At 37.7% G+C, this 72,089-nt stretch overlaps 3 protein-coding genes across 3 annotated transcripts in view; all 3 read left to right on the forward strand.

Moving 5' to 3' along the window:
• Positions 1-720, forward strand: part of LOC129247432 (esterase B1-like) — a 9,699-nt gene extending 8,979 nt beyond the window's left edge. The window contains exon 5 of the mRNA XM_054886564.1: positions 1-720. This exon is cut by the window's left edge and continues 443 nt beyond it. Coding sequence (XP_054742539.1) covers positions 1-19 — 19 coding nt within the window. The 3' untranslated portion in view covers positions 20-720.
• A 10,943-nt stretch (positions 721-11,663) lies between these two features.
• LOC129252873 (esterase B1-like) lies at positions 11,664-17,821 on the forward strand. The gene is made up of 5 exons (XM_054891016.1): positions 11,664-11,674; positions 11,786-12,071; positions 13,086-13,236; positions 16,570-17,303; positions 17,366-17,821. The coding sequence occupies exons 1-5, from the start codon at positions 11,664-11,666 to the stop codon at positions 17,819-17,821; spliced, it is 1,638 nt and encodes a 545-aa protein (XP_054746991.1).
• A 6,999-nt stretch (positions 17,822-24,820) lies between these two features.
• LOC129252884 (uncharacterized) lies at positions 24,821-38,969 on the forward strand. The gene is made up of 8 exons (XM_054891028.1): positions 24,821-25,308; positions 25,409-25,559; positions 26,344-27,074; positions 28,349-28,794; positions 31,831-32,113; positions 37,185-37,335; positions 37,397-38,130; positions 38,394-38,969. The coding sequence occupies exons 1-8, from the start codon at positions 25,012-25,014 to the stop codon at positions 38,901-38,903; spliced, it is 3,303 nt and encodes a 1,100-aa protein (XP_054747003.1). The 5' UTR covers positions 24,821-25,011; the 3' UTR covers positions 38,904-38,969.
• Positions 38,970-72,089: the final 33,120 nt, after the last annotated feature.

Here is a 72,089-nt window from a genome sequence, read left to right on the forward strand (position 1 = left end):
GAACGATAGTTTATACTAACTGAGCTAATGTGCAATTTATTGCTTGCGTCTTGCCAGATCATATGTGAGTAGATAAGCAGGTGTCTTTTACATTCTACCGAGAATGCCACATAATCGAATTTTGTTAATTTTTAGTACTTAAGTATAATATTTAGCAGTGTAACGTTTGTAATAAGGCTGGTGAAGACATTTATTTTTCATTTTTATATTAAAAGAAATTTCTAGTCGCTACATTCTGCTATTGGCAGTTACTTGTGCGCAATTTTGGTATGAAATTTACTCGAAACATTATTTTCTGTGAAGAATATTTAACTCAAAGTTTACTGAAAACTGTTTCATTTCACATTTGTTATTTTTGTTAAAAATATGAAAGATTTTTTTCATATTAAAAAAGTCTTGCTGGATTCTAAACAAAATTGGCGCACAACACTCATTTCGTTTTTTTGCAAATTACTTGCCAAATTTTGTGATAAGTTATTTTTTTCATCACACTTAGACAGTCACATATTATTCCCGTTATCATTTTAGTTCATCAAACCAAAACAAAAACAAACAAAAAATAAAAAACACTGCTGGTAGGCCTTAATTAAGCGAAACGCCTTTAGGCATCATTGGGGTCAAATTGGGGTTAAAAAAATATATTAAAAATAACTTTTTTGTTACTCGAATAATAAATTTTTACTGTCATTAAAAAATTATTAAATTTTACTTATCATATAATAGTTTTTCTAATGATATTTAAAAAATAATAGAATTCAAGGCTCCTACACGTGAGTAACGTCTGTGCCTTATCTAATCACAAAAATGTTCATCACTGCTCGCAGAGAGGAAAAGTGGAAACGCGTCAATCATTGATCGAGCTGATTACTTCAAAAAAAAACAATGCATTTGCGCTCTTCCACTATACGAACGACTCGCCGGCAAAAATCGAAAAAATATGTACAGCGGCTCGATAAAGAACTCGGACACCCAAGTGAGATGGTTTTAAATCACAAAATATTGTGTTGGCAACTAAGTAATTGCGGATTTTTTTTTAGAAAATCAAAGACTATTTTTTCATGGAACTAAATAACTTTATTCTGTAATGTTTGCCCATTTTGATCAATGACCTTTTGCCATCCTTCAGGCAGCATCATAATCCCACGTTCATTAAGCAGCAAAAAACTGAATCAGGTACGTTTGACATCATCATTATTATTGAAATGTTTACCATTCAAGGAGTTTTGTAAAGTTCAACACAAAAATTAATCAGATGGTGCAAGGTCAGGACTATATGGTGGATGTGGCAAAACATCCCAACCAAGCTCCAATAATTTTTGCCGAGTGGCCAAAGATGTGTATGGCCTGGCCATTGTCATGATGGAATACAATACTTTTTCGATTTGTCAATTCGGGCCGCTTTTCTTCAACTGCATTGTTTAATTTCGTTAGTTGTTCATTGTAGGCATCAGCATTGATCGTTCGGTTAGAGGTAAGAGTTCAAAGTAGACAATTCCTTTGTAATCCCACCAAACTGATAACAAAACCTTCTTTTGATGAATATCAGCTTTTGATGTTGTTTGAGTTGGTTCACTTGGCCTGCGCCACGATCTTTTCCGCTTGATATTGTTGTACCCATTAAATGTAGGTACTTATAAATTGGATGAGTACAACGATTTTCTCTGCCAAGTGCTTAACTATTTATTAATATTGTTATTTGTATGTGAATCTTAATATAACAATCAATTAAATAGCCGCCGCCGAATTATTGTGACTATCATTCGGAAGTCAGAGAGAAAGTAGGTTCGAATCTCGGTGAAACACCAAAAATGAAAAAAAAAGTTTTTTCTAATAACGGCCGCCCCTCAGCCAGCAATGGCAAACCTCCGAGTGCATTTCTGTTATGAAAAAGCTCCTCATAAAAAAAATATCTGCCGTTCGGAGTCGGCTTGAAGCTGTAGGTCCCTCCATTTGTGGAGCAACATCAAGACGCACGCCACAAATAGAAGGAGGAGCTCGGCCAAACACCCAAAAAGGGTGTACGCGCCAATTATATAAAATTAAACTGTCACCTTAGCAAAAAAATGTGACGAAAGACAAAGCGAACTTCCAAAATAAGCATAGTATCAAAAGTTTTAAATGAATGCCCATAAGGCCTAAAAATATGCTATACGAACGTTGACAATTCTACATGCATACATATGAATGTGAGAGCCCAGCTGGCAAGCAAATTGAGTACAACTTTGACTGAAATAATAAGGTAAATATTTTTGTTTTCGTATACATATGTATGTATGCATGTAAGTTTGTATTGCGCTGAGAGTTTTCTTTTTTCTCTAGAGCCATACGTTATGTTTATTCTATACAGTAGCTTCGAAAAAAAAGTATATTAAACTTTGAAATACGAAGTAATATCGAAGATATTTAAAATATTAGAAGAATTTCACGCAAAAGGGTCCACATTTTTGAACCCATTAATTAACTCACACAGAAGCGGTCATTTTGGCCAGCATACACATACAGTTAGTAACAGAAGTAAGTATACACCGGACACGTTTTCAATTTTCCCCCAATCGATTCCTTCAAACAACCTAAGTTATAGCAAATGTGTGTTTTATTTACATTACTGAAATACAAAAATCATATTTAATCCAAATAACGACAAAATTTTAAAAAGGAACAAAATTATAGCTTTTTAAATTAAACTTTATAAAAATTCATGTCTCAAAAGTAAGTATACGGGTCATCATATTATTAATTTGTGAAATCAAAAACATAATTAAAATCAAATCCTAGTATTTGGTAGGATAACCATTAGACTTTACAATCGCTTTAAGTCGTGATGGCACTGATTTCGCCAAATCTTCATTTACAGCTGGTGGTATTTTATTCCATTCCTCTTGAAGGACGTTTTTCAGTTGTTCCTTATTTCTAATCGGATGTTTACGTATTTGCCGCTTTAAATGTTCCCATAAATGTTCGATTGGGTTGGTATCCGGGGACTGTGGCGGTGTTGTCAGCTGTTTTCGCACATTGTATAACAGTCACTCTCGTACAATATTGGATGTGTGCTCGGGGTCATTATCCTGCTGGAAGATAAACGTTCTTCCAAGGCCTAATTTCGAAGCGCTTTCTTTCAAATTATTTTTCAAAATATTTAAACCATATCGGTCCATAATATTTTCGATAAATACCAAGTTTCTGCCCCTGTTCGCAGCCATACATCCCCAAATCATCACAGAGCCCCCTCCATGCTTCACAGTGATAGTGACAGTCATATTGTTTGGATCCAATTCCGCGTTAATTTTTCTCCAAACTTTTTCACGGCCATCAGATCCACAGATACTGAACTTACACTCATCAGAAAATATGACTTGGTTCCAATTTTCATTCTTTAATTCATATTTTTCATGATCTTTTGCGAATCCGTTTACTCCGATTGACACTACTCACGAAGGACTTTTTCCTAGCATTGCGCCCATGATAACTGGCACTATGAAAAACCCGGCGAATAGTTTGGGTGCTATTATAAATAGTTTTCCAGTCTCATTTTCAACTTCAGATTTCAATTTGGGGGCACTTATTTTGGGGTTTGTCCTGATTTTCCGTACGACTAAGCTTTTTTCTCTGGGGCTTAAGAGCGGTGGACGCCCACAACGCTCTTTATTAGTGGTGCTTCCCTCACTTTTATATTTATTCACAATCTTTTGAACTGTAGCAAAACTCCTATCTATCAAACGTCCGATTTCTCGCAATGATTTATGTCCCTTATGATATTTTATAACCAGTTTTTTTAAATCATTAGAAAGCTCTTTTCCTCTTGGTTCCATTACTAAAAATGTCGCAAAAATTAAAACAAAACATACTTCCCTAAATTTTAATAGTTGTAACTTTTTTAATCAATGCGAAAGCGTTAACGTTAAATAATTCCATAAATCAGGCTCCTGTATACTTATTTATGTTACTAACTGTATATACTATGTATTTAAATACTAGCCAAAGAAATGTTAAACCTATAATATTTAAAGGACGCTTATAGTGCTAGGAATCCCCCGCTCAATTTCCAAACTCGTAGCGGTGGTCACCGGTCACTGGGAGATCGAAACTCATGCGGAGAAGCTTGGATTTCCATACAACTGCCATTACAGAAGATGTGGGAGCCGGCAGAGAAAGAGCCTGTTGAACACGATCTGGCGGTCAGGCGCTTGAAGTTCCTTGAAGTGCCTTTCGGGGATAGCCTGAGACAGTACTTCAGCCTCAAGATCTCTTTTCTGTCCACCGCTACATCAACAACTCTAGATGGTTTTTCTTCCTTTAAGTTGTGGAATTTATGATATCAGAGGTAGTGGTTTACATTATGATATCAAAGCGGTGGTCCTCTTGCCGTCCAGCCTAATATTTTAACAGGTTTACAAATACTTAAAAATAGAACCAGAGCATCCAACTCACATGCAAAATAGGTCGCTGGGTCCGAAAATCCACATAATTTTCTTTTTCTTTCATGCAGTTTCGGATATTTTGTCAAATAATGGTTTTGTATTAAAAAAAACTGAAGGATGAGAAAAATGTCTAATATCTGGAGAATCCGTGAACCGATCAAAAAAAGTTATGAAGAAAATTTTAATTTTTAATTTTAATTTAATCGGCAGAAAATAAAAATTTTTATTTTAATTAAAAATATATAAAAATTAAATTTTATTTTCTCCTCAACAAGGCTCCTCCAACGTATGCGGTTAGATGCCATCGCCTTAACATTGTCCCAGCTTGCGTTTACAGAAGATAAACCATGCAGGATGGATCTCTTCCGCGTGCTTTTTGGCCGCCCGGGACTTGTACTCACCGGAATACTCCAAACTAGGGCCTTGCTTGTGACGGTAAATGAAATAAAAGCAATTGATTTTTTTATATTCCTTTATACCTCATTTTTCAAAAACATTAGGACGTTTGCAGGATGTTAATAAGATTATAACAAATTTCAAATTATACAAATTTTCAACAAATATTGTACGAAGTGTGTAAGAAAATGACTTTGAAAAATTTTTACACAGGAATTACGCATTTAGAATGCCTGTATTCATAGAGGTCGGTCTCTATCTGGTATCGCTAGGGACCAAAAGATCTATGCGTGGCTTGTTGCCAACCAGGTTTTTCAGGTTCAGGTTTTTTTTAGCTGTAAACTAGTGTCGCTACAATTGCCGAAAATTAATTGTAGGAAATGATACTGAACTTTTAAGCGGTGGTATGAGTTTTTTGTTAAGTGGTTTTTGAGTTATTAGATGTGAAATATGAGAGTTGTGTTTTAATAGCTCCATTTTTAGGATATTAGAACCATATTAGGGACATTATTGTTAGGTACCTGTTCTGACCATCATTTGCCGAAATCTTGATTTGTGTCACGTGAAGGTTTGATAGGTAATTTTTTAAATTCCCTGTATCCTTTAGACTCTTCACTAATTTGTTTAAGGGGACAGATACTTCTAAATTTTTTTTTTTTCATAAAATGTTAATATGTATAACCTTTCAGAATATGTCAAAAAAAATTTTAGAACGTAAATTTAAGTATTTCTTATAAAGGGTGGTTAAATTTCAAGGGCCGATAGTGAATGTAAACCACACCTAAAGGTCAAGTTTTTCTGCATTTCATTTGACATTTTTTAATTTCATACTAACTGAATTTGAACCATGGAAAAATACACAATCGAGCAACGCGTTAAAGTTGTTCAGGTTTATTATGAAAACGGGCGTTCAAATCAAAATGCATATCGCGCACTTCATCTTCAGTGATGAGGCACATTTTCACCTCAGTGAAAAACCAATGCACCCACAAAGAGTGACTGTTTGGTGCGGTTTATGGGCCGGCGGCATCATTGGGCCGTATTTTTTCCAAAATGAGGCCGGTCAGGCAGTTACTGTGAATAGTGTTCGCTCTCGTGAGATGATAATGAACTTTTTATGGCCCGAATTGGAAGATATGGATGTGAACGATATGTGGTTTCAACAAGACGGTGCCACTTGTCACACAGCTAACGAAACAATGGCTCTTTTCCGCGAAAAATTTGATAGCCGAATAATCTCACGTCGCGGCGATGTCAATTGGCCGCCAAGATCATGTGATTTGACACCTTTGGACTTGTTTCTTTGGGGTTATTTGAAAGAAAAGGTGTACGTTGATAAGCCAGCAACAATTCAAGAGCTAATGGATGAGATAATTCGGCACATTAACGGCATACAACCTCAATTATGCCTCAGCGTCATCGAAAATTTGGACCATCGGATGGAGGTGTGCCGCCGAGGCCGCGGCGGCCATTTGGCCAATATTTCGTTCTATACGTAATTGAGCCATACCGATATTATCATAATAAAGACAATTACAATAATTTAAAAAAAAAAAATGTATTTATTCAAAATCAACACCGGCCCTTGAAACTTAACCACCCTTTATTATAGGTCGTCAACCGTGACGACTGTATTATTTGCATTCGAGCGTAAGGAGAGGTATAGTTACGTTGCCGACTTTAGATGCGTTTTTCTGAAAACTATATTTTTCGTATTGAAATTTTGCACACATATTTTTTATGATATTACTTTGGAAAAAATAGTAAGAAACTTCGCCTCAAAATTCTCTTTATTTGATTAAAATAAAAAAAAATGTATATTATTTTAATGTAGTATAGATAAACTGTATGCCAATTTTAAAAAAAAGTTTATTGACTTCTTTATTTTAAATAATTTTAATGAAAATCAGGGAAAATATGGCCGTTTACAGGTATCTGTCTCCTTAAGATAAAAGATTTATTTCAATCGTAAGAACAGCAAGTGCTATTTATTTTGCTGATTTAATCTGCTTTTTATGTATTGATGTTTCATAATATTGTCGACTGTAATAATTTCTGTTGAGAAATGTTTTTCATTTTTTTACTTTTTATCTTTGTGCTGTTTGCATTTGAATTTTGGGCGCAATTTGCGGGGGCGAAATCCATACAGGTACATATATACACTCACAGATACATATTGCATGTACATATGTGTTCAAAATAATAGCACAAGTCAAAGTTGCGACAATTTTTTTTAATTAAAAAAAAATTTTAATAATAATATTGTGCATACTATAAGATAAGCCATTAATTCCAAGTTTGATCTTTGTAAGAAATTTAGAAGGACTCAACAAAGTTACAAACTTTTTAATTGGAATTTTTAGAAAACCTCCAAGTATGCACTTTTGTACCCCATTCAATTTTGGAATAATAATTGTGTCCCTTTTAGTTGCCACAGCGAGTTGTGAGAGTCCAGCTCTTACGATAAACAATGCCCTCCTCAAAATAGTTGATAGCTTTAAGTACCTGGGCTCGCATGTCAGCAAAGATGGCAGCTTCGAACGAGAAATTGCTCGCTGAATTCAATGAGTATGGCAAAGCTGGAGAGCCTGCCGTATACTGTGCGACAAGAAAATTCCACAAAAATGTATAAGAAAAATCTGCAAAAGCATGATCAGTAGGGCGGGTCGATTTAAAAATCGCTCATTGCTCTGTGAAAATCGTATTCTAGGGATCAAAATAAGAAACTTTGCCGAAGGAACCATAACTCTAAAACGAATTCTGATGTCCCGCAATTTAAAAATATCACCATTTTTGGCCTTTACATGAAAAAATCAGCTAAATGGCTATGTTTTTTTCTTTATTTTTATTTATTTATAATAATATTTTTATTTATTTATAATAATATTTATTATTTATTTATAATAATATTTATTATTTATTTATAATAATATTTATTATTTATTTATAATAATATCTCTTTTTTCTCTTAAGAAATTTATTTTGTCAGAACATATGTAAATAAAAAAATTAATTTAAGTAAGTTATAGGAAAGAACCAAAAAAGTTCGACCCAAATTGGGTCAGAATTCGTTTTGGAGGTATGGTTCCTTCGGCAAAGTTTCTTATTTTGATCCCTAGAATATGATTTTCACAGAGCAATGGGCGATTTTTTTGCCTCCCTACAAATCGACCCGGCCTAATGATCAGGCCGGCAATGGCATATGCATCCGAGTGCGACGCTGTACCATGTAAACTAGAGCTGAAACTGCACGCGGCAGAAATGCGGTTGCTGAGGTGCGCAAGCAGCGTTACACTGCCGCAATAAAGTTGATCTAGTAAAACCGCGTACGCTGGTACGGTCATGTAATGAGAAGACCAGAGGATCGAAATAAAATTTGAATAGGTCGAGCCAAAGCACCAAGAGATTTGGTAGCTCCCAAAACACTCAGGCCAAAAAGCCCATTGTATTTAGGGCTCTGGAAAGAAGGTAGAGAGTCAAGGAGAAAAGGGGAAGAGTATCAGAGAAAGAGATAGGAAAGAATAGAGACAGAGGCGAAGGTTGTTAGTCCTGTTAGAATTTTCCAGATTCTTTGGCAAATCTGTAAATTTCCTTCAGTTTCAGATAATGAATTTTTTCTCATTCTCAAGACATCGGAGTCCTCGTAACCTTGCTCTAATAAAGACTGGACACTCACAGAAGAAGTGCTCAGTCCTCTAAGCAAGACAGGCAAATCGGGTGCTCAATGATTCCAAGGCTGGTCATATGCTGGCGCCACGGGTTGTAGCCTGTAATAACACCGACCATCAACCGAACGTCTTTCTAAGTTTTAATAGAAAGTTAGACAGTTTTCTGTTCGGACTTGTCACAAAACACTTTGCAGTTCTGCAGCATTCTAGACCGGACCATCGCTCTTTATGTAGATGGCATACATAATCGCTTATCCAATTCATGATTCTTGCGGAACTGATTTCGATTATTGGCTCTGGTCCTTGTGGGGACCAAATCATCGGCAATTTCGCTTCCTTAAAAATCGGAGTGTCCTGGAATTCATATAAGTAGAAGCCTGTTTTGTCTTGCGACAGAATAAAGCTTCTTCTTACATTCTTGATTAATCTTTGAAGTTTGCTTCGCGTTTTTAAGACCCTTCAGTGCAGCCTGACTGTCACTGAAAACTCCAATCTGTTTCCCGCTCCATTTCTCCTCGATTATCCATTCGGCTACTTTCAGGATGGCAAAAATTTCCATTTGGAAAACAGGTGCCATTTCACCCAAAGCATAGTGATACTTATTACTATCATTTAAGTACCATCCGACTGCAAACCCTATTTCATTTTTGGACCCATCGGTAAAGACAATATCCGTCAAACCTTTCTGAATGCATTCTGGACTTCTCCATTGCGTAAGCAATGGATATCTGACATCAAATTTCCTTCCTTGAAATGCTAAAAAGAGTGAATACTGCTCAGATAGCAACTTAAAGATTTTTCAGAAAATCACGCAGTAAGACAAGTGTTGCAGATGGAGGTAGCAAAAATTGGGCACAAAACCTTGGGAAAATACCATTGAAAACGAGATGCGATGCAGAAACGTCAGCGAAGAGAGGACTTAGGATCGCGCTACCTGGAGATTTCACACAAGGAGAGCCGACGCCAAATAGGATAAGGTTAGGTTAAAGCAGAAGAAGGTTGTGTCACTTTAAGTGCTTCGGAAGATGCATTGATTTCTGTTATTATTATTATTTTTGAAGTGGAACTTTTTAGGCGTCGATGGACGAGCGAGAATGGAGAGTAAAATTTCAGGCCATGCAACGTTTTGGGCATTATCGTTCCGCGAGAGAGCAAAAATATATAACGTAGAGGAAAAGGAGAGAGAGAGAGAGGTTTACCTTATATACATATATCCTAGATATACTTTGGGCTATTTTTCCTGAGTTTTTCCTTGAGGTTGCTAGTTTCTAGTGAGATATAACACTGCCTACTTTTTGGTGCTTGTTTGTTGGTGCAAACTTATAGGAAATATATTTTTGTGGCGTTTTTTGGTCCCAATTTTTTTGGCGTTGTTTTTTTTTTTGGAGCCTACTTTTGGCGCTTATGTCGGTTTCCTGGCTGGTGCTTGTGCGTACTATAAAGTGCTATCCATTCCAGCGTCGGATTTATTGGTATTGCCTTGCGGTAATTTGTGCCGTTGCTGCGGTCCTGGAATCGCTGCGTGTGTGCGGGTGATAAACGCTCGGAGTAGTGCGTGTTGTTGCCATGGTTTGGGTCCGGCGTTTACCTAGACCAGTCGACCCTTCTCCGTTTTTTGTAAATTTTGTCTATTTGTATTCTCTGCAAATTTGTGTATTTATTGAGATATATATTCTTTCTTATTCTCTCTCTCCCTCTCATTCTCTTTCTCTCTCTCATTCTCTCTCTCTCTCTCTCTCTCTCTCTCTCTCTCTCTCTCTCTCTCGGGTCTCTCCTTCTTTCTTTGTCTGCCTTGAAAGCTTCACTTCAGTTATGTGTACTACACTGCACTACACGCACTTTTTTTTTGACGCTGTTATGCATTTTCTTCCATACAACGAATGCTTGAAATCATTTATATATGGAGAAAATGTACAAACCGCAAGCAAAAACAAAAAAAACAAAAATATCAAAAACAACGCGATTTGTGAACAATTTCAAGCTTGCATTTCAGGTACCACTATGTGCCTTAGGGTGACCGAGTGTTTTGTGTTAAACAAGCAACCTGACTAACCTAACCTACATTTTTTTCTACTACAGTTAAATGCACTATTAAACTAATAAAATTCGAAATTCTGTTTGAAAAATTTTAAATTTTGATGACATTTTTATATAAATTTTTGCAATTTCGTACAAAGATTGTAACTTTAAGCTATGTATATGTTTTTTATTGTACTATAAACTATAATTTTATACAAATAGAAAAAAATTAATAAAAAATAAGTAAATTTTCAAAACTTTGCAACATGTCGCACTGCTATTATTGTGAACGCAGATGTATGTGGGTTTCTTCCAACCGTTTACAGTACCTGAATCTGATGCAATAAACTTTAGTGAAGTAAAAAAATTAGATTGCAGTTTCATTATATCTACCAAACATCACAAATACTTTAATAATTTCGTAAACAATTTTAAGATTTTTTTACAATAATAAAAACGCACACAACAAATGAAACATATCTACACGTATTAGGATAGCTCACAAAAATAAATCTTTTATTCTATGGAAAAAAAAATTAGTCACCGAAATATTTTTTATTCTTCAGCTTTAACGCACGCCACCAGCAATTTGAAAATTACCATGGGATTTGCTTAGGAAAAAAAAAAACAATTTCAGATAAATTTTACACGAAATGTCGATGATATTTAAGATCCGCTTTTAATTTTAATTATTTTGTATAGTGACTCTGTTAAAAATTAACAAAAATTTAAATTAAAATTAAAAATCACTTAAAAATAAATAAAAATAAATAAATAAAATATTAGTCTACTTTTTCTAGTTTCCGTATCATTTTTTGAACATTTGCGGGGATTTAAATTAAAAGGGGAGCTTAAATAATATCGACATGTAAACATTTGCAAATTCAGTGGTAATTTTCAATTTGCTGGCGGCCCGGGTCAATATTAAAATTAAAAAATGGGCGATTAATTTCTTTGGCCATAGAAAAAATTTTAGGGAGCAGCATTAAGAAAAACCCTACTTTTTTTGGGCATCCTAATACACACCTAATATGTGCGTGTGCAGATTTGCGCATGAAAAAGATAAGCAATACAAATGGAAAGCAACATTACGAATAAAAAAATAGGTACAGCTGCAGGTTCAGTATGAATTTTTTGTCAGAAACGAGCAGTTAAAAAAATTATGAATTCAAAGTGAGTGCTTTAAATTAGTAACAAACTTTATTGCACTACTATGCAACATAAATCATAAGGTGGTAATTTGTGTGCATTTTCAATTTTTCTCTCAATTCTCTCCCTCTTTAGTATTACAAACGGTATTAACCCACCAACAGTGTCGACCACACATGGCAAGGTGAGAGGTCAAATGCGCCAAGGTGTCTATGGTGATATTTACTACAGTTTTGATGGCATACCATACGCTAGGCCACCACTCGGAGAACTGCGATTCAAATCACCTCAGCCAGCAGAGCCTTGGCTGGGTGTACGCGATTGCACCAAGTGCCCACCTAAATGTATGCAATGTAATCGTTATACAGGTGTAGTTGAGGGATCTGAAGATTGCTTGTATTTGAATGTCTACGTGAAGCGAGTAAGTTTTGTAGCTAACATTTATAAGTGGTGGTTAAGTTTTAAGGGTCACTGATGATTTTGAATAAAATACAATTTTTTTAGAAAATTGTTATCATTTCTCTTTATTATGATAATACTGGTATGACTCAATTACGCACGGAACAAAATATTTGCCAAATGGTCACCGCGGCCTCGGCGGCACACCTCCATCCGATGGTCCAAATTTTCGATGACGCTGAGGCATAATTCAGGTTCTATGCCATTAATGTGCCGTTAATGTGTCCTTTAGCCCTTGAATTATTGCTGGCTTATCAATGTACACCTTTTCTTTCAAATAACCCCAAAGAAAGAAGTCCAACGGTGTCAAATTACATGATCTTGGCGGCCAATTGACATCGCCGCGACGTGATACTATTCGGCCATCAAATTTTTCGCGCAAAAGAGCCATTGTTTTGTTAGCTGTGTAACAAGTGGCACCGTCCTGTTGAAACCACATATCGTCCACATCCATATCTTCCAATTCGGACCATAAAAAGTGCGTTATCATCTCACGATAGCGAACACTATTCTCAGTAACTGCCTGACCGGCCTCATTTTGGAAAAAATACGGCCCAATGATGCCGCCGGCCCATAAAACGCACCAAACAGTCACTCTTTGTGGGTGCATTGGTTTTTCGGCAATCACTCCTGGAGTGCCCAAATGCGGCAATTCTAGTTATTGACGAATCCACTGAGGTGAAAATATGCCTCATCACTGAAGATGAAGTGCGCGATGTGCATTTTGATTTGAACGCCCGTTTTCATAATAAACCTGAACAACTTTAACGCCTTGCTGAATTGTGTATCTTTCCATGTTTCAAATTCAGTTAGTATGGAATTGAAAAATGTCAAATGAAATGCAGAAAAGAACTTGACGTTTAGGTGTGGTTCACATTCAACATCGGCCCTTGAAATTTAACCACCCTTTATAATAAAAAAAATAAGAAAAGTGAAGTTACGGTTCAATAAGCTATTATCGCACTTCACAAAACAGCTGCGTTCTGACAGACCGCTGCCAGTCATAGTTTACTTGATTGGTGGCCGATTTACAACTGGTGATGCTTCACACGCTGCCTGGGGCCCGGATTATATTATGATGAAAGACGTACTACTCATAACCATGGGATTTCGCTTGGGTGCTTTAGGTGAGTAAGAGGGATAATGTATATATATAAAGTAAACAATTGGGAGTTGACAAAATATTTCGAGATAAATATGAAGGTAATGATCCACTAAAATCATAACTCAAATTAAGGTTTGTTTGCTATGTCATATTCATTAACTGGTCGTTGACGTAAATAGCTAGAGTTCGCTTGGATGCGTTGATTTGTTTGTTAATATATAAGCTTCGGTAGACACCTGTTTGTTTTACATGAACGACTAACTGGAGTATGTTTAACCCCAATTTATAAATACTATTTTATATTTATCGAAATTTCGACGTTATTCGACGTTATATAAATACGGAGGCAAACTTTAGACAATACCTTTTTTTAGTATTTATAATCATAGAAAAAAGTTGAAACATATATAAATGGATAGCTTGTGTTGAAACTTTTTACCTGATACCATATATGTGAATAGATGTAGTAAAATTAAAGGTGTTTACACATGCTTTTTTTTTTTGTCAGGACAACTAGCAAGTGCAGCGCTCAGACATGAATTAAGTACATTGTACTACACTTGGATTCTCTTTTAATTTTCTTTAAATCTACTCGATTTTCGAAGAAATCTGAGTAGATCTTGTGGTGCCAAGAAGCCAAGATGGTCACTTCTTAACACATCAGTGCCAAAGACCTCAAACCTGATTCGAGCGAAGGCGGGGCAGACACACAGGAAGTGGTCCGCCGTCTCATCCTCCTCTTCACAAGCTGCGCAGAGTACACTGTCTGAGATGCCCAACCTTTCCATGTGCTTCGCTCGCAGAAAGTGGCCCGTCATCAGTCCAACCAGCCGTCTGCACTCCCCTCTGCTTAATGACAAGAGGGTTTGCGACAGTCGATCGGACAGGACAGGTAACATCAGTTTAGTCCATCTGCAGCATCTCTCAGCCTGCCAAGCTCGCTTGTGGGTGGTAATTACCCATTTGCTAACCATGGCTGTCATGGCCGCAGAAGGGAGTGGCAAAACGGGCTCTGGGCCAAAGAAGTTGGCCTCATAGTCCATTCTAGCTAAGGAGTCAGAGGTATCAGGATATTATGTCTAACGACATAGCTCAGCCTGGATTTACAGGACTTGACTACCCCTGATGTGGTTGGAGGGCTGTCTTAGGCCATAAGCGCAGCTTGGCTGCCGCTGCAGACACATATAGATCTGCCTCTCCATCGCTTTTCCACAACAAAGTTTTTTTTTTTTTGTCGGGCTAACCTTTTCTCTCAGCCTTTTTGCTGACAGAACCGCACCACTTAAGGCTAGGCTTGCTGTTTTCTGTGCTGGAGCAGAAATTGTCAGAGCCTTGCGCCCTTCGGCTTCAAGCTTTGTGATGACGTCGGTATGGGTGCGCTTTATAATGCTGCACATCCTCCTAATGTCACCATGGACATTTTTGCGTGGCTCCACGTATGATAGGAGGCCATCTATCTTATTGCCTAAGCGTTCGACAAGCTCATACAATGCATTTGGTTTGGGCGCTGTGGCAATGCCTTGCACTTCATTGTCCGTCTTCTGTTTTTCTTTCTGTTGTGTTGTGGCGAGATGTTATGTTGGCGTCCCGACCAAGACACCGATGATACTACTTGATTGCGCTGCTATTCTGTTTCCGCGACGCTGGCTACCGGTGGGAATGGGTGTTTCATAATCCTTTGTATTTTCTTTAGTTGCTGTTGCTTGTGGAGGAGACCATCTAATCACAGAGCTCCTCTTAAATGCGTTTGCAGCTTCACCTGTTGGCGAGTGAACATTTCTGTTTACATCAGGTACATGCGTCCCATCATTGATGGTCTTTGAGTTTTTGTTTGTAATAAATTTGTTCATGCTATATGGGCCCCAACTCACAATCGCTATCTCCCCGCGTGTACGTAGTTACCGTAAGTCCCATAGTTATCTATGTAAACAGGAAGGCCATACGAGGGTTGACTTTGGCCCCTATGGGGTCCAGAGTTCAGAGCCAGACTTCAAGCCAGAATTAATGGGGAGCCATCTCAATCCAACCTACGTTTTCACTGAAGACTACGCGCTTTGAGCGCTTTGTGAGACCTGCCATGTTTGAAAGGGGCGGAGGAGGCTATGAGCTCTTCTGAAAGCCATTTTTGCAAGATTTCACTCCGCATACTCAGGTAACAGAGATTCAAAGCCCCAGCCGTTGTTCGGTTTAGCGATTAGTACAGCCGCTCCTTACGTGGAGAACAGACGCTGACCAGAGAGCCGCTCAATATGAGTCAGACGCTTCTAGAATTTTTGGGTTGCCTGTTTTGGTCCGCGAGTGGTATTTTATTTCCCACCTACCCTGCATATCTGCTGAGCGTTCCCCTATCCCTCACCTGGGGACACGTCCGATGGGAGACAGGCAACTCCACAACAAAGTTCATCGCTTCTTGAACTGCACACACCCCCGCTTAAAACACAGATGCATGCATTCCAAGAACAAAGTGCAGTTTTGTCCCGCTGGATTCCACGTAGACTCCAGAGCCGGAGCCATGCTCGGTCCTGGAACCATCCGTAAAAATGCGAAAACAGTGTTTGCCAGGCTCATTTTCTGAGTCTTCCCACAACTGAGCCTCTGGTAGCACTACACTGTATCTCTTTTCCAGTACGACTCTTAATGGCATGGAGTCAAGGGGCATGGTGAGAATCGTTGGATCGATGTCCATGCCTTCTCTGTGTTCCAATGCCGGACAAGGGCCGTACCAGTTCCCACTGTGTTTCAGTCTGCAGATGGCCTTCAAGGCCTCTCCTTGGATGAAAGCATCCAGTGGTGGTAAACCAATCAGAGCATCTAATGCCTGAAGTAGTCGGAAATGCTCCGGTGCAACAGATGGCCACAGTGCGTTGTAGTCTCGACTCCCACTAGAGAGAGAGTCCACTCATTCAGACCACTGTTGCATAGGCGATAATAGGTCTTATCATAGCCGTGTAGATCCATAGGACCTTGCTAGGAGAAAGACCCCACGTTTTCCCAAAGACACCTTTGCACGCCAGAAAGCTGTGAGTGCTTTGGATGTCTTAATTTCGGTGATAGGAAAAGTGGGAAATGAGAGGGGGTGTTTCGAGTATAATGTGTCTTGAAAAAGGCAAATCGATGATGTTGCCTCTTAGTGTTGTTGATTTATTAACGTCTAATGCACAATCGAAATTGAACATGAACTTGATCAACTCCATTGCGATTCCATTTACCTCCTTCTCTATATCCATACAAAATATCTATCAAACAAATAAGATTAAAATTTTCTTTTAAAAAATTGCAACCATTACATCATCAACGTTGTCACGTTAAACTATCGTCAGTAAACCGACTTTACAGACAACCTCTTTTTTTTCAGGCTTTCTGAGCTTCCCCGAACCAGAACTCCAAGTACCCGGCAATGCTGGACTCAAGGACATATTTTTGGCTCTACAATGGATCAAGCAGAACTGCAATAATTTCAACGGTGATCCCAAAAATATAACTCTTTTTGGTCACAGTTCAGGCAGCGCCGCGGCACATTTGCTCATGCATTTGCCTCAATGTGAAAATCTCTTCCACAAAGTCATACTTATGTCGGGCACACAAATGTATATACGTAAAGTTCCCCATCTGGAGTATCGTTTTGCCAAGCATTTGGGCTATAACGGACCAGATGATAATCACAAAATTCTGGCATACCTGAATTCACTCGCACCAGAACGACTTTGTGATCTAGAAATCTGGACGGCAGAGGAAAAGGAACAAGGACATTTCTTTGTATTTTCGCTTACAATCGAAAGTGAACACACACCAGATGCTATAATTACCAAGGATCCACTTGATATGTATGCCGTTGATAAAGAGGCTTGGTTTAATGGTCTACCCCTGGTGTTGGGCAGTAACTCATTTGAATCACTAATGCACTACAAATACTTCACGAAACAACCAAAGCTATATGAGACCTTAAAAGTTCATCCTGAGTATTTAGTGTCACATGAGGTGAGAGCAAAATGTGAGTTGTCAGCGCAACAACAGTTGGCAAGAAAACTTATACGATTGCATTTGGCTGAGAAGGATTTGAATATCGAGCAAGTGTTCGATGTCATGCGTGTAAGTGTAAGTGTAGATTATGGAAAATATTTTATTTACTAACAAAACAAAGGCCGCTGCAGCTTTCCTCTTATGATTTCATCTATCATCCAGTACATCGTTTTCTGCAAACGCGTCTCGCGCAAGCAAATGCGCCCACCTACTTCTACCGCTTCGATTACGATTCGCCTGATTTCAATTTGTATCGCATAAGGCATTGTGGACGTGAAGTTCGTGGTGTTTCGCATGTGGATGAACTCTCATATATATTTTTCATACCAGATTCTTTCAAATTGAAACGTGAATCAAAGGAATTCCAGATGATCGAGTGCATGGTGGATTGGATAACTAGTTTTGCTGTTAATTCGAATCCAAATGGAGTTAAAATTAAGCCTTTAGTGTGGGAACCGTTAGCAACGGAAGGTGCGCGCTATTGTCTTAATATTAGCGATGAATTGAGTTTTATAGAGTGGCCAGAAGCTGATACTTGCGCAATTTGGGATAAGTATTATAAGGAAGCGGGCATACGGCTTTTTTAGGCTTAAATTTTCAATCAAAAAACAAAAAAAAAACAGGTGAGGAAGAATTGGCAAAACAAAAAACTTAGATATAAATTTCCTAGCAAAAACACAGCAATGTTTTTTCTGAAGTAAGAAATGTTTCAGCAAATTTTCTTGGTAAGAAATATTTGATCCAATTTAATGTAAAAGATGGCTAGACTGTGTGGAAGATAATCTGAAAGCAATTGGGGAGAGAGACTCGCGATCAGTAGCAAATTATGGATAAGCTTCGAACATAAGAATGGAGCAAAACCCATCCTCTGGTCATCTGACTGATGATGATGATAAATGCAGGAATACCCTGCTAATTTTTTCAAAAATTCTATAAGAACTTAATAAAATATTTTTCAATGATTTTTGCATTTTTTTTTCGCTGAAAAATTAAACCCTCACATTTATTAGCAATTTTCCACAATGTCGTAGTTCCTAATGAACAAAAAAATAAATTGAAAATAAAACTATAAAGTACGCATCTTTTTTAAAGACATAATCTGATTGTTTAATACCATATCTCGAATATTAATAAGTTTTTCCCAAAAAATGATTGAAAAACTCGTTGTCTGTAGGAGCTGCCACCCTTAACCCTCCGATGTTCGGTGCCTTATGATGCGGTAAGTGCATCATAAGGGTCTGGCCAGACCCATACAAATAATGTAAGAAATACGGTTTTAAAAATAATTTTATTTATTTATTTGAACGGATTAGTATTAATTACGATGAGCAATTGGGTTTACAACTATATAGTTGCATGGAATGTTCATTAAGACATATGGGACGATTACATTTGCTGCAGTTATAACGAGTTTTACGTCGCTTTTTCGAAGAAGAAGCAGCACGATGATAGCACGATGACCCTGTTGAAGCAACTTGAGCATATGATTGTTGCTGTGCTGCATCTGATGTCGATGGACAAGATTCCGGTACCTATAAGTAGCGAAATTATTTATTTTAAATTAGTAAATATGAATACATGCATACACATATCTTTATACGCGGAGATATATGTAGGTGTGTATATAATTCATACTCACCTTGATATTGAAAAGATTCATTGCTTGTCTTATATGAGCAAACCTCCTACTAATGGGTTAGTCGCCCGTTTCGTCATATGTGGGATAACTAGCTGCCGTGCCAATTCTATGATAAATGAGCGCCTCTTATCACTCTGCTTTGCCGGATTCAGCTCGTCATAGATGATGAAAGAGGCAAAACCGGCAATATCAACCATATTATAAAACATTGCCAGTGGCCAACGGTTTGTCGAGCGTTTGCATGAATAGCCAGTCAACATTTGATCCATTGTATCTACCCCCGCTTTAAATTTATTGTAGTCCAAAATTTGATCTGGCTTGAATCCTTTCAATGGATCGGTGCTTTGACGGTAATGGGCAGTGGATAACATAATTACTGGCTTTTTCGGCTTTGCCATATACGAGCACAGAGCGATATTATTATTGTGATAACAAAATAAAGTGCTTTTAACATCACGCTTCGGGTTAAGCAATTCATGCGGAATGAAGGTCTTATTTTTTCTTACGGTACCGACGAAAGCCACTCTACGATCCATCAACATTTCTGCCAAGTTGTATGTTGAAAAAAAATTGTCAGCATAAACAGTCCTACCGCTTTCCATATAATTTTCCATCAATTTCATGACGACCCGTTCACCTTGATTCGTTTCTCGCTGGCCACCTGGTGGTTTTCCGGTATAAATTATACCTTTCAAAGGGTAGTTTGAAACAGAGTCACAAATCCAGGTCACAGGAGACAGCAATAGCTTGAAAAGAGCTTTATGACGCGGTGACGCTCCTCGTAGTGGCCCTTTACGAGTAAAAGTTGTAACATTGTGACAACGAGGCCTTCCAGGTGGTGGAGGATTTGAATTCCACATCTTACCATCTTTCGACCTGTATATAAGGCCCTGGGTAATAGATGTGCTGCATGATTCCATTGTGGTTGACGCCTGAAGGGCGATAGCTTCTCTATACAAATTCTCAATATCATCATGGTTTTCATCCAGAACAGCCTCTAACTCGATTTCCTGTTCTATATCTGATGGTTCACCGAAGTCATCTTCATCTGGAAAATATTCATCATCTTCCACGTCGCCACTTGTTTCAAATGGATCGGACTCCTGTCCCATAATTTCTTCAATTTGTGCCTAAAGTCGCTGACGTTCTTCCGGACTCACATTTGCTGCACTTAGCTTACGAAGCAAATGCGTCATCACATCAACTTCATCCATATTTACTTGTTCCATTTTATTAAAAAAACACTTCCCACTAATTAAAAAACACGTATTCACTTCAATTTTCAAATGTCAACTAAAAAATTATCTCTGTCGCTGCCTCCGCTAACAGTTTAGTTGTTTACACCTAACGGTTAACCAATTTACATGAGAAGCTTATATGGGTCTGCACAGACCCATGTGAGCTTAATTAACGAAATTAGTTTAAAGTTATTATTTTTACAACAAATATAGCAAAAATCTTAATTTTGCTACTTCATTGTGTTTAGCACACTACATTTTAGGAAGTCATGGACTAAGAAGCCTCAGATATTAAAAATAAAAGATCTACATACATTTAAAGATCGAATGGGTCTGGCCAGACCCATATGAACATCGGAGGGTTAAAGAGATTCCTTATTTTTGCGTAAAGGGTTTTGAACTGTTTTATGGTCGGTCTTTAACTTCTGACCGATGCTAAGACTACTAACATGCCGGTCAATTTCTATTTATTTAGGCCTATTTCTTTATCGACATTTTTGACATTATCGACGTTTTCTTTAGCATCAAAAATGCCTGGACGGCATCGACGAAACCAAAAGGCGCGTAATTAGCTGTTACATTACCTGCACCACAAGCACCGTTCACAATTTCAGCGGCCTAGCTAGCATTTTCGCCTATATCAAAGAAAAACTCGCCTCTCAAATCGCCAAATTGCCAAAAAGATTAGTCCAAGTTCAAACGTTGTGGATTTTTACGTAATCTAAGCTGTTTCCTAAGGTAAAAACTACAAAGGCAGAACTGCGATGGCTTTGGCACAGAAAGAGACCCGCAAAATCCTTAGGATTGCATCAAATTCCGCTCTTCTAACAGAAAGAGAATTTAAGAAATGGCAAGTGTTGCCGCCAGCAAATACACCGATATAAGGCCTATTAAAAAAGCGCCCCATCTGAAACATAAAAAATTGCACACAGAAAAAAACACTTTTGAATAAATTTCAGCAGGAACGGTGTTTTCAATTTTGCAAGGGACCACATGGCTTGGAGTTCTGCTACAAATAACAATCACGGTGAATGAAAAGAAAGGGCTATTTAGTGACTAGAAGAAGTTCAATCTAGATGGGCCGAAGGGATACAATTACTATTTCCGTGACTTAATAAAGGAGGAGATTCGTGAAATATTTGGACCCGTATCGGCTTCAAGTGTGGCGAAACTTGGATTACGTTCCAAAATGCTCAAACTTTAGCATGAACATAGTACAGGGTTGACCATATTAAACTGACCCATGTGATTATTAAAAAAATATGGAAAAAGAAACATTTTTTTGTGTTTCATTGTGAAAAACATTTAATTTAGTTCAAGGAGATTCGTTTACATCACTTTTTGAATATGATATCGCGCAAGTGGTCGCCCTTAGCTCGTATAGCGTAATGTGCCCGTTTTTCGGCGTTTTCCATAGTTTTGGCCAGCGTCTCGGCCGATATGGCGGCTATTTCCAGTCGGATATTGGCCTTAAGTGCGCCTAGTGTCTTTGGCTTGTTGACGTAAACCTTAGATTTCAAATTACAGTAAAAAGTTATAGGGTTACTCAATGGGTCAGTTTAATATGGCCAACCCTGTACTTCCCAGATCTGAAAATTATTGAAAATCTATAGGGTAAGGTTAATGAGAATGGGCAACAATTTGAAAACAAAAACGCTTTAATTCGAATCATTAAAACGGTTGGTCTGAAATTTTATTAGACTGTCTGGAGAGTTGGTACAAATTCATTAATCAACTTATTTACGAAGTAATTTATAAACAAGGTGACAGCACAAGCTATGAAGCTTTAACCCTTTGCACTTCAGCCTAGTAATGCATAGAGGCTATCAGCAACTCCAGCACTATATTCGTTCCAAGTATATTACATACCTATGATGTAGAAGAAAAATAGAGTCGTTTCTATAAAGCAAAATTTGTATTTCTTAGCTATTTTACAAACTAAATACATATATTCTAACTTATATTATAAAATAAAAACATAAATTTTCGGACTTCAAATTTCTTAAAGTGTGATATATTTCGAAACAATTGCTGATATGCATTCTCGGTTTATCGGGACAAGTTTCACAGTATTCCGAAGTTTCGCGTTTTTGTCCCTTTTCCTGTAGGTTAGAACAAACAACACAATCTCTTTTCTTGCCTTTGCGCAATATACAGTTCTTTGTCCAGTCTTGTTTAATTTGCTGAAGTGGAAGGTCTTAATCGATATTCGCGGAATTCACCTACAATTTGATGGACTAATCTCTTGATGGACTTCAAATGGGACAGTGCTTTTTCGTTGTTGCTTTTCTTTACACACTTATATAAAATCTATGCATTTATTGCAGATATCTCCATTCCCCAAAAGAACATCTATTTACTGTTAGCTTTTTAATGACACAAATACGGCGACAACGGAATGCAAAGGGTTAAGTAATAAATGTAGAAAAAAAGAGGTTGTCCGTAAAGTCGGTTTACTGACGATAGTTTAACGTGACAACGTCATAAGAAAATACTGATGTAATGGTTGCAATTTTCAAAACAAAATTTTAATTTCATTTGTTTGATAGATATGAATGAAAAATGACGAAAAGTTTGTCAAATTCATGAAAGATATGTTCAATTTCGAGTGTACATCAGACGTTAATAAGTCAACAACACTAAGAGGCAACATCATCGATTTGACTTTTTCAAGGCACTTTACACTCGAAACACTCCCTTTCATTTCCTACTTTTCCTATCATCGTCCTATTCTGAACAGAGAAATGGTTTATTGCCATGCACACAGGAAGAAGGCATATGCAAATACAAATATGTGAATTTATATACCTACATATGCGCATATACATACATATATATGCTCACTCAAGTAGGACAGAGCCAGATGTCGAACGTTGCCGAACGCGAGGCCAATTGTGCCTCTTTGTCATTCGTTCCGCGCTCTCGCTTGCAGTTCAAGCAAGGTAGCGACGCATGAGCAAAATACCAGCGCATGAGCAAGATAACGACGCACTTTTTGGTGCGCGCAGTCGGCTACATCGAATTGTAAGACGTTATCACGTCAAAAAATTCTTATATTTCCTAAATTTCTTGTACCTCTATTCAAATGAATCAATAAATCACTGAGAGTATTACACCTACTGAAGTTACGGATGAACTAATATTTCATTGCCTCTAATCAAGTGAACCGGTAATTCAGACAAACTTAGGCTTAAAATGTAAGTGACAAAATGGTCTTTCAGAAAGCCTATCTCATGTCGATATAAACATTTTTTTTGTTCTAGAAAAAAGTTGATAAACTTTGATAATTTAGTAAAAAACGTCAAAAATGCCTTTTTTTTAACTTTCAACAGCTGTTTTGCGAAAACTACGACTTCCATTGACACAAATTATATATTGCCATGTAGGGTATATGTGTGCCTTTCAAAATTTATGCACTTCAAAGAAATGGCGCGCACTGTTTTCGAGATTGCAGGTAATAACTGCACTATTGCACAAAAACGGGGTTTTTGGGAATATCTGGGAAACCGGTCTTTGAAAAAAATAAAATAAAATTCATTTTTGGTTTCAGCGACCTCAAATTAGTCTAAAAAACGCTTTTTGGTCGAGGACCATTTTTGAAAGTGAAAATTCGTAAACTAGTGAAATCATACTTATATGACCCAATCGAACCATTAGAAAAATATAACCGACAGGTGGCATTGTGAATTCCGCGCATCGCCGAGATGTATGAACGCAATGATACATTCTTGCTTCGGCTGACGGTCTTCCCACCGCTATGAATGCAGCTGACCATCATTATTATATTTTCATGTGGCCAAAATTATGTAAAAAAATTTCAATCGGCATAAAGTAGTTTTACTTATTAATTTATTTTACAAGTTCGCTTGTCCAGCTGACGTATTTTCCCCCCTCTATTTTTGTTTTATTCTACTAAATGTCAACAATACACAACAAAATTTCAGCTGGTATTAAATGAGTTGTTAACAATTTTTTTTCTACACGTTTCGCAGCATGCCACGCACGTACCCACCGCTACTGGACCAGCTGACGCTTGGTTTCGTGATACATTGGATGGCGTCTGTCTTCAGTATTAAAATCAGTCGGCATGAAATGAAGTAGTCAAAGCGACCCCTGGCTCCCGGAATATTATGTTTATAATATTTTTAAATAAAAATATCAAAAATCAAATAGAGCATAAAGAGATTTAACTATTTCAGGGCATAGAGATTTTCTCAAACGATAGTTACGCAAAGTCATTGGAAATTCTATCTGATTTGTAGTCTTAGTACTTAAGGATGCAATAAATCATTTACTTGAATAAAAAAATAAATATTTCTTGGGACTTTATTTTATAGGTTGTAGAGATTTTAAGCCAATAAGTTAAAATTTGTCTACTTAGGGTGTTTTTATTAAAATTATTAACATTTATTGAGCAGTAAAAGGCTTAACCTCAATACGCTACTGATTCCAATAAGAGCAGTACATTTTTTCTTCTCCTAAATCAAAATTGGAAGGTCAGCCGAATATATATAATAGATATGCAAGCACCTAAAGCATTTTTTATGACGTTCCTTAAACCTGCAATGATAAACGTCTTATCACAGACTCCTAGGCTGGAAGCTTAATGACAACAAGGCAAGAATTATCAGGTAAATATTTACATGCAAAAAGCAAAACAAAACAACACAAAAGAGTCGATTGGAATGAAGTAGAGTGGAAGAGAAAGCTGGCATATAAGTTCGTAAAAACAGTTATAAAACGCTGCTTGAGAATAGTTTAAAATAAAATACGCCTTGCTAGCGTGACAGGTATTTGTAATTATATTTTGCCAGTATTTTGTGAGCACAACAGGAACATATGAAAGTGTATTGCAAATATTCAGAGAATTACTTAAATTAAATTGGAAAAAAACCAAAAAATGGCCCCCAGACCATTAACTTCGACTGCCCAACCGATCATCTACACTACCCACGGTCGGGTGTGTGGCCAACGGCGAAGAACGATTTATAATGATGAATATTACTGCTTCGATGGCATACCTTATGCCAAGCCACCTCTTGGCGAATTGCGTTTCAAATCACCACGACCAGCAAACCCTTGGGTGGATGTGCGCATTTGCACGACACCGCCGCCAAAATCTGTGCAATTCAATCGCTACACCAATAGGATAGAGGGTTCTGAGGATTGTTTGTATTTGAATATATATGCAAAAGAGGTATGTAGAGTATGTGCGTGTGTGTGCATATGTATTTACACCTATTTAAAAAAAAAAAACAAAACAAAATAATAATAATAATAAACACAAAAAATCTCAGCTTAAATCCAAAGAACCTTTGCCGGTGATCGTTTTTATACATGGCGGTGGTTTTACGACTGGTGGTGCTTGTCGTCAAACTTGGGGTCCAGATTATTTCATGATGGCAAATGTAGTACTCGTAACTATTGGCTATCGCTTGGGAGCGCTTGGTGAGTACGAAGGGTTTAGTGAACGGGTGTCAGAGATTTGTGCAAATGTATTTAAAAGTCATATATTTGTTTATTTAAAAATGTTTACTTACGCGTATTGTTACTTCCAATAAATTTTGCCTAGAATACCTGCATGCAAATCTTCCATTCTTCGAAGCAAGGCTGCATGCATCCCACCGCCAGCTCATGGAATATGCATACGACTTTCTCTCACACAGCTTCAGCGTACACAAATATTGCTCCTTTTACTAAAAATTACGCTTTACGAGGCAAATATGTAGAATGCAAAGCGTGAAAGCCGGCGAATAAGGATAGTCGCACTGTGGCATGCCGTAAGCTTGTCTCGAACCCACCTGACAGCTGATGCGTGTAAGCCGACGTATTGTCTTGCTTTATTATTAAATTAAACAACTGTCGGGCACAAAAAGAAAATAAAAATCGAAAAGCTCAAATGAGGCATTAGGCTTAGCTGTTATCTTAGCAAAAGATTGTGAGGTAATGCATTCGAAAGAGCAGGCGAGGGCAGGCTTTACGCTAAACAGTAGGCGTTCGCTGACATTTGACGCATGCATACTTCTGCTTTAGTAGCATTAGCCTCAGTGGGCAATGGCCACACATCGTAATTCTATAATAAAAATAATTCGCATAAAAATGAGTCTGCGGCATATAACTTGACCGCGTTCGATTTGTGACAGAATATTTAGACACTCTCCACAAGTTCTATGGAAAATTTATCCCTACCAATATCGTGTGAGTAACATAATTAAATTGCATTTTCTTTCAGGTTTCCTTCATTTCCCCGAACCGGAATTGGAAGTGCCTGGTAATGCTGGACTTAAAGACATCATAATGGCTCTAGAATGGCTCAAATCAAATTACTGCAGATTTAATGGCGATCCCACAAATGTTACACTCTTTGGCCATAGCTCAGGCAGTATGGCAGTACAGTTACTCATTACGGTACCAAAATGCGAGGGACTATTTCACAAAGCAATTCTAATGTCCGGTTTTTCACTGCATATTCAAGATCACCCTGAACGTATCCATCAATATGTCACACACATTGGCTATAGGGGGGTAAAAGATAACAAAAAGATTTTAAAATATTTATGCTCACTTAAGGCGGAAAAACTGTGTGACTTGAAGTTTTTAGTACTAGATGAAAGAGATCAAGGTACCGGGTATATATTTTTCCCCTGCATAGAAAATCCAAGCGTGCCCGATGCTATAATTACAAAAAATCCACTCGATATGTTAGCTGACGAGGATGCTTGGTATCATGACATTCCTTTAATGATGGGCTCTACCACTGCTGAGTCGATGGTGCGCTATAAGTATTTAACGGAAAATCCGGAGGTATATAAAGTATTTGGTGAACGTCCGGAATATTTGGTGCCGCAGGAAGTTTCGCATTATTGTGATTTGACGACGCAAAAAAAATTTGCGAAGAAACTCATCAAATTGCATTTGGGCGAGAAGAGTCTGAGTGCGGCACATGTAATGGAAATTATAAATGTAAGTATATACGAGCGGGGGTTCAATAAGTACCCGTATTAGAAATGAGGACGCCGTTTTTTTCAAAAAAAATTTTTTTTTTTTATTTTTCAACATAGTCCCCTTTTAGAAAGATGCACCATTTTTAACCCTTCCAAAAAATCGATTTCTCGAACTCTCCAAAATACGCCTCTGTCGCAGCGAAAACTTTCTAGTTTGAACGAAATTTTTTTTCCGCGAGCCATTTCTTCATGTTAGGGAACAAGACGCAGGGAACCAGATGGGGTGAATACGGGTGATATGACAGTTTGGCGGCGACAACTCCAGTTGGATGTGCTGGTGCGTTATCGCGCTGAAACAGCACCTTCTTTTTCGCCAAATTCGGTCTTCTATTTTCGTGAAAGCGGTCCAATAACTCACTGTAGTATTGTCCAGTGATCGTTCTTCCTTTTCCTAAAAAATGCATAAGGAAGACGCCGTTCGCATTCCAAAAAATCGTCGCCATGATCCTTCCAGCCGATGGGACTGTCTTCGTCTTCTTTTGAGCAGATTCACCGAGAGAAATCCACTGTTTTGCTTGTTGCTTAGTTTCTGATGTGTAATGATGAATTCAGGTTTCATCAACGGTGACCACTCGTTGCAAAAACTTCTACGGATCTCGCTTAAATTGCTCCAAACACTGCTTCGAATTCAGCAGTCGCATCCGCTTGTTGTCCATCGTGAGTAATCGCGTCACCCATCGGGTCGACAATTTTTTCAGCGCCTACTTATCGTGAAAAATATTAATTGCCATTCCGGTCGACACACCTATGACCTCTGTTACTTCGTGCACTTTCGTTTGCCGATGAGCGAGCATAATTTCGTGGACTTTTTGAGTGATTTTCTGGGTAACCACGTCTCCGGGCGACGTGGTCGCTTCTCATCAAAAAGGAATGCTCGCCCACGTTTAAAATCGTCTATCTAATTGTGGTCATACATAGATAGCGAAGGCTCCCCATAGACATCATCCAACTTTGCTTTTAGCTCCTCGCATCTTTTCCCATCCAAAAACAAAAAGCGAATTACCGAATAGCTGCCAAATCGAAATTAACCCAACAATCAGTCTGAAATTTGTTTTGCCGTCGTTTGATAAATGGCAGCACTCGACGCTAATACCAACTTTCTTCAGGAACGCTCTCTTTTATCAAACACGGGTACTGAAAGAACCGCCCTCGTATAAGGAGTTTTTATATTATTATAATTCCATAATTGAATTTTAACGAATTTGCCTTTTCTAACTATATTCTGCCATATAGCTTTTATCATACGGTTTCATGTACCATCCACTGCATCGCTTGGTGAATTCGCGTTTAATACGCTCACAAGCGCCTACATACCTCTATCGCTTCGATTTTGATTCGCCTCGTTTCAATTTGTACCGCATCAAATTGTGTGGACCAAATGTGCGAGGAGTTTGTCATGCGGACGACCTTGGCTACTTATTTTACATGCCTGAGTCTTTTAAACTCGAACGGAATTCAGACGAACTCAAAATAATCAGAGTTATGGTTGATCTACTCACCTCTTTTGCCGCTGTTTCGGATCCCAATAGTATGCGATTACATCCCATCCATTGGTATCCGAGGGCATCATGTGATACATGCCAGTGTTTCCATATTAGTAGAACGATATCTTTTGTCGAGTGGCCCGAGTTGGAAAATTGTGAGCAGTGGGATAAACTTTACATGGAATTCGGTTTGAGGTTATATTGAGTAATTAACTTTAAGCAAATTTTATTACATATATACACATTTTTATTAAAACTGTATACAGAATTTGTAAATAAAATAAAAACGGTTAAATTTTTAATTGAAGTTTATTTCTTTACCCGTGGCAAGCACTGCATCTGCACTTAGCTGCTTCAATGTATCTTCCAATTTTTGCAACACTTTTGAGAGGATTATTAGGAAATGACCGTCAGCACTTTCGTTGAATTTTCCAGCATCGCTTCAATCAACTCAAATTAATTTTCGTGAAGTAATAACTTGAGTCTTATGAACAAGTAAAAGTCACAGAAGGCAATTTGAGGTAAATACACAGCTTGTTAACAATGGAGCGGGGAGCTAAGGAAAATCGCGTTGCACTGATCGACCAGATCCATGTCAAGACTAATTAGAAATGATCTTCACATGAAAACCTTCCGTCGTTCAACTGGTCATCTTTAGACTTTAGAAAATTAGACTCGACAGATGCAAGCAGCTTCTTCGGTGGCAGGCGGTCAACGATCATGAAAATATTCTTTTCACAGATGAAAAAATGTTTACTGATGAAAAGCAAAACGATAAAATCTGCTAAAACTTCTAGAGACGCAAAACATGTTATTCCAAGGGCTCAGCATGGTTCAGCGTTACTTCTCCTCCTTTCTGCGAAAAAGGGGTTAAGAGTGGGGCATAAGTGTACCAGGAGGATGTATTAGAAAGAGTGATGAAGCAGTTGAAGGATACTCTCTTCAATGGAGAGCTTTGGATCTTGCAGCAAGATTCCATTATAGTCCGTAAGGCAAACACCATCCAGTAGTGGCTAAAAAACAATATTCCTGGTTCATAGCCGCAGTTAATTGACTGTCAGCAAGTCCAAGTCTAAGACCATTACCATTAGACTACAGTTTGTGATTAGAATTGCAGAATATAGCCTACCGAAGGCCTCACAGAAATTTGGAGAGTCTCAAATAATCTTCGGATCGAGCAGCGACGTCTATATCAATATCCAGCAATCACTGTTTAAATTTATAAAAAACAGCACATTTTTACAGTGCTCCCACAAAAGAAAGCCTTTAGCATCTACTTATCTATTGCCGGAACAACGACTGATTGAACGAGTGTGTGAATACGTGTGAAATGAGCGGACACAATTTTGCTGATCAAAATTTTCACTATTTTTGAAAGTATTGTTTTCTCGCAAGTCAAAGGTAAATTTAACCAAAAAAGTTCTATCGAGCCTCATTGCTGGTTTTTTTTTCTTGCAAAACGGTTTCGTACTTGAAAATTTTGATTTACAAAAAAGTGTAGAATAACGACTCCTGATCTCTGGGGAAAAAAATAAAAAGTTGTCGTGGCTCACTCGCATGGGAGCGTTGACGTTGACGTCCGGCGGCCTCCGGGCCATAAGCACGCTCAAGGTCATATAACCCTCAATCAATAGAATTCTTCTCGCTGTTGCTGCGTATAATGGATCACTGTTTTTTCTCTTACCGCTGTATTATGGATTGCCGTTTTCATAACTTTTTAATATTTTCTAAAAAAAATAAATAATATAAGAATTGTTCTCTTTTGGTGGACTGGGTTTTTTCTTGTTTCGTATTATTCTTTACACATTTATTTTGCATGGTTTCCAAGATAATTCGTAATAATAGAATTTTAATAATAATTTTAGTTAAAATAGCTTTAAATCAAATCTTCAATTGATAAAGAGTGTTTATGAATGAAAATGGTTAGTTTTCGGCGTTTGTATTTAAGTAAAATAAGCGCCTGTAATTGGACATTTGTTCAAGCTTATGCAAAAAAATAAGCATTTTTCACGTCCAATATTGCTATTCATTCTCAACGATGATTTATAAAAGGTACTATGAATAAAAAGGTTAATATAGTGACTATATATCCATGTAATAATTTTAAAATTCCGTTCACGCACTCAGACATTATAAGCAAACATTTCGTGGTAGTAATGGAAAGCCAACCCGCCGAGTCCACTGTGACATGAAAGCCCATTTTTCCTCACAATTTTGCCTCGATTGGGCAAACCTTGTAATCTATTATGCCTTGCGTCGTATTAGCTTTTCAACAGCCACGGATGCTCTTAATTTTTCTTATTTGTGAACACAGCGCCTCACACTAAAAACTGACAGTGCACACACAAAAAACTGACAGTGTTACAATAATATCTGATTCAAAACTATGTCCATATAAAATATGGCATATGGACCACCCTGTATAAGTATGCACAACATTTCGGTTTAGCTAATCATTTCACACGCCCACAAACGTGAGTAACAGCAAACAAATCATTGAGTACTTAATATATGAGTACCTAAGTATATAGAAGAGTGCACAAAGAGCCCAGAGTGTGCACAAAGCCTACGCTCTCAGCGCTCAAATGATACTATGATACTCACTCAGCTGAGGGTCAATGCGCTCACGATCAATGGAAAGCTTAGATACTGATTTTCTCACTAGCCTATACTCGTGCATGATACTATTTCTGCTAGTGTCAATTTTTTCATTCATTCTGCTTTGCTTTCTCATTTTTTCAAAGCAACTAGTATTTTTCACGCCATTCGTTTTAGTAGACGTATGTGTTTCTCTATTTGAATATTTTTATTTTATTTTTTTTTTTCTTGTGCTATCTGCTTGTGTTGATAAAATATTAATTAACTGCAGAACGAAATGGCATCAACCGCTCAGGTTTTTCAAAAAAACAAGTAAACAGAAGCTTATCAATTATTATTACTAATGAAGATTCAAAAGAAAACAAAAAAGAAATTTTTTTCGTGCAATATTTTTTAAGCATTTGAGGAGGTTGCTTGCACTCGAACAGCACCGCTCATCGAAGTCAGCTGACGGCAAGGCAAACGGGCAGCGAAAGGCGTATAGATAAATACAGAGAATACCTACATATATAAAACGTAATGAGCGACGAGTAAGTAAACAAATGAAAATAAAAGTAAAACTTATAATAAACTAAAATTAAAAATAAAAATTAAAATTTTGTTAATTAATTCAAACTCTGCCATTATTTGCAGCGAACCTCAAAAGGTAGAAGAGCTTCTCACCCTGCCATTGGGCACAATTAGAGGCCGGCAATGCAAATCGATTTATGATCATAAATACTATAGCTTCGAAGGTATACCGTACGCAGAGCCACCGCTGGGCGCTTTACGTTTTCGGGCACCAAAACCAGTCGCACCATGGACGGACATCAAAAACTGTACACAGTGTGCAAGTAAACCTTTGCAAAATAATCCTCTGACCAATGAAGTGGAGGGATCCGAAGATTGTCTGTACCTCAATGTTTATACGAAAAAGGTAAAGATTAGAATAAGCAACAAAAAACAACGAAAAAACAAAAACGTATTTCAAAAGACGCGCCTAGATGTTGTTTTAAAATAGAACTTAAAAATTTAGTTTGCTTCAGATTTCACTATTTTTATGCGAAATATGACTTTATAATTATGTGTGAAAAATTACATCCTTTAGATGTCCGCCATAAGCAGGTCTACTGGTAGAGTTCGCAAAGCAGTCGATTCATGAAGGCCCAATTGTTGAGCACGCCGTGATATCGCTGATGAAGGTTGTTCAGCAACTTTTTGCGCTACAGCAGTAATACTCTCAACAGAACGTCCAGTTTTTGTCTGCCACTTCTTTTTCTATCCTCGACAGAACCAGTTTCTTGAAATTTCTTCAACAACCTTTGAATGTCGATTCATTCGGATGAAAAAAATCAAATCAAATCAATTCAAAAAATTCGGAAAAAAATTATGAATTTTGCGACATGTTGCCATGTAGATTGGCCATTTTCATAATAAGTTTCAATTATTTTAAAGCGTTGTTCAATCCTGTGAAATTGTGCATCTGTATACTTGAAAAAAGTCAAAGATGTCATAACAAGGTACCGTCTAGGGATTACTCACTACCATGATTCAATAATAAAAGGTTTGCTCAGTAACCAGCTTTCTCGTTTCCTCTCTACAAACCGGCTTCCTTAATAAGACACTGGGTTCCTACTCTAGAAATTTTGAGTACAAGTGGAGGAAAAGTCAAATTTGTAAGAAAAACATTTCATTTTCAAAAGGGTGTGCTATGAGCAAGAACTTGCTCGGTATGTCTAGGACCAAAACAATATGGAGTACATCTTGATATGCGGCTTAAATCAGGATATCACAGAGACTCTTGTTGGGCAATGGAAGATGGAAATTTTAACAATCTGAGCCCAGTGCCTTTCAAATATGGTTGCGGGAGTACTTACTAGGTTGCTTAAAAAATAAATAAGTTAGAAATGTATGTATGAATAATCAAGACTTGGGGGGGTCAAAACTCCAAACTTACGTGGCCGAAGCATAGTAAAGTAAGGCTTAGGTAACATAATAGCGTCATATTGGTGAAACTTCCCAACTTCGTGATCAGTTTTGAATTTAAAAATTAATTCACAAAATATAATTCTGGGTTTAACTTAATAACAATTTTTTTAATACAATATTATTCCTAGCAATCTCCGTTTGAATTATTTATAATTTAAGTAAAAACAAAATATTTTGTGATACCGTTTTAACCAAAAAGGTATTTAATTTATCAATTTTCTTTGCCCTTCTTAAATGCTACTTTTTGTAAGGGAGTGTCAAAATTCTAATGTTACAAGTGAGCAAACCTTTAATAATTGAATCATGATTCACTACTAACATCTAGGCGCAACTTTACTTTTGACAGATCTACAAAATAACAGCAGTGCGAGATATTACAAAGCTTTAATTCGCTTTTTTTCATATATTTTAAAATTTTTTTTTTTTTTTTATTGTAATTAATTTTTTTTTTATTTAATTTTTTAACATTTTTTTCGTTTTTTCCACAAATTTTTTTGTGACAAAGAAGTTTAATATTATATATAAAGGTTATCTCCTTATCTTATATTTAAATATAAAGGTTATCTTCCAAAATTTCTGTTAGAAACCAATACAATTTTTTTTCGGACAATTTTTTCAATAATTAAAAAAAAATTGTAATTTCATTGAAAATAACTATTTTTAGAAATCTTTTTTCTGACAAATTATTATTTTTTTAATTATAAAAGGTAATTTAGAGGATTTTAAATTGAAATAAAAAAATTAAAATTTAAATTTAATGGGCAATATTCTTTTTTTTTGTGTATAACCATTCAGGACATTTATCTTTTTAAGGTACTTTGTTTCAAATATCGGCCGCAACGGAATTGAGCCTTCCGCCAACACCATTTTTGAATGATTCGTTGAGGGACTTCGGTTGGTTTCTCGTGAAAAACTTCAGTAATTTTGGCTTTCAAGGGCCAACAACATGATTCAATAATAAAATGTTTGCTCAGTAAGCAGCCTCACTCGAAGCCTGTTTTACATTTAGACTTTACACACCTCGAAAAATGAAAGTCCAAAGGTGTGATATCACATGATCTTGGTGACCAATAAACTAGTCCCAGATGAGTGTTAAATTGCTCACTGCAACGATGATGCCGTAAATCCATTGTTTCACGAGTTGTATGGCGATCTTCTTTTCTTCTTAATTGGCGCGATAACCGCTTACGCGATTTTGGCCGAGTTTAACAAAGCGCGCCAGTCGTTTCTTTCTCGTGCCACATCAAGTGAAGCCAAGTCCTTCTCCACCTGATCTTTCCAACGCAGAAGAGGCTTTCCTCTTCCTCTGCTACCACCAGCTGGTACCGCTTCGAATACTTTCAGAGCCGGAGCGTTTGTATCCATTCGGACAATATGACCCAGCCAACGTAGCCGCTGGATCTTTATTCGCTGGGATATGTCTATGTCGTTGTAAAGCTCCCACAGCTCATCGTTCCATCGTCTGCGATATTCGCCGCTGCCAACGTGCAAAGGTTCAAAAATCTTGCACAGAATCTTTCTTTCAAACACTCCAAGTGTTGCTTCATCGGATGTTATCATCGTCCACGCTTCTGTGAAATACGTTAGGACGGGCAAAATGAGAGCCTTGTAGAGTGTTAGTTTTGTTCGTCGAGGGAGGACTTTACTACTTAGTTGCCGACTTAGTCCAAATTAGCACTTGTTGGCAAGAAAGATTCTACGTTGGATGTGAAGGCTGACATTGTTATCGGTGTTAATGCTGGTTCCTATATACCCGAAGTCTTTTACAACCTCGACATTATAACTGTCTACAGTGACGTGGGCGCAGATACGCGAGTGCGCTGACTGTTTGTTTGAAGACAGGAGATACTTTGTTTTGTCCTCATTCATCACCAGACCCCTTCGCTTTGCCTCTTAATACAGTTTGGAGAAGGCAGAACTAACAGCGCGGTTGTTAAGGCCGACGATATCGATGTTCTTTAGCCGCGTTATCGCTATTCTCACCTCGTCATGGTCGGGTAGCGGAACGTCATTTCCGTCGTCGACGATTGGGGTGTCGGGATCTTCACATTATCTGTGACATGCGCAGCTATCCTTGTTTAACAGGTTCGGAAAGTGTTCCCTCCATAATTTAAGATTGCTCTGGATGTCAGTCACCAGTTCGCCGTCTTTGATTTTACAGGAAACGCCCCGGTCTTAAAACCTTCTGTAAGCGGCCAAACTTTCTGGTAAAATTTTCGGGAGTTGTTCCTCTTGGCCAGCATCTCAAACTCTTCGCACTCACATATTTCGGCCTCTCGTTTCTTCTTTCGGATAATACGTCTCTCTTCCTTTTTCAGCTCTCTGTAGCGATCCCACATGGCTCGCGTTGCGCCCGTTCGCAGCGTGGCTATATAGGCGGCATCTTTCCTTTGCATGCACGAGCAGGTATGGCGATCTCGTGCTTCAATTTTCAGCATCAAAAAGTCATTTATCAGAACGCAATAGCGTTCGCCATTCACTGTTACATTGGCGCCAGCTTCGTCTTTGAAGAAATATGAGGCGATTATTTCTCCAGCTCATATCGATAAGGCTGTATTCCAATCAAAACCAAAGGATTGTTTTCAGTGGATGTAATGACTGCTCTTGAATAGTTTTTGGTTGGTCTTCAGTCCAAATATGGAAATTTCGCTGATTGACATAGCTATTAAACCAAAAATAGGCCTCATTGCTGAACACCATTTTTTTAATATTATAGTACTGGTTTTTATTTCTGTTAGAAAAACAAAAAAAATGTGTTAGAAAAAATTTATATTTTTAGAAACAAAATTAAAGACTTAGCAAATCCTCCGCCTATTTTTTTTCATTTTTTAAATTATGAATTGAAGGCTATTAATATACCCATCAGGACTCATGGCCTAGTTTTATCAGTGGACTTATGCAACATATTTACACGTGTGCATCCATAAGACTGTTACTTAAAAATCAGAAAACTAAAAAAACATTTAGAAAAATGTTATCCAAGGCGAATTCATTAAAGGTAGTGGAACTAGGCCAACAACAACATTTTCAAATTAAAATGTCACGCCAAAGTGAAAAATTAAGAAGTGATTCATTTACTTAAAACAAATTGCGCATTTTATTATTTTTATTTATTTATAAAAATCCTTTTTAATTTAAACTTACGTTACAAATTTTCAATTTTCAAGTGACAAATTTGAATGTTAGATAATACATTTCGTAATTTTATTTTGTGCTGACATCCGAATGTACACGGCGAAATAACAAAAAAAAAACACCAAATCAGCTGGTCTACGCTTACTTACTAACTTAGGTGGCACTGCAATCAAATGTCGGTTTTGGCCCCCGAATACAAAATAACCCGCCAGCTGTTTCCGATCTGCGCTCGCTGGTGTCAATTAGAAATCCCGAGCGCTTACAAGTCCTGCAGCACTTGGTCCTTCCAATGAAGATGTGATCTTTCCCATCCTGGTCCTTCTATTTGCGGTAGCGTTTCGTACGTTCGACTTGCTGGAGCGTCTTCGTTGATACGGGTGACACGACCAAGCCATCGTAGCCACTGTATGTTTACTCGCTTAGCTATGGCCACGTCCCTATGTAGCTCATACAGCTCGCTGTTCCAACGTACGCGCTTGTACTCCCCAACGCGGAGTGGGCCGAAGCTCTTACACAGAAGTTTTCTCTCGAAGCTGGTTTACGCTACCACCTTTAATAGACTCGCCTTGATCCGACCATTGAAAAAATGTGTTTATTGTCTCAACAAATTAAAAAAAATTGTTATTTTATTTATTAATTATTGAGAATAATTAATAATTTATTATTCAGAAAAAATGTTATTATTGAGAAATATTTGCTTGCTGATTGTAAGAGTTTGAGGGGGGGAAAAAAATGAAATACATATAAACAAAACCAGCAGTTCGGTGCGAAACTTTATATTACCTAGTATTATCAACCCAGGTCATTCACTTCAGTTCTGTGCGGCTTATCGCTAAATTTGCGTGTACGAAAAATGCTTATCTATTTATTTATCTATTTTGTAGCTGAAATCCGAAAATCCACTGCCTGTCATGGTCTTCATCTATGGTGGCGCTTATAGTATTGGTGAGGCCACAAGAGAATTATATGGTCCCGATTATTTCATGAGCGAGGATGTTGTGTTGGTAACTTTTAACTATCGTCTCTGTTCCTTAGGTGCGTTTAGAAAAATTTGATCTTTTTTAGCTAGATTTTTAATTTTCTTTTTCGCCTACAGGTTTCCTCAGTCTCGCCGATCCCACGCTACAGATACCTGGTAACGCTGGTCTCAAAGATCAAGTGCTCGCTCTAAAATGGGTAAAAACACATATTTCACATTTCAATGGCAATCCCGAAAATGTTACTATCTTTGGCGAAAGTGCCGGTGCTGCCTCAGTGCACTTGCTTATGCTCTCGGAGCAAGGGAACAACCTTTTTAAACGTGGCATAGCCATGTCTGGTTGTGCCCTAAATTATTGGGCGAATATGCCGCAAACAAATATGGCATATCGTTTGGCGAAATTTCATGGTTACACGGGTGAAAATATCGATAAGGCTGTATTCCAATATCTAAATGAGCTCGAACCTAACAAGCTGGTCGTGCATTCGTTGCTGAACGAGGAGGAGCAACGCAACTTATACATGTTTGCTTTTGCTCCCATTGTTGAACCGTATGTGGCAGAGGGTTGTGTTATACCGGAGCGGCCTTTTAATATGCTGAAGAAAGCGTGGAGTAATAAATTGTCTATGATGATTGGTGGATCTTCCTTCGAGGGTCTGTTTCTGTATAAGGTCGTTAAGTCAAATCCGGATATAATGAAACGTTTCTACAATGAACCAGAATTGTTATTACCCGAGGAAGTGCGTAGTATGCATGATAAAAAAAAGAATAGGAAAATGGGTCAAAAAATGTTAGCGCTATACTTTGGTGACGAGGCGCCCAACGACAGCGCGCTCTTGAAATATTTAGAGGTAAATATGTGCTGATTCAAGGCGAATCTATTAAAGGTGAAGTTGGTAAATCAGCTGATTTGTTTTTTTTTTTTATTTCGCCGTGTCCATGTGGCTGTCAGCTCAGAATGAAACAAGGTAAATTCATTATTTGGTTTCTAGTTACTTTGACAATCAAAGCATTGTTGTTGGTCTAGTACCACCACCTTTAATGAATGCGCCTTGTGCCGATTTCAAATATTGAATTATCATTCTAACATGAAACTCTTCTTCTCTGCATGCAGATCTTAAGCTATAAACTTTTTTGGCATGATATCCATCGCACCATTATGGCACGTCTAAGCTTTGCACTGGCGCCTACTTTCCTCTATCGTTTCGATTTCGATTCGCCGGATTTCAATTTGAACCGTGCCAAAATTTGCGGTACGGACCAAGTGCGTGGAGTTGCACATGCCGATGAATTGTCCTATTTATTTTATTCGCGTCAATCACATAAGTTGCTTTCCAACTCAGCGGAGTATAAAACTATAAGACGTTTGATTGGCATGTGGACCGCCTATGCGAAGAACGGTGATCCGGACTGCGACGAGTCGAATCCGATTGTATGGGATGCAGTGTCGAAGTACTGCAATTTGCGTGCAATGAATATAGGTAATGAGCTGGAGTTTAAGGAAGTTCCAGAGAAAGAAAAATTAAAAGTGTGGGCCGACTTATACACAGGTCCCTCACAATTGTGTGGAGCGTCCTCGGTGACGGACTACGATTGGGGCAAGCCGATACCTACTATAATATAAAAAGTGCAATTTCAGATATATCTGTAGCAAATGTTTTACCTCTACTAAAAATTCACGTATCAATTACGGGCCTGTTTTTATGCAAAGATATCTTAAGGTACCCTCAGAGGTGTGATAAGAATTTTAAATAACAAAATAATTTTATGCAGTCTAATAAATTTTTTGTAAATAGTTTATTTCTTTCTGTATTGTACTTATTCTCTATAACACAGGTACGGTCAAGACTGCCTCATAGGTTCCATTTTTGTAAACTCTTCGAAAGAGTTATCATCGAATTTGAACCGCTACCAGTCGGTGCTACGCTAGCAAGAATACCCGGGTTTGAATCCACCTATGGACTGTCACTTCAGCAGCATTCCCCAGGAAATTTAGTGGAGATATTTTACGCTTCTAGAAGAACAACAGTCGAAAATGATAATTCGTAGCTTGCAGAGTGATATCTGGGCATTAAAATCGATGAGAGACTTAAGTTTCAAAGAGCACATTGAAAAAGTGAGTGGAACGGCAACCATGGCAGCGCTAGCAAGAATTATGGCCAACATTGGTGGTCACACCCAGAGCAAGAGAGCGCTTGCCATTTCCATGGGAGCCGGTTCTACGTTACCGGAATGACTCGGGTTTTTCTCATTGCCATGTTAGCCGGGTTTACGTTACCGGAATGGCTCGGGTTTTTCTCATTCCCGTGTAAGCCGGTTCTACGTTACCGGAATGACTCGGGTTTTTCTCATTGCCATGTCAGCCGGTTTTACGTTACCGGAATGACTCGGGTTTTTCCCGACCAAGAGCTGCCGCCCCAGTAAACTAGCCCTGTCTAGTGAACTGTTTATCAGCGCTCTTAACTAAAGTTAACGAGTCCTCACTTATATATGCAGCACCCATGTGGGGAAAACCCCTGACATAGAAAGAAGATCCAAGAAGATGGAAATAGTTTCGAGGGTAAGCGCCATTCGAAATACATGCGCTTTTAGAACGTTCTCATATGACGCAGTGAGTATCATATCAGGCATTATGTCGAATATGCAGAATACATGGCAAAGTCAAAAGTCTAAATAGACGACTTACGGCCGACGAACGAGAAGAAAGACAGAAGAGCATGGCTGAGTAGAAATATCGCTGGGACTAAGCGACAAAAGGGAGGTGAACACACATACTTAACGGTAACGTACAGGCATGGGTCGAGCGAAGACATAGTGAAACGGATTTCTAACTGTCATAATTCCTAACGGGACATGGCTGCTTTAGAGAGTACCTTCATAGATTTGGTCATGATGGCGCAATGGAGTGCTCGTTTTGCGGTAGTTGGAGTGAAAATGCGGCAAATATCTTCTTTTACTGTCCAAGATTTATGTTCGAAAGGACGACAATAGAAACGATAGTTATAGAAAGAGTAACGCCAGGCAATATGGTAAATCACATCTTGTAATCGAAGTTGGGCTGGACCAAAATGAAAAACAGGTCCGCGAATGTGTTCCAAGAGCTGTAAAAGAAAGAATGGCAGAGCAGCACAGAAAGGAGACAACCAAACAATGGAGAGTCGACCAATGTATAATGTGAAGAGCTGCAGGACTTCGTTAAGTGCTTGAACCAACTACCAACATTCCAAAGTTAAAATCGGACAAAGTGATCAAAGTAAGTAGCAAACTATTACCTTGAAAAGCACCAGGAAAAGACAGTAACGTTTCCACGACAGTCGGTTCTATCATGGAATCCGGACCAACCCGGATTTATATCGGACCAAGGACTGTCATTTCAGCTGCATTCCCGGTATATTAATGCTACTACAACAACGGTATCCCAAGCATCCCAGCTGATAGAGATGTTGTTACATAATCCGTGTATGTGTGCACACTAAAGGGTTTTCCAATAAGGGGTGTTATTTTGGTATTCAAAGAAAAATGATATTTTTTAATATAAATGATCGGATGTTTATTTCATTATAAAGACGAAGCTATGCCGTTGTCTATAATCTAATTACAAAGTGGCTGCCCTATACCCTCGATAGCCTCACGAATCTATCTCTTCCATCTTTGAGGTCTTGAATCGACCTTGGGCTGTTGACGTAGACCTCCTCTTTCTCGTGGCTCCAAAGAAAAAAGTCACAAGGTGTTAAATCACAAGATCTCGGTGGCCAATTGTGATCACCTCTGCGAGAGATAACACGGTCGGGAAAGTTTTCCAGTAAAAGATCAATGGTTTCGTTGCTTGTGTGGCACGTAGCACCGTCTTGTTGAAAATAAACGCTGTCCAGATCAATACCATCCAATTCCGGCCATAAAAAATCTTTAATCATCTCTCGATAGCGCAATCCATTCAACAATAACACCTATTTTTGGAAAACCCTTTATATTCAAAATGTACCTGCAAGAACTCGGTTTTCTAAACATCTGTACACTGCAAAAATTGATATCTATATCAAAAAATCCAGGCGGTTGTCCTCCTACTGGATGCCGTCCCTTATTCACGGTGGACCCTTTGACAAGCTATTTGCGGTTGCCATCTAAAACCGTGCTTGGGCCTCTTCTGTGGAACATTATGTACGATGGCATTTTGCGGCTCAAGGTACACAAAAAAAGAGTCTCATTCATCGGTTTTGCAGATGATGTGTCAATAGTTGTGAGCCTGAAAACTAGCTATGTAAACAGCTCAGTTATAGTTAGGGGCAAAAAGTTTAAGACAGGAGCCGAACTTATTAGCTACCGTAAGAGGGTTTTTGTTTTTTTTTTTTTTTGTTTTATGGAGGTTGAAATCAAAATGTCAGAAACATCTCAAAGGTGCCGTCACACCAATGGTATGTGGGGCACGCTCCCACTAATACTATAACAATCCTCCACCTCGGCTAGTACCGTAAGAGGGTTGAAAGCTCATAGTGGGGTACTGAATTATTGAGTCCAAACTATTCGCAGGTGGATCATGGAATTCGTTTCAAAGATCACTTGGAGACGCACTCATGTACACTACATATGTATGTAGGGAGCATTAATTCCATGTATCGCTTATATCCTCTTAGAGTTTGCTTTGCCTTCAGACAGTCTCAGAAAATACGGAGTCCATAATAACTAGTCCATGTCCACTCGACCCGAGGGAATCAGACTACTCATCCTCGGGGAATTAGATTACCCAAATCCTAAGTGGTCGCGGCTGTTTTAAACTGTATCATTATTGATTTGGGCACAAAGCCATTCCATATTGTGAGCAGTGCACACCAGCATTTGCCGAAGATGCGCAACAGGTGCTTTTCGTGTATCTCTAATTCAGTGATCTAAAAAATAAATTGGAAGAGAGCCTCGGTTGCAGAGTTGCGTCCGAGAACTTAGTGCCACTGATATTGAAGAGACACAACGCATGAAACGAAGTACAGAATATGGTTGCCAAAGTGATGCAGCAACCCCGCCAGTTCGAGAAAGCAAGTTGGATACTTGAATGGCTAGAAACTGCATAAACTATCAGACCTATACAGAGGTGAAATAGCAGGTCAATTGAGGATACTACACTTAGAAACAAACTCCTCTATGGTATGTGCAGGGACATGGCGGGTAAGAGCGTACAGATCCAACAGGAGTGACTCTCTCCTGAAATGATTTTAACTGCGAGTGATAACAGATAGATGGAACTTCTGACGTATTGTATGAGAACAACACCTGACGTTGAGTCTAATGCTGACACAGTCTCCAGCTAAAATACTTCAGGATAGTACCGGAATGATCGACCCTTTAAAGGAAGGAGGTTTAGTTCGGCTTTAAGTCCGACACTGACAGAGTTAGACTTTCGATACTTCCTCCTTCTTCCGACTTATCGACAGTTATCAGACTCTAGTGAAAAAGGATTTTCATTATTCCAAAAAGTGTTTACCAATAAGTAAAAAAAGTTACTCAAGGCACAGCTAAAAGACTAATTAGAGGCATATTCTCTTCTTGATTGGCGCGATAACCACTTACGCGATTTTGGCCGAGTTTAACAACCAGTCGCATGCCAGTCATTTCTTTCCCGTGCTAATCGGCGTCAGTTGGACACACTAAGTGAAGACAAGGTCTTCTCCACCTGATACTTTCTCGTCCTCTGCTATTGCCAACTGGTGCCGGATCGAATATTTAAAAATCGTCCACAGAAACTTTCTCTCAAACACTCCCAAAGACGCCACATCGGATATTGTCATCGGCCAAGTTTCTGCGAAATGGTTTGGGCCGCTATAACCGAAAATGAGCGCTCTTCAGTCGTTTTCGTCGAGCCTAGCGTCAAGGTAAATACGAAATATTGCCGGGAAAGTATTCTGGATGTTGATTTGAAATCGTGCGCAGACAAACATTTCGGTAACAGACCATGAACGATTCAACAGGACTCGGCACCGTCTCACAAACCTTGGGTGAACTAAGAATGGCTAAAAAACAACTTTCCGAGCTTCATAACGTCCACACAATGGGTCTCAAATTCACTAGACCCATAAATGGATTATCCGATTTATTATTCTATTTCGGCCATTTTGAAGAGGAAGGTCCGAACTAAAAGATACATCAGTCTCGAGGCGCTGAAAAAATCCATTGTCCTCGAGTGTTTTACTTACGAATATTTTACTTCAAAAGATATTTGAATTAATTCGTGTGCTAATTTCATCGTACGCAAGTCTTGCTACTAATACACTAGTATACAAATATTTTCTTACAAAGTGGTATGCCATAAGTACAAAAAACATTTTTAAGCTATTTTTTCATTTTGCATTTTTTTTTTTGCTTAAAATTTCACTTATTTTCCCAAAAAAACGTTTTAGAGATATAGAAAAAAGTCTGTTTTAAAGGATTTTTGCGTTTATTGCCAAAAATGTGAATGCCCAGGGTTAGCTAGGCCACGACTTCCCTCTTTCGGTAAGCTTTTCTTACAGCAAATTAATGAGATCTCAGACATTGAGATAAAGAATTTGCGGCTTTATTTGGATCTCACAAAATCGATCTAACTTAAAAGAAAAAAAAGAAACAAAAACAAGACATCATCACACGAGATAGTGTATTATTTCAGTAGAAACACTCAACCACTTCAACAACAACAAAGGCATCTTCAAACTTTTCCGATTATTTTAAATTTTTATTCATTATTTTTAGTTGATAAACTTTATAAAAAAAGTTAAAAATATTAAGAAGAAACACAGTTTAAGTACGTAAATGTAAGGCCCAAGAACACCCAAATGAGTTTAATAAAGTTATGATAAGTAAGTTAAAAAGTAAAAGTTATGACAAATTAAATAAAAGCGCCCAATCAAATTGTTGCCACATTCACTCTTTCAGTTAAAAATTTTGCAAATACTTACATATTTTTTATCGATTTATTTGGGGTCCGCAAGTACCAAAAAGACTTTTTATCGAAAGTGGTATTTTGTATGAATTTGATTTATTCGAAAATATTGCTGTCATCTCATTTCGTTCACTTCTTGGTGTCTACTACTTATTTAGAAGCAGATTGTCATTTCGTACTTATTCCTTTGTATTTTTGTTTGTTGTCATCCAAATTAAATTTACACAAACGAAGGGTTAAGAATAACCACACCGAAGTCCAATCACTCAAAAAAGCATGAAGTAATTTAAAATTTATTTAAAAGCGAAAGCGATTTGCGGTGCTTATGTGAAGGTCGTAAACACATTTTCATAATTTACGCAAGCAAGCAAAACTTTGTGTTTCTTTTAGTCAGTCCTTAACTAATTAAAATAGACTAAAGTATGTACCGGGTGTTTTTAAGAGCTTGCGAAATTACAAGAATACAAAAACCAAAATATTTTTGGACTGAATTTATTTTTTTGATAATCCGATAGATAATTTCATGGCATTTATTTTTTAAATATTTTAAATATTTTTAAATACAATATCCGGTATATCTGCACCACCCAAACAAACGTTTAGCTACGCATGCAAATATAAGGAAAGAACAGGCAGGTTTTAGACGGCACAAAGCATGCATGGATCATATATCTAAATAGCACACGAATATTCGTTGAGTCATCAAATGAATGGCGATCCCCACTCTATCTTATTTTTATTAACGATTGATGCTTTAAAACACGAAATCGAAGTTGTCATTTATGAAATTGGAGCCCAAACAATCGAAAATGTGCTTAAAAATTGGGTTGATCGAATGGCTTACTGTAAAGCCAGTCGGGGCAGTCATTTGAACGATATTATCTTTTATTCATAAATGACAATGTTCAATCTTCAAAATAAAAAAAAATTTGAAAAAAAATTGATTTGTTTTTTTTTTATAGCCGATTCAAAAAGCAAATTTTACATGGCCCACCCTACAAAACAAGCCGTACGCCAGGGATGCGTACTTTTCTCCCTTCTATTTAACATAGCTCCCGATGTGATACTGACGTCGGCTCTCAAATTGAAAAGAGGTATTCGCTGGGGCTTAACAGATTTGTCTAGAAGACTTAGATTATGCAGACGATAGCTGTTTACTGGCGCATAATCATACTGACAGGCAACACATAACACTGCAAACTTCTCCATAAACGGATATACGCTAGAGCAAGTTAAATCTTTCACTTACCTCGGCAGTGTTATCTTAGCGAACGGAGGATTAATCCGATTTTTTGTGCCAACTTTTTTCAACTCACTGAAAAAGAACAATTAAAGGTCGTAAGCGAAAACGTTAAACGTAATGCAGTAGTTTTTGCTAAAAAATACAAAAATAAAAATATCGAATTACAGCTCATCATACGTAACTTTTCGAAGGCCACCCAGTTAAAAGGCAAGCCTCGTATATATGTAAAGGCTGAGGGTAAATATTTGGAGATTTCGGAATATAAATTGAAATAAAACAGTGAAAGTTCATATTTATTGGGCAATCTTTATTATTTTTGTGTAGAACCATTAATGACATTTATTTTTTAAAGATACTTTGTTTTAAATACCGGCAGCAATTGCGCCGTAATTTAGCCTTACGTGAACACCAATTTGGAATGACTCGTTGGAGGAATTCGATAGGTATCTCATGAATAACTTTAGTAATATTGGCTTCCAAAGCCTCAATCGAAGTCGGTTTAATCACAAAACATTTAGACTTTACATACCCCCCTAAATAAAAGTCGAAATGTGCGATATCATACTATCTTGGAGATCAATCAATTAGTCCCAGACGATAGTTAAATTGCTCACCAAAACGAGGACGCAGTAAATCCACGGCGCGTATGGCAAGTAGGGCCGTCTTGTTGGAACCCAATGTTGTGGAGGTGTCGGGCTTCAATATTCGGCGTGAAAAAGTCGTTTATCATGGCGCGATAGCGTTCGCTATTCACTGTTACATTAGCGCCTGGTTCGTCTTTGAACAAACATGGGCCGATAATTCCTCCAGCCCATAGAACGCATCAAACTATTGGATGACGAATGCATGTAATAGCTGTTCTTGAATGGCTTCGGGTTGCAAATATGCAATTTTGCTTATTGACGTAGCAATTAAACCAAAAATGGGCCTCGTCGCTGTATACCATAAGTTGGCCTAAGCGCGCGATGAACACTTTTCACAGTACGTCGATTTTCGTACTACAATTTTACAATTTGTAAACGAGACCTGAGTCTTTCCATGATGAAATGCCAGTGAATACTGAAAAACATGATGTCTTAACAAAGGTTGGAAGCACAATTGACTGTAAATATTTCATTAAAAACGGAAAACGAGATTGACTCAGCAATAGCTTTTTTCAACGATTCCATCATCAAAGCCCTCACCCTTTCGACACCAAATATAAAAATTCAACAAAAAGAGTCTATTCCAATACATATCAAACTAAAAATTCAACAAAAAAGGAAACTCCGTAAAAAGTGGCAAACTACTAAACATCCCGAAGATAAGGCAAAACTTAGTAAATCAACAACTGAATTAAAACAACACCAAGATAAAAAGCTTGAGAATTACATACATAACTTGGGGGCCATGACAGTTAACAATTATTCTCTATGGAAAGCAACAAAAAACTTAGTCAAAGCAGTTGCATATAAACCTCCCATCAAAACACAACACGGAACTTGGGCAAAGACCAATAAAGAGAAGGCAAACACACTAGCTGAACACTTTAAAACAATATTCTCAAACGAAAAAGACAATCAGCACATTGAACAAAATGTAAATACGAGGAACCCAGAAAAGAGAATGAAAATGACAACCTCAGCAGAAATCAGATATCATTTGAAAAAACTGAACAGTAAAAAAGCACCGGGCTTCGATCTAATAAATGGTAAAATATATTAAAAGAACTACCTGATGTAGCAATTACATATATGTATACGACAAATTTTCAACAGCATATTAAGGACACAATGCTTCCCACGCCTCTGGAAAGTGCACAAATAACGGCAATCCCCAAACCAGGTAAAAGTGCATCAGAAACGACATCATATCCCCCTATCCGTCTCTTTCCCATTCTTTCAAAAGGGTTTGAAAAAATACTCTTTGCCAAATTAGACAAAATTCTGATAGAAAAAAATATAATACCAAGCCATCAATTTGGATTTAGACGACAGCATTCAACTGGGCAACAAGTCCACAGAGTTATAAACAAAATATTAAATGATATGGAAAATAAAAGGTTCTGCATAGCTGTCTATCTGGATATTTCAAAAGCTTTTGACAGGGAGTGGCATAAAGGACTACTGCATAAGCTCAGCCAAATATTACCACGGAATCACTTCACCATTCTCAAAAGTTATCTGGAAAACCGACATTTTTTTATAAAGCTCGAAGACGAATGCTCAAGCATGATGCAAATGACAGCAGGTATACCCCAAGGTAGTGTCCTAGGGCCTCTATTGTACCTGATATTTACAGCAGATATACCGATCCCAACAACAAAAAATTGCATGATAGCCACATTTGCGGATGACACGGTTTTAATGGCATCGGATAAAATAGAAAAAAAAAACGCGACTGACATCAACAAGCAATAAATAACACTGCATCATGGTTCGATAATTGGGGAATAGAAGTCAACAAAGATAAAACGGTACAAGTAATATATACGAACAGAAAGCCTAAGAAACATAAATTAACAATAAAAAACAATGAAATAAAAATCCTTCCTAGTGCAAAGTACCTTGGCATAACTATAGATGAAAAACTAAATTGGAAACGACATATACAAAACAAACGAAATGAAATCAAAAACAAGTTCAGACAATTATACTGGCTGTTGGCTAAAAATTCAAAACTAAGCCTTAACAACAAAGTAGTGATATATAAATCTATAATCTCACCCATTTGGAAATATGACATTGAAATCTGGGGACAGCAAAAAAAAAATATAAAAATAATTCAAAGAACGCAATCTAAAATACTTCGAACAATAACAAAAGCAGGCTGGTATATACCAAACGATGTGATCCACAGCGACCTCAACATCGACACAATAGATGACGCAATTAGAAAATACAGCATCAAGCATATATTGGGAAAACGAAGATTAAAACGATTAACTCCAACAGAACTCACAATATAACAAAACAAAAAAAAGAAAAAACAAAAAATAATAATTACAACATAATCTAAAGCAAAATTGAATGTTTATCTAGCATAGGTTAGAGAACAAAGAATTCCAATAATACTTTCAAAATAATTACTTATTGTTAAAATTTAACAAATTGTAATTTAAAAAGGGAAATAATAAAAAAAAAAAGAAAGTTTGACAGTAGTCACGTGTGATCTGCCAAAAACTCCCCTTTATAATACATAACTTTTTGGATAGCTAGTAGAAGTAGAATAGTTTTTAGAGCAATTTGCAGAATGGTTTCCGTACAATAGTTCTTTTTAATGCTGTGAAAAACGGCACACTCAGGGATAAATCGTAAATTCATAATTGTATTGTATCAAGCAGCCATTTTTAAATATCTGGTATTGGTTAACATTTTATTCTAGATTTTTTATTAATTTGCATACTCTTTAACTTAAAGCAGACAAGATTGGGCCCTTGAATTAACATTTAAAAGAAGACATACAGCAAAACAAAAAAATTTTTTTTTAATAATCCTTAAAACTGAATTGCCAAATTAATCGGAAATAATCTAAATAACAAAATCCCTAAGTCGATTAGATTAGGTTAGCCAAGTTTTTTGTCCAAGACAAGACACTCGCTGGCTCTAAGGCCCATTGTGATAGATGCATTTGATTTCCATCGCTTAACTAAGTTGCTTAAACTACTTAGATATTTTTAAGAAGGTAACTATGTAATCCCTCCAGTAAGACATTTTCCAAATTTCCTATTTCTTCAAAGAAATAATTTCCAAGATATTGAGCATGGCAGATAGGTAGGTAGGTGAAATGGTTGAAGTGCCAGTCTGGCACTTCTCAAGGAGCACTGAAGCGCCGTTTTGATACCATTATGAGACCTCCAACAGGCAGATATCTACAGCGAACCAGAGTTGTTGATGTACTGGAGAAGATTGATGGGATTGAGGTTGGCGCACTGCCCCAGACTGTCGAGGAAAGGAGCGCCCAGTGATCTTAATCGGTTAGCAGCAAAACCCACACATTTACAGAGAAAGTGTTGAACAGCCTCCTTATGTGAAAGGTCCCCACAACTTCTGCAATGGGGGTTAAATGGTAACCCTAGCTTTTCCGCGTGTGTGCCGATCGTCCAGTGACTGGTAACCACAGCTACGAGTTTGGAAAATGAATGGCGAGGAGTCAAACGACTTTCTGAGTTCTTCGTATATTGTACTGGGGTTTTCGAAATAGCACATGAAGAAATAGAGCTCCATCTTTTCTGCGCTTTTCTGAGAAACAATTTGTGCAGTTCCCCTTTAACAACTGTCAGGGGGCTGCCGATGACCGGGTAGGCGGTCTTTGAGGCCAATTCAGTCCCCTTCCTGGCAAGCTCATCAGTAATTTAATTTCCCTCTACGTTCTTCTGTCCTGGAACAAAGATCAGAGAAATGTCGTCAGAGCCCTGATCGCGGCTTGACTATCGGAGAAAATGTTAATATCTTCCTCGCTCCCGCGTTCCCTAAGCATTTTGCATGCCTGCAGGATCGCAAAGACTTCTGCTTGAAAAACACTAGCAGTGTTCGGCAGTTTAAGGGAGATAGATAAATCGGCTGAATTAGATAAACCCACTGCTCCGACTCCCGATTCCATCTTGGAAACGTCAGTGAAGACAGAGATGCAAGCTTCGGTGCAGCTTTTCTCCTCGATGCAATCCTGCCTATTTGGAAAGAAAGACGAACGAAAGCATGGCTTCTTTGAAGTGCAAGACATTCACAGAGGAGGTGTTGTACCGACTCAAAATTTGCCTTGATACCCACGCTAATAGCCTTGTCTCCATTTCTTAATATACTACTTTCTTTTAAATGCAAACAGCGGCGATATCCTGTTAAAATAACTGTTGCGCACAAATCATCTACGAGGTAAATGTTAAAATCGTGTCTGTAGTTTTGAAGTGATGCTCTTCCACGTATACTTCCTCCGTAATATATCTATTAATAAAAATGTAAATACTCCGTAATATATCTCTTAATAAAAATGTAAATACGAGTAGTGCTTGAAAGGTATGCAATTTCATTTAATTTTTTTAATCACTTAATTACACCTTTTTAGCTCTAGTAAAAGTGTATTTTTATTTTGCTAGTTATATTAACATATCAGCTGTCTAGAATAATTGGAATGCCGTAAAAAGTGTATTTTATGCAACTACCGTATGCCGGAACAATGAATGATTAGATAAAAAATATCGTTCTTAATTAATGTGTAACAACACGAAACTGTTAATAGGCTAATGTAACACTTGGGCGGAAAAGTCACGGGCCTAACAAAGAAAACACGTTTTTGTTTTTTTCAAAATGAGCTTTATTCATCAACGTAAATGCCATCAAGAATAACGGAATCATTCCAGCGCCGTTCTAAAATTTCAATGCCACTTTTGTAGAACGAACGATTAATCTTTTGCCTCAAAATAGTCCTCAGTTTCAGGGATGACAGCGAACAGCCAAACCTGGCGAATACGGAGGATGTTGGTTTTTTTTTTCTCAATTTATTACATCTGTAAACTTTCGACACTGAGTAATTTTTATAACAATTATAGAAATATTAGCGTAACATTAAATCAATTTTTAAAGTACATTTCTTTCTTCAGCATAATACGGATAATGCATATAAGAATTCTATGTCATAGGTCGGGTAAATATTCATAATAATTATATGACATTAAACGTATAATAGGTTGGTATTTATTTTAGTGATGAATTATCTGCTAGGGCTGTCGGAGTTATTCGTTTTAGTCTTCGTTTTGCAGTTCTTAATATGGAATTTTCAGCATTTCTTCGTTTGTGTCTGTTAGTAGTCTGTGAATATGACTTGTGCTGCATTCGCGAATGACGTTTTCCATATTTTGCAATTCCAATTTTGAGGTCCCTATGTAAATCGTCACGGCGGCCGGCGTAGCTAAATGGGTTGGTGCGTGACTACCATTCGGAATTCACAGAGAACGCAGGTTCGAATCTCGGTGAAAGCAAAATTAATTTTTTTTTCCATTTTTCTTTATTTATTGAATCTTTCTTGTATAAGAAACTAACAATAAGTTTACAAATCTTATATACTAGAGTAATATGTTTCCTTGCCAGTGCTAAGAAACAAATTATTTGCTCAAATGAATATATAGGTATTTACATATATGATTAAATCGGTTGTGAATATCCAATTCTTTATAGTTGGGAGCTGGAAAGGACGGGTTTCCAGTCTCCGATTCCTCGTAGCTGGGAGCCGGAAAGGCCTAGTTTCCAGTCTTCCTTAGAGCTTCCGTTGTCCCTCATGTCGATTGTGAAAATGTTGTTGTTTTTTGTTTTTTTTCGAATGTGATAGATGTGGTTGGAGGAAGTTGTGGACGGACTCTCGTGTGATATGAGATAATTAAGATAGTGCAGACTTGAAGATGTCTCTTTTTTTCAATCGTGTGTGACCTTCATCTAAAAGTAGATTTCGCGCTAGTTTATTGGGATGGTCTTCTAGCTTTTGTAGGTATTTCATCGGCTACACGAGGTATGCAAATATCTCTGTGAATGTTCGCGTTCTTTATATACCATGGAGCTCCCGTGATTATCCGCAAGGCTTTAGATTGCACTCTCTGAAGTTTTTCGATATTTGAGGGCGTAGCCGTTCCCCACATTTCTATACCATATGTCCATATTGGTTTTAGCATGGCTTTATATAGTAGCACTTTGTACTCTAGAGGTAATGCTGATTTCGAATTATGCATCCAATATAGGCTTTTCATTTTAAGCTTGATATTCGGCACTTTCTTTTCAATATGATTCCGCCATGTGAGTTTTCTATCTAAGTGAATTCCAAGATATTTTATTTCGTTTTGCTGTGGTATATTCTGACCATTTATTGTAACTGCAGGACAAGTTTCTTTTCTTAGAGTAAAAGTAATATGCACGCATTTGGTTTCATTAACCTTTATTCTCCAGCTTTTAAGCCATACTTCTGTTCTGTTCAAGTATATGCCTTTGTAATATGGACGTTGCTACTTTTGGGTCTGTGTGAGTGCAAAGTATTGCAGTATCATCGGCAAATGTTGATGTCATTGTTTGGCTTGTCGTTGGCATATCAGATGTGTATAATACATATAAATTAGGGCCTAGAACGCTGCCTTGTGGAGCTCCAGCGTCTATTCTACAATGCCGAAAGAAAAAATCTTTTTGCTTTACAACAAATTCTCTATTAGTGGTATAGTTTTGCAGCAAGAGGTGTACCTTCGTAGGCAGTAAACTAGTAATTTTGTGAATTAGGCCGCGGTGCCATACCTTATCGAATGCTTGTGCTACGTCTAGGAACAGTGCAGTGCAGTATTGTTTTTTCTCTAAGGACTTTCGTATAAATGACACAATGCGATGAACTTGCTCAGTTGTACTATGTTTTGCTCTAAATCCAAATTGGTGTTGAGGAATAATATTGTTATCTTGAATAAAGGGCATTATTTTCTGCAAGAGCAACTTTTCAAATAGCTTTGAAAGTATGGACAATAGACTAGTTGGCCGATATGAGGATGCTTGGCTTAAGTCTTTCCCAGGTTTACCAATCATAGTGCTTTGAGATAATTTCCAAGCTTTTGGGTAGTAGGCAGTACGAGAGATGGCGTTAAATATGTGCCTGATATGAAGAACGGCAATAGGGGGAAGCTCTTTTAACATTTTTGGGGTGATTTTGTCGTAACCTGGTGCTTTTTTAGGTTTAAGTTGATTAATAACTGAGACTATGTTATTTTTTTTTAAACTTTATTGGCCTTTTTGGTGGTTGCAATATGTCTAGTGGTAAACAAGTAGTTGCAGAAGACTGATTGGGAGTGAAGACAGATTGCAGATGTTCAAAATTAAACCCCCGAGTGTATTTCTGCCATGAAAAAGCTCCTCATAAAAATATCTGCCGTTCGGAGTCGGCTTGAAACTGTAGGTCTCTCCATTTGTGGAGCAACGCCAAGACGCACACCACAAATAGGAGGAGAAGCTCGACCAAACACCCAAAAAGTGTGTACGCGCCAATTATATGTATATACATATATGTATATCGTCATTGGGTATGTACAAGCCTGCGTTTGTGATAGTTCTTAGGATTTTTGATTGTAGGCGTTGCATTTTAAAGTTTGATTTGCTTGCTGTTGGCCATAGTTCGATGCCATATCTCCAGATTGGAGTTATACGTGAATTAGTTCTGTGCTGGTTCTTCACACAAAATCATCGCTAGTGTTGGAGCTCATGTCCCACTTGATGGATTTGTCAACAAACCAATTTGCTACATCTGGGGTGAAGAAAACCTTCGAGTAATTTCCGAAAAATCATTACATGCACTTGAATGCACTGTTTGTTGTGGCTTCTGGGCTGGGGAAATAATTGTTTGTTTCTTAGAAAATGAAAATGAGAGAGCTGTTGCTGTCAATGGACATCGCAATAAACAACTAATTGAAGTTTTTTTGTTAACTGAGCTTGAAGAACTAAAGAGGGACAATATTTATTTTCAACAGGATGGAGTCAAAAGTCACATAATACGGAAAAACATTGCATTATTAGGATCTCTTGTGCATGATTTCCCGGACGATTCATTTCACGTAATGGTGACATAAACTGCCTACATGGATCATGTGATCTAACTCCAGTAGAAAACTTTGTAAACTCTTTATACCAAATTTATGAAAAAGTGAATTTTTTCCCATGTTAATTCAATGGTAATTTTCAAAGCGTTAGAGGCATTGGTAAATTTTTTAAATAAAAAAAATATATACGTGTTTCAATTTTTTGGCCATAGAGCAAATTTAAGGAGTAGCATCAGAAAGAGAAAACGTCTTCATTTTGGGCCACCCTAATTTTCATATATTCTTGTTTATTTGCTTGGGCCTGACTATACCATATTCTAGATAGCAATCGTGCATTTGCATTTGTCTAGTACATCCTTCAAATATAATATTCATCATCAAGAACTGAAGCAGATGCCAGCGAGTCGCACCTATAAGATTTCTGTAATTGGTAATTTTCTGTTATCTTATTTGTAAGGTGAAATTAAAATTTTCGAGAAAGCGTCTTGAGTAATAATGTTAGAGATAGTCGTCATATAAATTAATTGGACCATTATTGTTTATTATAATACTTTTATTATATTTCTTTAAGTAGATAAAAATGTTGAACCAGACACTTTTTTTAAATATTTTTTTGGTGAGTGAGGTAGGGTTCAAAATGCCTTCGCACTTACAACGACCGTCGTCTACTGAGTTGGATGGTGTGGCTATTAAGGCAATCTTCCTCTGGGGAGACTTCCTTCCCGGGACTACTTTCTGCATTACTTCGGGAAGGCTCAGAACGGCATCCATGAACAGGACCAATTCTATTCACCCACGTCTGGGTTCACGATATTTGTAGCCAAGTTCCTGCTATAGGCTGGTCTTCTTATGCCTGTACGTCATTGCGAGTCCATGACTCAGGTGTGTGTGGTGTTCGTCGGCCCATCAACCAACTGCTGCTAATGATGAATGCTCCGCCTGGTGCTGCTACTATTGATTGTTGCCGGTCCTAGCGTTCCCAATCGATATGGCGGAGACGCATTTTGCTACAAAAGTCGAACTGACTCCCACTTCCCGCTGGTTGAACACATATCTCACGTGATGGTGTTTAAGGCTATTGGATGCTACAGAATTCTTTCAAGTGTATCTCTTTCTTTTTTAAAGCGGACACAGTACAAAATTACGTTTCCCGCTCTGGTCAGAAAGGGGTGTCTGCCAGGTTAGACCGATGCAGGTATTCTTAGAAATAGCCATGTCTGCTCAGCAACCGGGTGAGGTATCTAATAGTCTACAGTAGTAGTTTTCGATGTAGGTCGATCCCCCTGCTTGCTGTAGAGCCTGCTCATTTTCTCTGCCAGCAAATCCAAAGGAGACTTTCCTGCAATGACATATATTGCGTCGTCCGATACGGTTCTATACGCGCACGCTACTCGCAGCGCGCTTCGCCTGTGTGTTTGTGTGGCCTCCTGAAGCAGAGACTTTTTGCCCGCTGCCAAGATAGCTGCCGCATACAAGATGAAGGAATCAAAAACTGTTGACAGTAGAGGCCCTCGATTGCCTTGAGACCCTCCTATGTTAGGGTGAATTCGTGTTAAATCACCATTGCCTCTTGCCGTTTTGGAACTGGCATTAATCAAATGCTCAATCCAGATGCCAAGGTATTTGACGGCCTTCTTCGACGGTGTTTGGCGATCCCCTATTCAACCCAGATACTGAAATCTGCTTATGCTCAGGGTCTGCTACTGTTACAACGAAAATAAGAAATTATTTTGTCCTCCAATTCTTTCTTATAAGTTGAACTCCTGTACCATCTTCGGAAAAATATTTCCACATGCCCTCCTCAAGATCTCTTTCGAATTCCATTTTTGGTTAACTTACTTTCAAATAATAAAAGCTGTGCCTTGTTTCCATATTTCAGCAGCTAACTAAATGGTAAATTCCAGAGTAGAGTTTTGTTTTGTTAGGAGCTTGTCGTGCAGTTTTCCTATCAGCCTCTATAAAATGGATATTAGCGAGAAGAGAAATGATAAATAAGAAAACAACATAAATTTAAAAAAAGTAAGTTTAAAAATTTTCTTCAAATTGAAAATGTTTCTGTGCCAAAAGATTTATTTGCTTTCCACACAAATTCTTCATTCAGTCGCTCAATGCACAAAAGCCCACTCAATTTTAAAAGTGGTTTTCTGAAATGGAGTGTTTGTCTTATATTTAATTTCGATAATGAGCTGCATTTCGAATTTACAAAGACGGTAAAGTAGATGAATAATGAAAATTCAGTTTTGCTGGAGACTTTTTTAAGTTCTCGAATCGAAACAGTCAATATCGATGAACAAGTTTTATTTGCCGATATTTTTCGAATTGTTTCCCAAGCGAAATGTTTCTTAAAAGACGTTCACATATGCAGCGATTAGCAATAAATACACAAGAAATTTGCTAGCCGGTCACCTAAGGCGAATTAGCTGGAAAATTGACAATCAGCTGGCAAGCCGGTTTGGAAAAGTTTTTCTTCATAGAAATTGGTTTGGTGGAATATTTCAATGGTTTTGGTTTGTTTATTTATTATGCATATGTGGAAAAAGCAAATGGAAGTAATAGTCAATATAATTGCACAATTTGCTGCTAGTAATGCACATTTGGAGGAAATCGGTAAGCGACGTCTACTGAGATTGCAAAAAATTATGGCAGGAATACGAATGCGAAATTCGATATTAAAATTTACAATAAGCAATAACAAACGGCTGCCGTAGTCGAATGGGTTGGTGCGTGACTACCATTCTGAATTCAGAGAGAAAGTAGGTTCGAATCTCGGTGAAACACCAAAATTAAGAAACAGTTTTTTCTAATAGCGATCCCCCCTCGGCAGCAGTGGCAAACCTCCGGGTGTATTTCTGGCATAAAAAAGCTCCTCATAGAAAGTATCTGCCGTTCGGAGACGGCTTGAAACTGTAGGTCCCTCCATTTTGTGGACAACATCAAGACGCACGCCACAAATAGGAGGAGTAGCTCCGCCAAACACCCAAAATGGGTATGCGTGCCGATTATATCAGCCCTACTATAAAATCCGTCGTAGAAAACCTTCGAATACGAATAATTACTACGAATACGAAAAAATTTTAATCATGGGTTCCATGTGAAGACGGAAAAAGTGCTGCCAAACTAAAATGACAAATTTTGATATTTCGACAACAACTCACTTCAATGTAAACAAGACAATTTATCAAATAGTATTTAAGTTTTTTTGTAAAATTAGCTTAATTTTCAAATTAAAATGTATTTGTTGACATGTGCGGCTGTGTTAATGGAAAAGAAAAGTGAGAGAAGCAAACGGAGACTCAGAGTTAAGCAAAAAATATTGAGAGATGAACCCTCTCGATATGGACGAACCAATGTAAGTGCTTGCCTCTTTGTTAAAGAAAAAGTTTACCTAAATAGGATTTAAAACAGGTTTATCAAAAATTACCGCTTAAATAAAGCTGCATTTACAGACGTTTTGAGTTTTATTGAAGAGATCGAGGTCGTCGTTCATAACTCCAGTTCTCCGACCATCCTCTGTTTTCCGGTTTCTTGCGGAGGGAAGCTATCAGTACGGAGTTGGCAAAGATTTCGACGTGTCAATGGGGCAGTCGACATTTAGCTATGTACTAAAAGACGTGCTGGCGTTACTAGAAATACGATTATGTCCTCAGTGGGTAAACTTCGACATCAGTGCCAATGAAAAACGGCAAAGTAAGATGGAATTCTATCAAATATAGATTTACATAGATATATAATATAGATTGCATCATTGTGTGTGTGGATGGGATGCACATAAAAATGATTTCCCCACTAAAGGAAAATTCCTCTACTACAACCGGAAGAGCTACTACAGTATCAATGCCATGATTGATTCCTCCTTTATAAGCTCCAACAAAGTGGCATACTGCTGCCGTGTTGTTACTACTTTACACCTATGAAGTCAAATGAAAGTGCATATGCTTCAAAATTTTTTTTTATTTATAGTTTAATTAATATAAGACTTACATTTTACGGTTTTCTTATTTGTTTCCTTTTAAAACATCTTTTTATTAATCGTGCAAATTTTTGTCCGTTCGTCTAACCTCGTCGTAGAAAACTCGTTCGAAACTCTAAGATTTGACATTACGAGTGCATTCGGTGTATGCTACTCTACGAATTTCGAATGTGCGTTTGGAGCTATTCGATTTGTATAATTAAAATTTCTTAATTTCTACGAAAAACAGTCTACGATGAATACCATGGTAGGGCTGTATATAAAGGGTGGTTAAGTTTCATGGGCCGGTGTTGATTTTTAATAAAATACAACTTTTTTACGAAATTATTGTCACTTCTCTCTATTATGATAATATTGGTATAGTTCAATTACGTATAGATTGAAATATCGGTCAAATGGCCGCGGCGGCCTCGGCATCACACCTCCATCCGATGGTTCAAATTTTCGATGACGCTGAGGCATAATTGAGGTTCTATGCCGTTAATTTGCCGAATTATCTCATCCTTTAGCTCTTGAATTGGTGGCTTATCGACGTACACCTTTTCTTTCAAATCACCCAAAAGAAAGAAGTTCAACGGTGTCGTGGACGCTTAGGTGTGGTTCACATTCAACATCGGCCCTTGAAATTTAACCACCCTTTATAACAACAGACCAAAGCGTATATATTGGGTAGTCGAAAAGTCTTTTCGTATTTCTAATCAAACTTCAACTCATTTTTTTTATATTTATAATGAACTTTATTAAACCAAATATGTACCATTTTGGTCGACCACCTTTTGCCATTTTTTTTCTAGAGACATTATTCCATCAGTGTAAAACGTGTGTGGTTTCTCGGCAAAAAACTGCGACAAGTAATTTTCACAGGCTTCTCTTGAAGGCAACTTTACTCCATTAAGGGAGTTCTGCTCTGACCGAAACAAATGGATGCATCAAAACTTCCCAGCCAAGCTCTCCCAGTTTTTGCCGAGTCATCAAAGATGTGTGTGGCCTAGCGTTGTCCTGATGGAGACGACGCCCTTTCTGCTGATCAGTTCTGGCAGTTGTTAACAGTAAAGTGTAGAATCAATCATTCGAGCAGGCTGGAGCAGCTCATAGTGGATGATTCCTTTCCAATCCCACCAAACACATAGCATAACCTTTCGAGGCGTCAATCCTGGCCTTGCGATCATTTGTTGAGCTTCACCACCCTTGCACCATGATCTTTTTCGCACATTATTGTCTTATTTGATCCACTTTTCGTCTCCTGTTATCATTCGCTTCAGAAATGGTTCGATTTTATTTCGTTTCAGCAAAGAATCGCAGATGTTAATTCGGTCCATTAAATTTTTCACAGATAATTCATGTGGAGCTTCTTTTTATAACCAGCCTTTTTTAAATGGTTCGAAACCGTTTGATGATTAATGTTTAGTGCCTTGGCGATGCCATGACAGCTTATGTGACGGTCCTGGTCAATCTTTTCCATAATTTCATCGACTTTTTCAACGATAGGCCGATCGGAGCGAGGTGCATCTTTCACATCGAAATTTCCAGAACGGAAGCGAGCGAACCATTGTTGTGCTTTGTATAGGTAATCTCGCTTTTTGATTACGGATTGGGAGTTATCCTCGAAGAAATAGATGATCCAGCTATATGTGAACCTAAAATCGGTACTAGTATTATCATTATTTTTTAGTAATGACGTGTGATGCTTAAAATAAAGATATTTTTATTTTACTTTTGCTAATTGCCATAGTCAAGTTTTCAGTAAAAAGCCTGCCACGAAGAATTACACATAAGTATTGCATTTCCTGATTGAAAAAGCTTATACAAAATTCGGAGATGGTGTAGGGGCTAAATTAATTATCCAATTTTATTTTTGAACAATTTTTTTGTTAAATAAAAGAAATGATTTTTAGTGATGGAAATTTTTATTTTGACCTTTACTTCCCGCATCTGTTTGTATACTACAGCTGTCTAGTTCACAAATATCAAATACGATTTACGCACGACTGCGTCGCTATCTTATCATTTCCACTATTTCGATATTCAAATTAATTTTTTTTCGTCAAGCCTCTTATGAGTGGTAGAACCTTTTGCTTATCAGACAGGCAAGGTCATCAGCGTTTTGTTTTTGCGGTATTGCTTAGAAGACACGGTTTTTTACCATTTCTGGTAATGTAGCAAAATAATGATTTATTGTTTTCAAGTAATTACATAGTGCGGCTATAAATGGCAATTGCTACTTTAATGTCTACGTATCTACACGAATCATTTTATCTTTGCGTTATTGTGAATATTTTTCATTAATTTAAGAATTGCCGAGATCCATCAGAGTTACCTTTCAGAGTTTCACTTCTTATGTCTCCTGTTATCTCTTTATAATATAGCCTGATAGCAGCTTTCGTTGTTAGTAAATGGCCCAAAATAGACAAAACGGATAAGAATAATTACGCTAAGAGCTTTTAAAAATTAATCGTCGCTCGTCATTGTCAGAAAAGTGAGTGTTTTTGTGAAAGTAATTAATTTACATATATATTTTGGTTCCATATAACAACACAAAATTTTTTTTTTTTATATGCGCCACACTGACAGGAAAAATATTATAAAAAATCAACGGGAGTGTTTAAAACTCGGACTTTGTTATATTATATTAAAATTTAAAAGTCTGCGCAAGAAATTCGAGAATTTAAATTATAAGGTGTTCGTTAGACAATAAGCTGTAGTTCTCTACAAAAATAATGAACTTTGAAAAAAGAAAAGAAAAGTAGTCAAAACAGGTCAAAATATTGATGTACTATCGTTTTGTTGCGGAGTATACAGTACCTGGCCATTGAATTATGACTTGACCGATGGCATTTTTTGTGAAAACTTCAAATATCAGGTAACATTTTCAATCCAATTTGGGCTTTTCCAAATAAAAAAGGGTAGTAAGAGATTTTTAACCTGTTCTTAGATGTTCTTAAGAATTTCCGGTCAATTGGCCTGCTACTATTAGAAAAGGAGCAGTGTTTTTGCTTATAAGTGAAAAGTTATGTGTGCAAGTGCCAGTGCGAATTAACTCGATCTTGTGTGAAAAGCATAAAAAAACTAATTGAGATCGTCTGAAAAGTGAAAGAATTGAATAGTGGATATTCATATATCTAAAATATAACAACAGTAAGTACAAAAAATATACATATATTTTGAGTTTGTCACATGGATTATCCTTTTTTTCAATTTATCCATTTTTTTTTAGAAAATGGGCCGAAAATCGTGTTTGACATCGGAACAAAAGCAACAAATTGCAGTTCTTTTGGTAGCCAAGAACCTGAGCTATGCAGACACAGCAAGAACCGTTGGAATATCCAAGGCGTCTGTGGTAAATGTTGTCAAAAAATGGAAAAATACCAACAACGTTTTAGCGGTAACTTGAAACAATCGCCAAAATTGTCGCCGAGAACGCATCACCTCAACCAGGCGGGATCGCAAAGACATCCAAACAGTTCTTTGGAACAGAAATGCTTGAAGTCGGATGATTTTAAGAGAGGTTCAGGAATCTGGAGTAAATATTTTGGAAAGAACATTACGACGACGCTTATACGAAAATGGACTTTTTTGCAGACGACTTTCTTTGTATGCGAAATCGGCAGAAACTTTGGGCACAACTGCACAGCGAGCGGAATATTAGAAAAAAGTAAGGTAAAAAAAACATCTTTTCCTTTGTCAAATAGCAATAGTAAGAAGATGTGAATATTCACACATTTTTGTGGTTTTTTTCTTCTTCTTACAGATTATCTTCAGCGATGAATGCTGATTGGAAGCGATCACAAAAACAGCAAATTTTGTTCGCAGAAGAGCCGGAGAACGATATTCTGAAGATTGTGTGCTTCAAAATGGAACAGTTCACAGGCACCTGGTTCAGTTGGGAAAGGTTTCAAAGCTGGGAAAGTGGGTTCAGCATAGACTTTCCGTCGCCAACCTTCTGCAGAGAGTGAATACAATAATCCTGGTCGCAAACGCCAATGGTTAGATAAAGTTGAAACACCAGAACTGACCCCTAGAGATGGCCTTCACCCCAAGAAGATTCTCCTGTCTATTTGGTGGGATATGACCGGTATTGTTAATTACGAACTTCTGGAACCAAACCAGACGATAACTGCTGATTATTATTCCCATCAACTATCAAACCTGAATGAGGCACTTAAAAAAATCGACCGTGTTTAATGAATAGACACGCAAAGTTGTGTTTCACCACGACAACGCAAGACCTCATACCGCAACGCAAACATTAAGCAAGCGGAACGAGCTCGGATAGGGGCTCATGCCACATCCACCATACTCTCCGGATATTGCACCTTGTGATTATCGCCTTTTCCGTGGACTTCAATCCCATATGAGTAAAAAAACTACTCCTCAAAAGAAGCTATAAAAAGAGATATCGAAGCGTATTTTGGCTCCAAGGACAAAAAAATTTTTGAGCAGGGAATTAAAAGTTTACCTAAACGTTGGGAAGACATTGTAAATAATGAAGGAAAATATACAGGGTGGCTGATGAAAGCCGCTACCAAAAAAAAATTGAATAACTTGTTTTCTTTTTAAGTTATCTGTTCCATTTTTGTTTTAATTTGCAGATTGATCTTTAAAATTTATTAAAATGGATAACTGGGACACGCAAACAAGAATTTGGATAGTCCGCCGCTATCACGCACTGGAGTCCGTAGTTTTGGTACAGAGCGAGTACAGGCGGATGTTTGGCGGCGATCCCCCGAGCAGATGGACCATAATGAGACTGGTGAATAATTTTGCTGAGCAAGGAAGAGTCGCAAGAAGGCCTTATCATCGAAACCCACCAGTTCGGACGGAGGAAACGATAGCTGCTGTAGCTGCAGCTATACAAAGCAATCCAAGGGTTTCAACAAGAAGTTTATCTGCTCAACTTGGTGTCAGCCGACAGTCTTTGCAAACAATAATGCACAAAGATTTAGACTTATTTCCCTACAAAATTCAAATGGTTAACAAACTGAATGCAGCAGACTTGCCGATTCGCTTGGAATTTTGGCAGAAGATCCTGCAAATGGTGGAAGAAGACCAAAACATGTTAAACTGCCTTTTGATGTCTGATGAGGCCCATTTCGATTTAAACGGCAATGTGAACAAACCAAATTGTCGAATATGGAGTACTTCTAACCCACAGATACTCCACGAGACAGAATTGCATCCTCTTCGCGTGACAGTGTGGTGTGCGGTTTCTTCACGCTGTATTGTCGGGCCTTATTTTTTTGAAGAAAATGGTCACACCGTTACGGTTACTGGAGACCGTTATTTGAAAATGCTGAAAGAATTTTTCTATCCAGAACTACGCCGAAAGAGAATTCCTTTCAACTCTGTGTGGTTTCAACAAGATGGGGCAACGTCTCACATAGCCCAGACTGTTATGACAGAGTTGCGACGAAAATTTCCCAATAAACTGATTTCAAGAAACTCCGAATTTCGTTGGCCCCCCAGGTCGCCTGACCTTACTGCACCTGACTTTTTCTTGTGGGGTTTATGTAAACAAGAAGTTTATAAAACAAAGCCAACAAATTTGGATGAACTAAAACAATCCATTCGGGCAACAATTGCGGCTATTCCTGTCGCAACTCTCAAAGCAGCAATGAACAACTTTTTACTAAGACGCCGCACTTGTGTCAACGAGCATGGGGGGGGGGGCATTTAAATTCAATTATTTTTAAAACTAGTTAAGCTACATTTAATAAAATTTAATGACCTTCAACTTGAAAAAAAAAATAAATGAATTCCATACACTAAAAAAAAAGTTATTTGAGTTTCTTTATGTAGCAAAATTCATCAGCCACCCTGTATTATTATTAATTATTAAATACTTTAAACATATTTTTTATTAATTTTAAAACCACCTTTAAAAACCCTCGAACTTATGGACTGACCTGATAAATGTGTTATGGTGATGTAAAATAGATTGTTTGGAATATTGGACATTGGATATTGAAAAACAGAGTTTTAAAAACCCGTACTTGTATGTTAAGAGAATATCTTTAAAAAGGGCCGAAAAACACTTTTTTGCTACATTTGAGGTTATGTAACACGATAAGGTACTCCTTTTTCAAACAGGTCGTGATGGTTTCTTCGGTATAATCTGGTTTTTTCCCCCAATGACTACACCTCTATGGCCCGAATTCGTATTCAGCAAGCTCAAAGGCTTTTTAAAATTTCTAAAAAAGCTTTACATGTTAAAGAGAGGTGAGATAAGTAAGTCCAATTATCTTTCATAACCTCAAAACGAGCAAAAAATGAGATTTGCACTTTCGAAATATCAAATTTTATAAGAATCAACAAAATTTCAATAGCATTGAAATTTTCGCATCACAAGCTTTTCGCAAGAGTGGTATTTTTTAGCCTTGTTCTTGATTCAATTTTTCTTTTTAACTTACAGTTTTAGTAGCTTTAAATTAAAGAGAAGAAACATACACCAAACTCAAACATTTTCGCATTTCGGGTATAAAAATCACGAGATGTATTGCTAAGAGCGAAAAGTTGGCAACACTGCACAACTACACTAGTGCAATGTCACGCACTTTCTGATGGGTGCAATCTGGATTCTTGAAAAAATTGAGGTATTAATAAATTGTTAATCTTAAATATAAAACAATGTAAAAAACAATGAAAAATATATTTTCTTGATTTATGCGAATGTTTTTTCTTGTTAACTACATATATTTCTATTCTGCTTCAAAGTGTTTACTGGCGCCAACCACTGCCTATCAGCTAAACAACTAAGGAATATAAATTTCCCTCAGAATCAAGAAATGCTTTTATCGGCCACCCGAATGTATATCGGATTCTGTGTAATACAGTTCTTCTTCTTCTTGTTAGCGTCACAGTGCTTGGTGAACCATTGCTTCCTTCACAGTTTCTAGCCATCTATGTAAACTATGGACGCTGAAAGCTTACCAGACACAACAGCTAATGTGCTTTGAAAGATGAGTGCTCCGAAAGATCTATGGTCCGCTTAGACTGGCAGATGACACTTATCGCATTAGGTACAATGCCGAACTGGAAGACATAGTTAAGAAAGAAACTATAATAAGATTTATTAAGTCTCAACGACTTAGATGGGTGCGGCAGGTGGCTAGAATGCCAAGGGAGCGATCGACGAGAAGGCACTAGATCTTCGCCCAATTGGCGAAATAAAAAGGGTACGCCCAAGGAAAAGGTGGCTAGAACATGTGGAAGCTGATCTTAGGAAAATGCGCGTGCAATGTTGGAAGTAAGTGGCTGTAAATCGAGAACGATGGCAAGAAGCTGTGTAATACAGTTTGACAATTTTAAATTTTGTTATCAACTGGACCTCATTCGCGGCCCCGAGACATCTGAATTTAGCACATTATTTGGCGAACAAAAATTTTCCTCAACAGCCTTAATCCGTAAAATCCCTAAATAATATGAACTCAATTTTTACTTGGCCTGCTTTGTTACTTACATATTTCTGCTTATCTCAATGGTGCGCCACTTAAGTGGAACATTTTAAATTTTATTTTAATGCGAGTGCATAAATCGCGTTGAAGGTCAACTGCATCAAAATGTATGCATATCATAACAAAACTGCAATTTTCATTTAAGTAGGTCAATTCTTAATACACTGCGGGTCAAGCGTATGAAGTAAATTAAAATTTTGAATTCCACTCCAACTACGTCAATATATTTTTCATATGCATTTGGATTTTTGCTACTATAGAGAGGTACATATAAGTATATAGAGTGCGAAACCTCTCGATTATCTTGTGTCTTATATCTGCATAGAAATACATTTTTGTAAGCCCAAATTCAAAATAATCACTGATAACGGCCTCTCTAACCACTCCATTATACGATTTTCCTGAGATATACCCTATGATCTGAAAGTACCGGGAATGTTTAAATAAAACAAAACAGAGTTGAATTTCATGCAAATTTATTTTATCTCCATCAAAATATGACCTGTCTGAAGCAACACACATTTGCCAGCTTTCAACTCAGTCCTCAATGCACTCCTGGTAGGCCGACGAAGGGCCTCCTTCGTCGCATTCTCTTTGATCTCCTCTATCGACTGAAATCTCCTTCCACGAAGTGTTAACTTCAACTTAGGAAACAAAAAGAATTCGCACGGGGCCATATCAGATGAATACGGTGCTTGCACTATGCTATTTACTTGGTGTTTGGTCAAATAATTCAGCACAATTTGGGCTCGGTGCGATGGCGCGTTATCATCATGAAAAATTCAAGAATTATTCGCCCACATTTCCGGCCGTTTGTGGCATACAGCATCTCACAAACGCTTCAAAACGGATAAATAATCTCGGTGAAACACCAAAATTAAGAAAAACATTTTTCTAATAGCAGCCGCCCCTCGGCAGGCAATGGTAAACCTCCGAGTGTATTTCTGCCATGAAAAAGCTCCTCATAAAAAATATCTGCCGTTCGGAATAGGTTTGAAACTGTAGGTCCCTCCATTTGTGGGAACAACATCAAGACGCACACCACAAATAGGCCAAACACCCAAAAGGGGTGTACGCACCAATTATATATATTGACTGTCTGGCCCGATGGTAGGTACTACACCTTGACAATCATAGGAAACAGTAAACATCACCTTCCCGGTACTTTTTGATCATAAGGTATGTACATACATTCTGATTATGAATCAAATCTGGCCATAAATACGGCTTTTTGAAATCATCTTTCACGAGCGCCGCATATTTAATGAGTTATGAAGGAACTTAAAGGCAAAGAACGAACAAATGAATAAATTTCTAGTATTGTTATAACAGTTGGCGCTAAAGTAATCCTATCAGAAAATGCTATAAATTTTAAGATTGGCCGCTAATGTCAGTAAATGTGTAGTAAACACATGCGAAATACACGTTAATGAACAATGTTACGCTACACTGCTCCAGAACGCGGAATAATGCTGACTATTTATTTTACCAATAATCGGTCGGTGACTTTGGCACAACGTGAATTTCGTCACAGATTTCCTCGCCGTCCAACACATACTGGTGAAACATTGCGACGTTTAGCCGCTCGCCTCGAAGAGACTGGCACAACACGAGATCCTGCCAGGCGTGGCAGACCCCGGAGTAGCCGTTCTGCAGAGAATATTGCTGCTGTAGCCGAGGATGTCATGGAAGCGCCGTCGACATCGACCAGACGACGTGCCACGCAAATGGGTATCAGTCGACGGTCTTTACAGCGAATTTTTGTACAAGATTTGAAGATGTTTCCGTGCAAAGTCCAGACGGTGCATCAGCTGTTAGCTACTGACCGCCAATCGCGTCTAACATACGCTCAAGCCATCCTTAATCACCACCAAGGAGAAGATGATTTTTTTTTAATAAAAATAATCATAAGTGGTGAAATTTACGCTTCTGGGGTACTGAAAATCCGCGTGTAACCCACGAAGAGCCATTACACCCGCTCAAAGTCACTGTATGGTGTGCTGTTTTCGGTAGAGGAGTCATCGGACCTTTTTTCTTCGAAGACGTCGCGGGCCAAACGGTTACTGTGAATGGTGAGCGCTACAGAGCAATGATCAATGAGTTCTTTTTGCCGCAACTTGATGAATTGGGATTGGAAACCATGTGGCTCCAACAGGACGGTGCAACGGCACACACTGCACGTGCTACAACCGATATGCTGAAGGATGCATTTCCCGAGCGCCTAATCCCCCGTTTTGGCGATTTGCACTGGCCAGCAAGATCGCCTGATTTGACCGCTCCAGACTTCTTTTTGTGGGGCTTTTTGTCGCGGGTTTATGTCAACAAGCCTCAGACTCTTGCAGCTCTTAAAGACAAAGTGATGGAAAATGCCATAAAAAGGGCTCAAATGGCAATCAACCGTGGCGGCAGCCATTTACATGACATCATATTCTCGACTTGATGTAAAAAAAATGAAAAGACCAAATAAAAATAATCCACAAGAAGAATCAAAGTTTTTCATTTTTTTTTTAAATTACAGCCAAAAAAACATCGCAAGGTTACTTTTGCGCCACCTGTATGTATAAATAACATATTGTGTGAACTTTTTGATTTTCCACAATTCGGTTTAGGTAAGAACCAGGCGACTATATGAATAAATTTGCGCGAGTGGAAGGTGCTTCCAATTGAGTTAATCAAAATTTTCAGCTATTCTGCCAAGTCCTTGTCTTCCCGTTACTTCCATAAAATCCCATATAAATATTAGAATTTCCCCTCTTTTCATCACCTAACGGCTTATACATAGCATGGGATCATATGTACTATCAATTTGGAGAGCATTCAGAAGGTGTGCGAAAATCAGTTCATTAACCGACCCCCATCAATTTTTGAAAGAATCAGCTGATTTGCTAGTGTAGTAGGGAATGTGAAAGCGATTTGTTTACAGCACAAAAACTGCGGTTGTGTTGGGGAAAAAGTTGTATTGGGGGTATATACAATAAGTCTAAACAACGGCTGATTGCAGAAGCGTAATAGCCTAGACAAACGGCGGCGTTAATCGGAATTACCGGCGCAATTAATTGTGATTAAAATTGTAGTGTAATAGACGGATTAGAATTAACTATGACTACTATGAGGACGGCACAGGGCTTAGATAAGCGCAATACCGAGGGTTTCTCCAACTCCATAGCCTCTACTAAGCCAAGACCGTTAGTGCATGATGAAGAATCATATCTTGCGCGAGGTGACCCAGCTACTTAACTCAATAAGATCCCTTGCTGTCAGATGAAAAATAGAGTCTCCTACTGAGAGTACTGGTGGGTGTAATCACAGGGCACAACGCCTGTGGTCATCAACTGCCATGGGGGTCATAGACATCCCGATATGCCTATCCTGTATTGAGGATGACGACACTCCAGATTATTTTCTCTGTAGATGTCCGGCGTTTTCCCGAATCAGACTTAGAATATTGGGTTGCGATATACTGAGTATGGATTGAGATTTATTTATCAATGAATCCAAGAGATTTGTGGAAGAGTGACCTCAAACTAATTTATGCGTCCTACCACCCTCTTTTTATCTTTCCTTTCTCAATTATTTCTACTGAAATCTATCTGGGTGTAGTACAATGGTCTCCTGACTGAGTGCTTGGTCTTGTCCGACCCCCCACAAATATTATCCAATCTAATCTTATAAACGGTTGTTACGTGGATAAGCGAATAGCTGATTCATTTTTTGAATAGATTTGCCAGTAAAACATGGATCGCAGGCGACAAATACGGGCATTAGCTGTTATAAGGAGACGTGTGAAAAGAGCGGGAACAATTCCACTGTTTGAGCCCTCGATGAGGTGGCAGCCGAAGTTACACTCACAATTTTGTTTCACATGGTCAAACCTTGTAATCATCTTTGGGTACTACTACAAAGTTTCTTCACAGTTTTTTTGTTTGATGAAGCCAGTTGTTTGTTACAGCATTCCTAAATGCAGATAAATTCAGTTTATTCATCGGTACCACCTGAACTAAGATGAAAAGTCAAGCGTAAAAATATGTGCTTTTCACTAACTCAATACAGTGTCGAATGCAATAGCAAAGCAGTGGGTCCAGCTACTCCTTTCTGATAACAGATGATAATTGACATGGCTGATGAGGTACTTGTAAGTCAAGCATCAAAAATATCGGTAAAGGCCAATTCGATTGCCAAGAGTTATATTGCCATATTAATCAGGACATAATTGGAATCCTTTGCTTGTTGGTTTCGGAAAGAGGCTCATTAATTCCTAAAAATATTAAAAGCTTACTTTTCGAAGTTATCCACTTTTTGCTGGAATAGGTATTTATTCATGCTTTTGACACTTTTCAAACAAAGATGTACGGAACCTTCTGCAAAAAAATTTACCATGCGTAAGAAAGAGAATCCACAAGATTCCATAGTATACGAAAAAACTGAAAAGATAAAGAATTTGAGAAATAAGTTTTTAAAAAAAATTTAACTAACAAATGCACAAACATAAATGCAAATTTAAACACTCAAGTAAAGCTCTCCAGCGAAACTATATTCGTAAACTTTCTCTAAGTCTAACCTTGTGGCTTTTTGGCGTTGCGCTAAGTCCAAAAAGTACTGCTCTGCTGCTCCTTCCGAAGTGGTTAATCACCTCGTTTATTTTTCTAGTTATAATTTGGACCCATTGTCGGAACCTCTTAGTGCTAATTCTTGAAAAGCTAATTTCACTATTGATTTTGGCACTCTTTGGATGTAATGGTTTGTAATCGAATTCAGAGCATTAAAGGCTCTTCCCTTGCGGATAATGATAGTTTATCATCTTATTTCTTCAAGAAATGTTCTGCTCTTGCATTCAATACTTTGTTAATTTTTAATAAATCGCTTTACTTTGAAAATAGATGTGCGGTAGATCACTTCCATCACACCCACCCATTCAAGGCTGGCAAAAATTAGTGCTAATTATAGGCCTATTTCCAAACTGTCTACAACATCAAAGTTATCGGAATGTAGAAGGTGTTTTCAAAAGACGCGTCTAGATGTTGTTGTAAAATGAAACATGTAAAAATGTACATTCTTTCAGATTTTACTATTTCCGTTCAAAATACGAATCTTAACACTTACATTGAAATGTCCACCATAAGCACATCCATAGGCCGTCATACGAGAATTAAAGTTTTCATGGACTAGCTCGCACATTGTCGCATTGAGTTCAGCAATCTCAATCCGAGTGTTGCGTTTCAGCTCTGCAATTAATGTTGGCCTATTCACATAGACTTTACTTTAAAAGAAAAAAAACTCTATCTGGTCTACCAGTCCTTTTCTACCCTCGGCAGAACCAGTTTCTTGAAATGTCTCGCCAACCTTTTGAGTTGCCGACTCATTCGGACGAAACAAACCAACCAAGAATTTTGGATACATATATTGTTCTTAGAGATCGACCATTTCCATGGTAAGTTTCAATAATTTTAACGCGTTGTTCTATCGTGTAAAAATTATATAAAAAATGGTACCGCCGAGGAATTATTAACTACTATTATCTAGGCGTTACTTTTGAAAGACCTTTTATTATCAAACAAAAGTCGTATTTCGACGTAAGGCGTTACATATCTAATAACCAGCATAGTTTCATGGCTTGCAAATCAACTGTGACAAATTTTACTGTATTCACAGAATTGTGTATCCCTGCTCCCAATAGCAGGCTATCAGTCCTATACGGACTTTTCTAAGGATTTTGACAAAGTCAACTACTAAATTTTAATCGCTAAGTTCGGTAAAGTCGTCCCTTTTCTTCGTTAGTGTGCAGCTGTCCTTGAAAAGCTTTCTTTTCATTCTTTCGGTGCCTATTCCGGTGTCCTTCAGAGCAGTATTCTGAGTACATTACACTTCATTACCTTTATTAATGATATATCTGAGCGTTTTTAATTTCCGGAATTTCTTTTATATGCAGATGATTAAAAAAATGTTGAAATCATTTTAAAGTCCTTCCGATTCATGTAAACTCCAATCAGTTCTCAATAGCGTATATTTATTATTACTAAACTTGTAATTGTTTTCATTAGCCTAACAATAAAAAATTTAAAAAAAAATTTCTATTTCTGAGTTACTTAAACTATATAGGCTTATCCAATAAGATGTGTTTTCCCCGTAAAAGAACAATGGTTTCGGTGCTTGTGTGACACGTAGCGCCGTCTAGTTGAAAATAAACGTTGTCCAGATCAATGCCATCCAATTACGGCCATAAAAAATCGTTAATCATCTCTCAATAGCGCAATCCATTCACCGTTCGTCTTGTTCCAGGTTCATTTTAGAAAAAGTAAGGTCCAATGACTCCGCCGGACCATAAACCGCACCAAACCACACAAATCACACGTTGAGAATAGAGAGGCTTTTCAACAATAACTCTTGGATTTTTTGAGCCCCATATCCGACAATTTTGCTTGTTGACGAAGCCACCGGGGTAGAAATGGGTCTCATCACTCAAGATGATTTTTCGATGGAATTCCGCATCATTTTCATGCATTTCAACGACCCAATCAGCAAAGACACGACGTAATTGATGAGTGGCCGGCTTGAGTTCTTGTGTTAAGTGGACTTTATAAGCCTTAAGACACAAATCTTTATACAAAATAAGGTGTAATGACGTTTGTGGAATGCCTTATTTCAAAAAACGACGAGGAATGGGCAAACCTGGGTTTTCTTCAACACTTTCTGCTACAACAGCAATATTTTCAGCTGT

This window comes from Anastrepha obliqua, chromosome 1, assembly GCF_027943255.1.
Source record: "Anastrepha obliqua isolate idAnaObli1 chromosome 1, idAnaObli1_1.0, whole genome shotgun sequence".
Taxonomy (NCBI): domain Eukaryota; kingdom Metazoa; phylum Arthropoda; class Insecta; order Diptera; family Tephritidae; genus Anastrepha; species Anastrepha obliqua.

What these genes read in the sequence shown, in the direction of transcription:
- LOC129252873 (XM_054891016.1), top strand. An exon ending in TGAATGTCTACGTGAAGCGA is followed by an intron (nt 12,072 to 13,085) that starts GTAAGTTTTGTA and finishes TTCACAAAACAG; the next exon opens with CTGCGTTCTGACAGACCGCT. An exon ending in AAGTGTTCGATGTCATGCGT is followed by an intron (nt 17,304 to 17,365) that starts GTAAGTGTAAGT and finishes AGGCCGCTGCAG; the next exon opens with CTTTCCTCTTATGATTTCAT.
- LOC129252884 (XM_054891028.1), top strand. Translation starts at nt 25,012, where the DNA reads ATGGCCCCCAGACCATTAACTTCGACTGCCCAACCGATCATCTACACT. An exon ending in TACATGGAATTCGGTTTGAG is followed by an intron (nt 28,795 to 31,830) that starts GTTATATTGAGT and finishes CATTATTTGCAG; the next exon opens with CGAACCTCAAAAGGTAGAAG. An exon ending in CGCTCTTGAAATATTTAGAG is followed by an intron (nt 38,131 to 38,393) that starts GTAAATATGTGC and finishes CTCTGCATGCAG; the next exon opens with ATCTTAAGCTATAAACTTTT.